The sequence below is a fragment of the Lissotriton vulgaris genome, chromosome 12 (assembly GCF_964263255.1).
Source record: "Lissotriton vulgaris chromosome 12, aLisVul1.2, whole genome shotgun sequence".
NCBI lineage: Eukaryota > Metazoa > Chordata > Amphibia > Caudata > Salamandridae > Lissotriton > Lissotriton vulgaris.
In genome coordinates, this window is record NC_141700.1 from 782916923 (window position 1) to 782977930 (window position 61008).

The 61008-nt window shown below is 44.6% G+C and overlaps 1 protein-coding gene across 1 annotated transcript; it reads right to left on the reverse strand.

The window, feature by feature from the left end:
- Window positions 1-22249: 22249 nt before the first annotated feature.
- On the reverse strand, window positions 22250-57539 carry LOC147678705 (uncharacterized). The gene is made up of 3 exons (XM_086945716.1): window positions 57378-57539; window positions 31731-31779; window positions 22250-23409 (listed from the first exon to the last, which is right to left on the reverse strand). Exons 1-3 carry the CDS (start codon window positions 57537-57539, stop codon window positions 22250-22252), a joined length of 1371 nt encoding a protein of 456 aa, XP_086801842.1.
- Between the last annotated feature and the right edge of the window lie 3469 nt (window positions 57540-61008).

Below are 61008 nucleotides of genomic sequence, written 5' to 3' on the forward strand. Positions count from 1 at the left end.
AAGATGGCGATTTGTCCACCATGAAAATGAATAATGGCAGAGATGCTAACGGCTAGATGCCGCCTACGGACTAACTGACAAACTGACTAACACCTTCGCTAATATCAAAGCCCGTTCCTTCATGGAAATTCACGGCCAGTAACCTGCCGCCCACCAAATTCTTGTACCTCCCCGTACCAAGGACACTTTCCCAGCCGGCCGGCCTGAAGTTGTGTCTTCGGAGTGGAGAAAAATACATTCCTTTGATAAGGGTCAGCCTGAACCGGTTCTCTCCAAGCGAACAACAGCTTGAAACTAAAACACTACCCTTCACCTAGAAAGCCTTCTCGAGCTACCGGGCAGAAAGCAAAATGGAGTCTGTCTCGTTTAAGGCCTACGGAGCCCACAATATGCATAGCTCCATGGAAAATAGCCCAGCATGTTAGCAAATGAGCGAATCATGACTAATACTTATATATCTGTCCCCTAACTTAAATTCATAAGCCTTACTCTAAGGAAAATAGTACGAAAATGCCCTAATATATGTAAGATAGGGTCCCTGTCTATCGGCCTAATCCCTATACTATGGGGGTGATAGGCTGGAGTCACTCTCCATCATTCTCCTTCTCCAAAGAGCTAGCAAAAAGACAGCCATAACATTACACCCCTTGACTCCAGTCTATTAACCACAAACTAAATGGAGCTAACGTCAGTAGACGAATAATATGAAACAAAATTAACTGATCTACGACCCTTACTAAGTCTAAAAAATTATAGCAGGGAAGGGATACACTGAATAAAGCAACAAATAGCTATAAGGATACAAATAGTAAGAATAACCCCCCCTAAAATTTGTCGTATGAAATGCATGTCCGGGAGCCAATTAAAAAGCCAGTCAAAGAAACCCTGATCTATATGTTCTCTAATTTCTGCAGTCAAGTCGTGGAGTTTGTTAATGTGGGATTGGATAGCTTTAGAATGGTCAGACAAATTAAAACAGCATAGACCTTCAAAATCAGAACATTCATGTCCATGTTTCAACAATAAGTAATCGATAGCGGCACGATTTTGCAAAATAGCCCTACGTTCACCTTGGGAATCTAATAATAAATCAGATAAAACAGTAGATGTTTGGTTAATGGATTTGACCATCCAGCAGGCCATTTTGCCTATTGTTTTGGCATTATAAACGGCCAATGCTGGCACTCCAATAATAGAAAAAGCTAAACCAAGATATTCAGATCTAGAATAGAGGTGAACAGAGGAATCACAATCTTCATGTAATGACATTGAATCACGTACAATACTTGAATGTGAAGTAGGATGAGAGGAAAACATTAGCAAGCTTAATCTAGTGATGGCACACGGGCCACCAGAAATATTCGCAGGAATATAGGGCCAAGATGAATTCCCACAAGAAAAGAGCCATCCAGCTGGCAATAGCATTGAACGATAATGGCTAGTGGCTACTAATAAACGTTTACAGGTCATGTTATTTGTGACTGAAAGACATGAATTAGGAAGTCTCTTCGAACATAACAAACGTTGATGAAATGAAAAAGTAGTAGCGGCTTGGAGCTTCAGCCGCAGGCACTCGGTAATAGCTTTAGGGTTGCAGGTCATTATGAAGCAAAGATCTCCAGGGGTAATATTAAAAGTAGTAATTCTGGAATTAATAGGGACATCAAGGTCTGGAATAAGAGTACATGAGGGACAATATTCGTGTGCTGCAAAGTCACCCAGAATAACATTAGGTCGGGCATTAGATACATTAAAAATATGGTGAAGCGTTTCAGTGGATGCAGGGACAGCTACCAAACAGGTCGCTAAAATGTCAGTAACGCTCTTCATTGGGGTAAGGCAAAAATGCGGAGAGTTCGTCACCCGCTTCGCGAGGGTAATCCAAAAGTTAGACGATGCAACCCACGCAGACCGCGGGGCTCTTATTATCTCATCAACCGGCGTCAGTGGATCCTCTCCTCTCCCGGCGTAGCAGGCCAAAAGGAGTCCAACGCCGACACATCCTGCAGCAGCAATCCAAAGAATGATCTGAAAGAATACAAACACAAGCCTTAATCATTCTCGTAAGTAACATTTATCAGCTGGAACAGCTTCCCAGCCATCTTTCCCTGGCTTCATCACCAAAACGGTGTTGTCATGACCGGTCGCAATAATATCAGCCTGTTCAGGAGGATTTTTAGGCGATTGCACCCATATTTTAGCTCCAGGAAGATCAGACGATCCGAAGCCTTTTTGTCCTCGCACAGTTAGCAACGTTGGAGCAGAGCCTTTTTTGATCTCACCACTGAAGACAGGCATAATCAGTAACTGAGCAACACGGTCAGACTTTTTGATGAACAAATCCGTCTCACTGCTATTAAGCAGGAGAACCTTAATCTCTCCCTGATAATCACTGTCAATCACTCCTCCGAGTACTTGTACGCCTTTCAGGGCCAGGCCAGATCTAGGGGCAATTAATCCAAAACTACCGGCAGGTATAGAGACACCAATGCCAGTTTCAACAATGATTCGATCTTTTCCTGGAAATTGTGCATCATTTAATGCATGCAGGTCGAGGCCTGCAGAACCTGGGGTTGCTCTGCATGGAGCCAAAGCACCGGGGGTAATTTCCCAATACATGACAGTGTTCGCTATAGAATTTGGTTTTGCATCAACATGTGGAGGAAACAAACGCATCAAAGGAGATTCAGCATGTAACAAAGGACGATTATTTAAAATCAGTAAAGCTTGAAGTAGGACATCTCTCCACTGGCTGTAACGGTCATCAGTCAACTTGCGCAACTGTTCTTTCAACAAGCCATTCATTCTCTCAATCAGTCCTGAAGCTTGTGGATAATATGGAATATGAAACACCCAATCAATATTATTTTCCGTACAGAATTCCTGCACCAATCTTCCACGAAAGTGGGATGCATTGTCTGATTGAATCTGGAAAGGGACACCATAGTACAGAGTGATTAGCTCCAGGGTTTTAATTGTATTCACTTGGGTAGCGTTCTTGCAAGGGAAAGCGACCAAAAGGCCACTATAAGTATCAACCACTGTGCAAATATATTGACAATTTCTGCTCATAGGGAGCGGACCAATGTAATCAATCTGCCAAATTTGGGCGGGCATTTTACCTCGATGTAAGTGGCCTCGAACAATCTGAGGCACCTCTTTTTTCCTAGCATGCTGGCAAATGGGACAATGTAGAATGACATCTTTAATTAAAGAAAAGGGAATATGAATTCCTCTATCGGCAGCCCACCTGCTAGTGGCTTTCTCTCCAAAATGTCCTGCTTTCTGATGGGCCCACTTCGCCAATCCCACCAAATCAGAATCCTGCATGTCAACCACTGCCTCAGAAATTTTAGATTGTTCATCTGCAATATTATGAAAAAATTTGTCAAGGGAGTCAATTGGAGTATGAGCATCCACGTGAAAGATTGTTACAGTACTCTGCGGGAGCAATTCCCAAATTTCTTGCCACAACTCTTTACCCCATAGCTCCTTGGAGTGCAATTCCCAATTATGAGAATGCCATGTTGGTAACCACACCGCTAGTCCATTTGCAGTGGACCAAGAATCAGTGAAAATATGACATGTACCAGGCAACTCCTGTTTCAAAACTTGGTAAACCGCATAGAGTTCAGCATATTGACTACTCTTACCGTCTCCAGTTGTGCTTAGCAATTTCTTTGTAATCGGGTTAAAAGAGACAGCTTTCCAATGTCTTTTGTCACCAATGAACTTCGCAGAACCATCCGTAAACCACACATGTTTTCTATCCTCCGCGGACAGATCATCAAATGATTTACCCCACTTCACGGGAGACTCCTGCACTACGGGAACCGAACACTCACTTTCAGCCTCATTGGAGGGCGCCTGCGCCACTCGCTCATGTAAAACCGCCACACCTTTCGGACCCACACGTGCCCTGTCCTGAATGTACCATTTCCATTTAATCACACTGGCCTCCTGAGCATGTCCAATTCGATGGGACTTCGGTGAACTCAAAACCCACTGCATAATGGGAATTTCAGGCCTCAAAATCACAGCATGGCCTAAGGTCAATTGCTCGGTATCCACCAGAGCCCAATAACAAGCAAGCAACTGTTTTTCAAAAGGTGAGTAACGTTCACCAGCCTCTGGTAACTTTTTGGTCCAAAAACCTAATGGCACTTTTTGTCTGCCTTGCTTTTGCCACAAACTCCAATTGGCATACAGGCCTTCCACGGACACATTCAAATCCACATCACCATCACTCACGGGCCACAAATCCAAAGCATACTGAATAGCTTCTTTAGCCAAATTAAAAGCAGTCTGTTGAGGTTCACCCCATTCAAACGCATTCTTTTTACGAGTGACTCGATATAATGGAGCCAAAATCTGACTCAAATGGGGAATATGCTGACGCCAAAATCCAAACAATCCAATAAAGCATTGCGCTTCCTTCCTGTTCCTGGGAACAGCAAAATCAAGTATTTTTCGTTTAACCTGTGGAATCACCTCTCTGTGACCCTCATGCCAATTAATTCCTAGAAATTTTACAGCTTGGGATGGAGTTTGTAATTTGTCAGGATTAATTTCCCAGCCTTTCGCTCGCAAACAGTCAATGATCTGATCTAAATGGGACTGTACTTGGTCTTGCGTTTCACCTTGAATCAAAATGTCGTCAATATAATGACAAATCTGAACTTGTGGATTCGTGGGTACTTCAGACAAATGTTCCGCCACCAGCCGGTGACAGATTGTAGGACTATGTACATAGCCTTGAGGAAGACTCCGGAACGTCATTTGACGTCCATTCCATGTAAAACTGAACTGTTCCTGACATTCGGGGGCAATCGGTATTGAAAAGAACGCATTAGCAATATCAATGGAAGCATACCATGTACCTGGATGCTTTTGAATTCTCTGAATCAGTGTGACAATGTCAGGCACTGCAACAGTCAATTTAGGTGTATTTTTGTTCAATTCTCGATAATCAACAGTCATGCGCCAAGAATTGTCACTTTTGCGCACGGGCCAAACGGGATTATTCCAAGCAGATGTGACCGGAGTAATGACTCCCGCGTCAACCAAATCCTGAATCGTAGCGGTAATTTCTTCATGACCACCTGGAATGCGATATTGTTTTTGAGAAATCACTTTCGTTGCTAAAGGTATTTTAATAGGTGGCATGCGTAAACGGCCAACCCGTACGGGTCTGGTCGAAATGTACTGTCGTGTACCAAATTGATAGTACCCATCATCCAAATGCAAAGTCATACCTTTCAAAATGTCAATTCCAATAATGTATTCCAAAAGTGGCACAACTAACACAGAGTATTCTCTACGAGGAATTCTACCAATTTTAATTTCGAGTGCAGTTTGAACTGCGGGTGTCTCTTTACCACCCAGACCAGTAATCGTAAAAGATTGTCCATGAAATTTTCTCGACTTACCATGAATTAAAGTGGCCTCCGCCCCAGTATCAACCAACGCTCGGGCCCTTTGGATATTACGATGTTTCCAAAAAATCTCAATATCTACATAAGGTCTATAATCTCTGTGGGCCCACTTGCGTACCGGAGCTTGACCTATTTCCTAGTCATTTTTCCTGCGTTCTGTCAACCAAGACAAATCAGGGTAAATGTTCTCAGTTTTCTTTGGTATTAGAATGTCTTGTTCATATCCGTCTCCAGTACGAAACGGATTAGTGTCAGGTTCAAAAAGTTGCGAGTTACGGTCAGAGAGTCTGTTACGATCCTCCCTCTTTCTTACGTCAGGGGAATAACTCCTTGCATCTCGTCGTCTGCTAGAAACATGATCATCCCTTCCCCTCTCGCGATCATCCTCTCTCCCCCTCCCATCATTACGACGAGGGGATCCATCACGCTCATAGCGCCGATCATCACGGCGATCAGAATTCACACGTCGTCTCTCATCACCACTGTCATCCGAACCGCGATCATACTCATTCTTTCGCACACGACGGGCACCCTCCTTTCGATCCAAACCACGCTTACGAAACATGTCCCATAAGCGATTATTAGGCTCGCCATCAATGTCTTCCCTTTTGACACCATCAGCAATGAGAGCAAGAAACATGTCACGTCTAGAGAACTTATAGTCCCCACCAGTACGACCCTCAGGTCGAGATTGTCTTTCAGGTTTAAACCATTCACCCAGCTCACCAAGCTGACGAACAGACTCAAGCACAACAGACAAAGGGTTGCCAGTTTGGTTAATTAATAATGTCATCATGACCTGCTTGTAAGCAACAGGAGAAGCACGGATAATGCGATTACGCACAGAAGATGTTAAAAGACCATCCAATAACTTGTCAGCAGTACTAAGGAAGATACACGTTTTCATGACTTCCTCTTTTAAACGTTGCGACGCATCGCGCAGAGTGTACCACGGTTTCTCATCAGTAGGCCAATCAGATTCAGTTGGATATTTATGATTACAGCCATCAGACGCAAGCTGGAGCAAAGAAATTTGACCAGCACCATTATAATTCCGAAAATGATCCTGAATCGTAGAATCAGAACTCAAAGAGCAAAAACGTAGGCAATCAACAGCATCGAGCATAATACCGGCAGCGCCAAGCTCATAAAGACGCACCATCCAGGTAAGCAAGGCCTCACCAGGCCGTTGTCGAAATCGTTGCAGAATGTCACTGACCTCCTGCTGAGTAAAATCTTCAATACAATCAAGAGCTATACCACCCGGATTACCAGGGGCCTGTTGTAATTTTCGTCGAAAAATCGGGTGAGCAGAAACTGCGGGAAGAGCTTCCGAGGAAGCCCGCATCTTAGATTTAACAGCACAATCAGGGCAAGCTACGTCATCCACACGGGAAGAACGAGCACGGTCACAATCGGGAGTTGAATCAATACATGAAGCAGATTTACAATCACGTCCAGAGCGAGAAGACTCGCGCTTGTCACCCTCCTCTGCCGAGGAGTCAGAAGTATGAGAATCCCAGATATTACCGTCCCACTCATCAGGGTTCCAATCCATTCCAGCTTTAGCTACAACCATACGCACTTTGCGTGAAGACACACGTCCACGACGATGTTTATACTTATATCGTGCAATACGGACCGCAGCCCTTTCGGCAATGGTCTGATATGTTTCAAGTTTGTCAGCAAGCAGTTTATTTTGACAACGCAATAAAGTATGCGCATTTTGCAACTCAACACACTGTCCTTCCATGTCTTTAAACTGTTTCTGTAGTTGAACAAACCTCTCATGCATTATTCTATATGCATTAAGAACAATCCACCCTCTGCGTCCTAAAATAGGAAGTTCATCACCTTTCACTACTGGCGCTTTCTGCAAGCACGACACAACATCGGCAGGCTCCGCCTGCTCCAAGCATGAAGAACAATTTTCACTCAAACCAGTAGAATCGGCCCACTCACGGGCCAAAGCCTCGTAAGGAGTACATTCCCAGCCGGGAATCTGAATCGGTAATTTGAAAACCGACGATGATTTTTTCGCAAACATAATGACACACAAAAAATTATATACACAACTATAAACAAAATTTTATACGTACAAGCCGAGCGCAAACCAACAAGATTAAAACAACACAATGCACACAGGCTTCGTAAACAGTTCGTGACGCCAGATGTAATGGCTGGATTTCCTGTTTAGATGGGATCAGCCCCCAGGGGCCCCTGTGACCCAGCCAAAACGTACTCACCTTCCCTCCTCAGATTGTATTCACAATGAATAGATATACAGATATATATACAGGTCGCACCTAAGGATGGGGAATGACAATATACATGTACGGATTTTCTACAATATCTTATTCACATCAGTTGGTCTCGCGGCCACCCCGACCCAGACCGTTCTACCCTAGGGCAGATCTGACACACAATCCGGTGCGTCTACACATGGGCCTGCAGAACCCAATGCTCTCTTTTCCAAACTGTTCGCAATCCTGCGAAACTACACGCCAGTATCCTCCCTGGCGTTCTCACTTATTCAAGCCACAATCCAGTGGGTATTAACACTGGTCTCCCACCCAGTGCTGTCACTAACGCCGCATATCAACGACGACCACATTCCTATGAACCATTATTTGGGGTATTATCTCAGTGGTCTACTTGGAATAGAACTACAACAATAACTTTGAATAGGGTTCCAGATTGTATAGTGTACTCCCTGCTCTTGACATCGAAAGTCCACCCACTCCCTCCTTATTCAATCACCATTTACCTGATCGGGATTTCTCATCCGTTCACCTAAACAGTTCCTGACTAGAAGTGCGGTTTACCAAGATTGAACATAAGCACCAGGTACACGATAATTCTATATGAATTAGGGTATTTATTAACAATAAACACAAATCACATTACTATGCAGCATAACTTTTGCAAGAAACAGGTAAAGATTAGAGTGCACATCCTACATAGGTTGGACAGGTATCACCTGGTTAATGGGAAGTCTGGACTCGGCAGTCATCTAGGTTCCCTTCTCGTCTCTGTATCCTGGCTCGCCTTGCAGTCACCCTCAGCCGTCACAAGTACACGTCTGCACCGCTAGGCTCAACCTCGTCTGCTTCCCCTCAGGACACCGGAACCTTGCTGATTATTAGCTACCGTCTCTCTCTCTCTCTCTGTATCAGTGCGCTCCGCGCTACTTCTCGTTCAGTCTTTCTCAGAGAGTTTCGGTCTTAAATCTTTCTCCGACTTCAAAGATGGCGATTTGTCCACCATGAAAATGAATAATGGCAGAGATGCTAACGGCTAGATGCCGCCTACGGACTAACTGACAAACTGACTAACACCTTCGCTAATATCAAAGCCCGTTCCTTCATGGAAATTCACGGCCAGTAACCTGCCGCCCACCAAATTCTTGTACCTCCCCGTACCAAGGACACTTTCCCAGCCGGCCGGCCTGAAGTTGTGTCTTCGGAGTGGAGAAAAATACATTCCTTCGATAAGGGTCAGCCTGAACCGGTTCTCTCCAAGCGAACAACAGCTTGAAACTAAAACACTACCCTTCACCTAGAAAGCCTTCTCGAGCTACCGGGCAGAAAGCAAAATGGAGTCTGTCTCGTTTAAGGCCTACGGAGCCCACAATATGCATAGCTCCATGGAAAATAGCCCAGCATGTTAGCAAATGAGCGAATCATGACTAATACTTATATATCTGTCCCCTAACTTAAATTCATAAGCCTTACTCTAAGGAAAATAGTACGAAAATGCCCTAATATATGTAAGATAGGGTCCCTGTCTATCGGCCTAATCCCTATACTATAGGGGTGATAGGCTGGAGTCACTCTCCATCATTCTCCTTCTCCAAAGAGCTAGCAAAAAGACAGCCATAACAACTGGTCACACCGATTTGCTTCTGGGGCTCTGCATGTGGGGGCACAGACTGTCTCGAAAGCAACTGATGGGGCGCGAGACTGGCACATACAAAGGCTCTGCACATCCTTTGTGGAGCGGCACAGCGCCAGTGTGGAGCTGCTCAGCTACTGCTGATAGGCTTCTGGATCCAGTCTGAGCCTGGGAAATATTCAAAAGGTGAAAAATCTGCAGTGTTGCGGAAGGTAAATAACTTGTACTTTCTTCCCAGGAGTGGCTTTCTTTAAATCAACAAAGGGCGTTGTCGCCAAGGAATTAAAAGCTTAATATGCTGTTTGTGAAATTCCAGGTAAAAATGGAACAACGTATTGGGTGCAGAGCTCCCAAGGCCAAGCTTCTTTTTGAGACACCGTTTTGTAGTAAGTATAGTCCCCTTCAAATTACATCTGATGTGCAGCTGCCAGTACATTTGGATGCACTCTTGCCGTTGCTACTATGCCAGCTAATCACACAACTGCGCCCGTCCGCGGCCGACCGGGGCCCGGAGCCGGTCACCATACCCAATTTCTCAATTACTCATTTACACAACTTCTAGCACTCCAGGGTAATTGGCCGCTTAGCGCCCCCACCCTCACACGTATAAGAACCATCGGCATTGTACAATCTAACCCCTCCATATCTCTCCCTCAGAAACCCGGATCACCGGGCCCTCCATCACCACTTGTCACCCCCGAGACCCTCTCCCTGCCCCTCCCTTCCCTATGTTCTCCCCTGTAGTATCAGCCTTCCTTCTTAACACCCGCTCAGCTGTTAAACACCAACTGGAGCTTTTCAATCCTCTAGACACGGTCAAACCTGATATCCTATTCTTTACCCAAACCTGGTTCTCATCTGACTCCCTGCCTGATGTCCTAGTGGCCCTCCCTGACTCGTACTATATCCTGCATGCTGACCGTCCCGAAGGGAAGGTTGGAGGCGGAGTGGCCTTAATTGCCCGCTCCGAGTTCCAGTTCCAGCTTCTATCATTCCCCTCCATTAGTCGCCCGGTCCACTTCCTTTGCGGTCCCACTCACATGTGCACTTTTTTACCGCCCTGCCCAACCTATGCCCCACTTCATTCCCGCAATACAGGAACTGCTGGCCACTCTGGTGGTCAACAATTCCTCCGTCCTGGCATTAGGCGATTTACATTTTTGGCCCACCGACCCTCATGAAGATCACATGTCTAAAGACTTTACAGAATCTCTCTGTAACCTAAACTTCACCTCACATATACACCTCCCAACCCACACTCACGGCCACATCCTGGATCAGGTATGGTCAAGTAATTTATCCATTTCCTCTCCTCTAGTTACTCCTTGCCCATGGTCCGACCACTCTACCATCTCTTTTTCCTTTGATATAGGAACGGCCACTAAGCTTCCTCTCCCACGTAACACCTGGGCACGCAATTGGAACACGCAGACCTTGTTACACTCTGTTCCTCCCTTTCTGCTTCACCCCCCAACTTAGCCGACACCTCTCCCAACTCCCAGGTTGCTGTTATTAATAGTTGGCTCTCAGCAAACTGTGATCAAGTGGGCCCCCTTAAACGGGTTAGAACTCGCCGCCCCCACGAGGCCAACAGATGTTTTCACACTGAGCTCAAAGATAAAAACCTCATACTTAAGCAGGCGGAGCGCCATTGGAGGCGAGGCTACTGCCCTGCATCAAAATTAAAATACATTACCCCACTCCAGGACTATAAGAAAGCCATCCTTCTTGCAAAATCAGAACATTTCTCCTCTAAGATGCTTCATGCAGCAAACAAATCTAAAGACATTTTTACCATCGTTCATGACTTAGCCACCTCCGATAGAGCTACCCCCAAGCCAATCCCCTCACAACTCCTTTGCAACTCCCTTAATCAATTTTTCATCGAGAAAATTGCAACCATCAAACTCAACATTCCCCCGCCTTCCCTCTCTTTTTTATGTCCCCAACCACCGCTGAATCCCTCTTTTCTAGATCAATTTACCACAATCTCTAAGGAAGTTTTTTCCACTTTGCTCAAGAAAGTTAAATCAGGGTCCCCTTCTGACAGCTGCCTGGCCCACATCCTGAGAGAGATCTTCTCCGCTTGTCCTGAGCCCCCATTAACTCTCCTAAACAATTCTCTTACCCAGGGAATTGTTCCTGACCAGTTTAAATCAGCCAAAGTTATCCCCATACTAAAAAAGCCAGGCGCAGATCTCACCTTTCTTTCCAACTTCCGCTCCATCTCCTTGCTCCTGTTTGTGGGAAAGATTCTGGAGAGCCATGTCACCACCTGCCTCAATGCCTTCATTGAGGAGAGTAATTTCCTAGCCCCTCACCAGGGAGGCTTCCGCCCCTCACATTCCACTGAATCTGTTGTCCTTGCTGTCTTGGATGAGCTCAGAGGAGGTGCTGACACCAACTCTCCTCAGGCGCTCATCCTCCTTGATCTATCCGCCACCTTTGACACGGTCGACCACTCCATCCTTCTCGACCGTGTCAAAGGCGCCGGCATCCGGGGACCCGCTTTGGCCTGGCTCACCTCCTTCCTTGGGAACCGAACACAGGCTGTCCAACTGGCGGGCTTTTCCTCCCCCTCTCGCCCTGTCCTCTGCGGGGTCCCCCAGAGATCCTCTCTCTCCCCTCTCCCCTTTAACCTCTATATTCTTCCTCTTATATCTGCTCTACAAAAAAATGGAGGTCACGGTATTCAATTATGCCGATGACCTCCAGCTCATCTTTAATCTTTCTTCACTCCCAGTCTCAATTCTCAATTTCCAAACTATCATGATCTTCATCAGTGACTGGATGAATAGTAACCATCTAAAATTAAACCCTGACAAGACCGAGCTGGTACTTGCGGGTGGTTCCCCCAGTCCCTGGAACTCTACTTTCTGGCCTCTCTCCCTTGGCCCTTCCCCTCTACCCTCTGCTTCCATAAAAGCCCTGGGAATAAAAGTCATCAAGGACCTCACCATGTGCTCTCAGATCAGCACTGTGGTCTCATCATGCTTCCTGACCTTACGAACCATACGAAAGATCTCTCGCTTTTTCACCTTTCCTGCTCTGAAGCTCATTCTTCTCGCCATGATCATCTCACGCCTTGACTATGGCAACAACTTGTACGTAGGTGTCCCAGCATACGAACTCCGACGCCTACAACTTATCCAAAACCAGGCTGCCCGACTGATCTATAAACTCCTCAAATTCCACCACGTTACTCCTCTGATAGGAACTCTGCACTGGCTGCCCATTCTTGAGCGATCTCTATTCAAGATGGGCTGCACGATTTTTCTGGCTCTGGCTGGCACTGCTCCAGCCTTTGTCAGCTCCAAATTAATTGCCTACGTTCCTACCACAGACATGCGTTCCTCCACCCATTCCCAACCTATGTTTTTATCGCTTTATGAGGAAAACATTTGGAGGCATGAGGTTCTCTACTCTGGCCCCCCCTTTCTGGAATGCCCTTCCCTTTTCCATCAGGTCTACTCCCACATACCTCGACTTTCGGAAAGCCCTCAAGACTCTCCTTTTCTCCCGCTCCTTCTCATTCTAAGCTATCTCCCCCTCCCTCCTCCTAGCCTTTCCGTCCTCAGCGCCAAGAAACCGCACGGTGATCGAGCGCTATACAAAACCCTTAACTTCAACTTCTCTTGAGCGACTCAGGTACAGCTGCCGGTATACTCTGATGTATTCTTGATGTTGCTTCTATGCCCCTGATTACGTGCTGGCCATTATATTACCCCTGTATAAACCCCTGTTTACACACAGGTTGGAATTATGAGTTGGTCGGTATTTAATGCATCCGATAGTTATCGGATGTGTTAAATACCTCAACCTTTGTTACATTTTGGCAGGTCAAACCTGCTGAAACTTAACAGGGAAAAAGCATACAGAATTTACTGTATCATGCAGATTTTGGTGCGTTATAACCCAAAATCCACACATAATTCCCCACCAACTTGTAATAGTTATCTATTTTACCCGATAAATAACAAACCCTGTGGTATCGTTATTCATCAGTGTGATACATAGAACCTAAACATGTAATCTGTACCTAGGTCAGCTAACCGCACAGTTGGGTTGTCCCGGGTGACTGAATCCTGAGTCAGTTTGTCTGTTTGAGGCTTCATCACCCGTATCCTCCTCTCTCTCTTGCTTCACATTTTTAACATACTGTTCTAAGGTGTGTTAGAGATGTTTCTGTCCGATAACCATTGAATGTTTGCCTCCTCAATGGTGTTCTATAAGGCTCACTTTTAACACCACTTGTGAAAGGAAAGAAACCTTTTTATGACTTTTTTAATATTTTCTGAAGTTTATTCGATATTTAGTTTTTTTCTGCTTTATTTAAAAGAAATAAGCAAAAACAGGAAGGTCAGTATTTCGAAGTTTCCGTTATCAAGTGTTCGCTCATTTATTTTCCTTCTGTCTGGTGTCCTCAGAGGCTGGGTAGATGTTCCCTCGGCGTCTGAAGTAAACTTACCCCTCGCTGGTGAGACCTGTCTTTGGGCCACATTGAGCCTAGCTGGTGTCCTCCTGCCCCACAGAGGAAGCAGAGAACCGACCACCAGTCTTCTACACCATCCTGGCCAGTGCTTAATTTGTAAAATATTTAGTGCCAGGGCTCTAACCAGGAGGCCACTGCAGCTTGCACCACCTATCACCCCTGTCAATGCTGCCAAAACAACTACTAACCATCTCTCTCGCATTTAAATGAGACAGTTCAGATTATTCCAGGTCCCCAGAGCTAAAGGATGGGGAGGCAGGTATTAGCAATTTTAATGTATATTGTAGTCGTAAACTAACGTTGTTCTGCTCATCTCTAAATTAGATGAGCAGCGCCACCATGTGGTGAACTGTTCTAAGTATGGCGTTGACAATTAGGTGTCGGTGCCGAACACCAGAAAACCAATTAAGTGCCGGTGCTGAGCACCGGAAAGCACCAGCCCAAATTAAGGACTTATCCTGGCTCTGTTCGTCCATCTTCTCACCCCTTGGTGTGCCTTTGGCCGCAACACCTCGGCAGCCTCCATTACTCTTTTCAGCTTGTCCTAGTGAATGCTCCTCTTTTTGGTGCGGCTCCTGGTTTCGGAGTCCTGTGTCGTCTGGTGTTCGCCTTCACCGGTGAGGGGAGCTGTGAGGACAGCATTTCACTGTAAAGGTAAGGGACTTAATGGCAGACTCATTAAACTGTTTAGGCATTTTATAGGTGGCTTCAGATCTGCCAGCTCACATTGGGCCACCGTAGGTCACACAATTTCGGCTCCCTTCACATTGTCACCTGGTGAGAAGCAGATATCGCACTGTGGCAGGGAAGGCGTGCTGGAAACTACTGCAGAGAGTGGATTTCCATGTGGGGTTTGGAGGCTTTTAAAAGCTGATGCCCTTTAAGTAGTGTGAAAACCCCCAGGACATCGGCACCAGCCTCCACAATCTTTCTTAGTTTATTTTTCTTTTTGTTTAGAGGCGGGGATATTGTGGGGGTGGCTATGAGGGTCAAAAGTGCCTCTGAGGTACTTCTCGGCACGAGGCCCCACCCCCTGCTTCCTACAAAATATATATATTTTTTTTTTTTTTAGTCGGCTGGTCTGTGCCATGTATATTTTTTTTTCATGTGAATTTTGTCAGCATTGGGAATGTGATTTTTATGCTTGTTTAATTACACTGCATGTAGCCTGTACAGGGAATGTATAGCTTGCTTTTTAGCTTCTGTATGCATTCCACATGAGGCCTGCAAGCTTATGTATTACAAAAATCACTGGGGATAGATTCTGTTTAGGTAATCAGAGGCAGGAATCTAGATCAATATTGTTAAATATGCAACGCCTCTGACACCATGGATTACACAAGTTATTTTTGGTTCATGTCCTGTTTATTGACTATGAACGCTATATATCTTAGCACATTGTTTTAGAATTCAAAACAGGTACACACGGGGTGTGAACAGCTCAGCTTAGAATATCTCCTTAAGACATAAAACGAATTCATGATTTACACAAACATGAGACAAAACATTTGCAAAATTACAGTGAAAAAGTAAATTCAACAGTGGACAAGAAAACAATTTACGTTAATGTGACAACAAAATACTATTTACAGGTGAAATTTCAAGGTCCTAACATAAATCTAAAGGGAATTGTGTTGGTGTCCCAAGGGAGTATAATTTGTCCCTCAGGGGGAACGTTAGTTATCCTGTGTCGTGCCAGGGGTAATCGTATCTTCAAAATTATTAAATGCCGGGTAGTGAGATGCGTCTCTCACTATATGTCCCAAATGTTTAATTGGATCATATGGCTAATGTTTCTCCTGGCAATCAGATAGAGCCTACGCGTTTCGACCTGATGGGGGATTCTTGACAGGATGTGCGTTTTAAAGCAGGTCTTCATCAGGGTTCGGGGTCAATCAATTTCCCGGCGTCTCCTCGTTGGCGTGTAGCTTCTCTCAACGCCTCTGCTGAGAAGTGTTTACCCCGAACCCGTCTTGCGACGGCAATGCTGAGGCGCACTTAAAATACCTTCTTATCCGACACCAGCAACTAAAGACTGCGGACACCTAGCCACCCTGGCTAGGGAGAAACCCTGCCTCCTGCTACCTACCAGCACCCAAAGCATGCTGAACTGATACTTCCACACCTGGGTGTGACACGACGATCCCCTACATCTTTTGTGAGCCCTGATGAAGACCTGCTTTAAAACGCACATCCTGTCAAGAATCCCCCATCAGGTCGAAACGCGTAGGCTCTATCTGATTGCCAGGAGAAACATTAGCCATATGATCCAATTAAACATTTGGGACATATAGTGAGAGACGCATCTCACTACCCGGCATTTAATAATTTTGAAGATACGATTACCCCTGGCACGACACAGGATAACTAACGTTCCCCCTGAGGGACAAATTATACTCCCTTGGGACACCAACACAATTCCCTTTAGATTTATGTTAGGACCTTGAAATTTCACCTGTAAATAGTATTTTGTTGTCACATTAACGTAAATTGTTTTCTTGTCCACTGTTGAATTTACTTTTTCACTGTAATTTTGCAAATGTTTTGTCTCATGTTTGTGTAAATCATGAATTCGTTTTATGTCTTAAGGAGATATTCTAAGCTGAGCTGTTCACACCCCGTGTGTACCTGTTTTGAATTCTAAAACAATGTGCTAAGATATATAGCGTTCATAGTCAATAAACAGGACATGAACCAAAAATAACTTGTGTAATCCATGGTGTCAGAGGCGTTGCATATTTAACAATACTGCAAGCTTATGTAGACATCAGTGAACTTACATAGGAATTCTGCATGTGGCTTGAGAGCCTATATGTGAGTTTTCTTTTTTCGTTTAATTTATTTTATTGCCATTAAATAACACAATCAGATAAAGAAACATTCCAGTTGGAGCACAGAAAACATCATCAGAAAATGCCACACATCAGAGAATTCATACAGATTCACAGATAACACTACACAGATTAAACGATCGTCACCCCTGGAGGATACAAGCTTGAAAGGTATTACAATCAAATTTCATTCAGCATTTATATGATCTAGCATTGCCCCTCTAAAACCTTGATCCTAATTTCTGTCTCTAAAGTCCTTTAAGAGAATATAAGCTGTACTCAAGATTAAAAATGGCATAAAATCTTGGCCTCCACATCTCAAAGGACGGAGATTCTTTTTGCAGCCAGGAAGAGGCTATACACAGTCGGACCACCACAGTTGGCATAAAAATCAAATACCTGGCTTGTTGCGCACCCTGGCCTGCCACAGACCCCATTGACAAACCCAGTAGTATCGCCATTGGGCGTGATCGTGATTTCTACACCATTCATATTGGTTTAAAAAGCCTCCATTCCCCAGATAAATAGATTCAGTTTAGAGCATGTTAAAACATATGGAGGGTATCAGACAGATCAGCCCTACAGCGGAAGCATTTGCCATAGTTTGCTCCGCCCCACTTGAGCAATTTAGCTGGAGTGTAATAAAGATTAAGCATGGTTTTAAAGTGCTGTGACTTGAGGCTGGAAGAAATCACACATTTCTCCGCCATCCCGATAGATTCCTGCAGAATTCCACCACCTTAACACAAAATAGTATTCCATTTAGGATTTTTGGCCTCCAATTCATCCTCCCGCATTTCCAATAAACACGTATACAGGTTGTCGATCTTATTGCTACGGCTAATTGCTTCAATCAGGGTATTTTGGCTACTATCTTCCGGTGTAGACTTTTCAGAAAATAGTCCTGAATCTGCCAAAACTTTTTTAAAAAATCAGTTTTGGGGAGACAATATTTCCCAGCTAGTACAGAGAATGCATAGATATAATCGGTCTCGTCCCTCTGAAAATAACAACTGGCTCAAATTCTAAACCCATCACTCATTCAGGCTGTTGGCTCCTACCGCATTAATAAAGCCCAGCCAAAGCCCAACCGTCGGAGCACCATCCATGAAAACTCCCAGGAGACACAGTCAAATGCCTTTTCAGCATGAAATAATGCCAGCTCCAACTCAGCCTGGTGCACATTGGCCAGGTCAAATAAGGTCACCACCCTGCTGATATGATTGACAGTGCCTCTTCCCGGAATAAAACTTGCTGACGGATCAAGGCCAAAGGGATAGTTACCCTAGCTAGAAGCATAGCCACATCTTTGCATAGATTTTATCATCATAATTCAGCAAAGAGATAGGTCTATATGACCCCAGCAATGTAGGTGCATTGTCTCTTTTAAAAAAAAATAACAATATTAGCAGAATCCCAGGACGATGGTGCCCACCCCTTCTGAGCCTCCTGAGAAGTTAACAACATATATATTTTCAATTCTTGAAAGAAAACGTTATAAAATTCTAAGGGTAATTTATTGGGGCCTGATGCATTGACTGTCGCTAATGAATTAATAGCTTCTTCCAACTCGTCCAGTGTAATAAGAATATCTAATTGCTCGGAGTCCTCACGACTAAGAGTCTCACTGAGCAAGTCTTGCGAGAGTACTTCGGACACAAAACTCCCAGCTCTACCACCCTCTACATATAGTGCCTGATAAAAGTCCTAAGTAGTGTAAGACTCTCGGATGGTGTCTGAACCAATGTCCCTGTCGCATCTTCCAAAGTGGCTACCCCTCGCTCAACCTCCTTACACCTGACCTGGTTTCGCCAAGCACCTTCCTGTAGCCTCACCAAATTCATAGCATTCCCTGCTTTATGTTTGATATTTGCAGGCAAACTCTATAGACCATTCTGAATTGATCCTAGCCCTACAGCGGGCCACCTCAGTTTGCGTGGCATTAGTTGACACATTGTCATGCAAACATTGTACAAGATTGCATTCAGTCCTTCTGAGATTGCCATGTATCAGAAGATTATGCTGTCTCTGTTCATGAAAACCAAAGGAGAAGGATCTTCGGGGTCGAGAGAAGCCCTGAACTGGAATATCAATCCGTAAAGGACTATGATTGGACTAAAGTCTGGGATAAATCTGGATTTTAACCTCCACTGACGATGTCCTAGATATTAAAAATAATCTAGGCTGCCCCACCTATTATGTGGGTAGGAGAAATATGTAAAACCAGTGTCAGGGTATCTCATTTTATACCAAACCTCAATGAAACCGTGATCAGATAAAAGCTGCTTCAGTGCCCTAAACACCGTAGGTTTCCTCCCCTTGCACCGACTATTACCTGATTGTAACTCAGGACCCTCTAAGTGTATATTGAGGTCACCACAAAAAAAACAAAGGTGTAGGCCAGGATGCAAGTTCTATATTGAGGAAATCCAAGATCTGTGCCTCATCCATGTTTGATCCGTAAACTGAGCACCTGACAAATTTAGTAGAGCCAGCGGCACACTCCGCAATCACCCAGCGCCCATGTTTATCTGCCAGGGTCCTACCGCCTATATTTGACTTTGTCTGAATGGCCACCCCTTGGGATGTGGTGCCCTGTAGCCTACTGGCTAATACTGTATAACCCAGTACATCACCCTGCGTGTTTTACACGGACTATGAGTCTCGTGTAAACACACCACGTCGGATTGTATTACTCCCAACTCCATCACAACTCTGTCTTTTAGCTTTATCATTCAGGCCGGACACATTGAAAGAGCAAATACGCAACCTCTGAACCATCAGCCCATCCCCCATCGAATCAAGGAATTTATCTGCACCCAGCTTTCTGAGCCTTCTGAGTGGAGAGCTTCAAAATGCGCATGTCACTTTGTCCGGTGCAAAACAGCGGCCAAACTGACTTGAGCACTTAGGAGCATACAGCCAGCCACAGCTCCTGATTGACAGCAGAGGACACGCCCCTTAGGTCTCTGGGCCTGGGGCCAAGCTGGCTGCGGCAGTGCCTGCATTGTAATAATAAAATGGGAATGAAATCTTTTCATTGCCATTTTATTTTTCCTGCGAGGCTCGCAGCGTGTGGGGCGACGCTCCACGCCCTCAAAAAGAAACCATCTCTGGATCATTCCTTTCCGTCCCCTCACACCACTTCTGCAGTGTCTCACTCTATTAGACAGTTATGCCCTTTTCTCCCCCCATCGTTTTGAAATCCTCCATCTGCATTATTAAACCTCATCTCTTTTTCTCTTCGCCCTCTTTTCACTGCTACCTGGCGAATAAACTGAAACTCTCTGGAGGCTCTAGACCTTCACGCAATGCGGAGAATCTACTGCTTGAACGGCCCACTTTCCAGAAGGAAAGAACGATGGCCCAATCCTTCTCAGGCAACGCAGTGAGAATCTATAACTCCTTTCCGCCTCAGCTTTGGACCACCGCCTCCTCCCAGGCCTTCAAAAGGGACCTCAAAGTTCTCCTCCTCCAGAGACACCTCCAAAAGTAATTCACGTCCTCTTTGTTATTTGAAGGAAGACCTCCCACTACTGAAAATTCTACTCTCCATGACCATGGAAGTGCTTTCCCAGTGTGTTCTTGTGGTTGGAGTGTCTGCCTTTTTTATGCAGTATTTTCCATGTACTTGTGTTTGGTGCCCTTTTGTAACATGCACTCACCACTTGGCCCTTGTAACACACGGTTTGCTACCTCTCACATGTTTTTGCCTTTGATACTTGCACAAGTGCCACCTTTGCCTACGTAACTCTTGTTCTTGTGCCTGAGTGTCTAGCACATATTGCAGTATTATACCTCAAATTATACCTTGATTTCTCTTATATTCTGCACACTTGTCACTTTTTCCTCTTGTGCACTTTTTACTACCTCATGTATTTTTGGCTGCTCACAATTTTTACTACCTCATGTGTTTTGTTTGCTCACAATTGTCACTTTTACCTTATGTAACGTAACGTCTGCTTTTGTAATCGGTTCCTGTGTAATGTTCTCATCATGTATCATTTGTGTTCCTATTATGAAGCGCTCTGACACCTTCGGGTAAAGTCCGCGCTATATAAAAATGCATAAATAAATAAATAAACTACCTCCTGCACCTACTTTGTTGCATCTCTGCTACTACACCGTCTCCCCACACAGTGGACCCACTCGCCCATCCTTCACACACTTTTACTTGGAAACACAAGTACAGTTGGTGCATGTGACCATTGCTCTTTGAGCTTTGCAACGAGGCCAAGGACTGGATGAACGTGTATTCTGAACATCTTTATGAGCCAATGACAGGCACTGTGAGAAATCTGCATTGCTTTTACCCTGAGCTCCAGAGCTCTCAACTGTGGCCCGTTATAAGCACCTCCCACAACTTGGACTCACCCAGATACCAGACGGCAACTCAGTTCTCAGTATCCACTATACAAGAGTGATTATGTTCATTGGCTGTGTAGACGAATCGCCCGAGTAAATGATTAGTACTGTTGCAGATAGTATGAAGTGCTTATAAATGTATGATATATGTAAGATTTGGTTCTGCAATAAAAACGATGTTAAAAAAAAAGAGTGATTATATTGCATGAAAAAGAGCTATAGAAAAGACAAATACTCAAGAGCTACCTCATAGGAATAGGACACTTTACCCCGCACACATTTACAACGTGTGCTATTTCCCCACCTTTTTACTTCGAAAAAAACTATTACAACGCAGGGCTTTACAATGAAATGTATTACATCGCATTGTCCATTACAACTCAATTTACTTTTCTAACTTCAGCCAGGGCTTTGTAATGGGGAATCTGTTGCAATGGGGCGCGTTGTAAAGCCCAGCATTGTAATTGGTTTTGTAGAGTGAAAAATGCAGGGTAATGACATGCGTTGTAACGCACGCGGAGTAAAGGATGTTTCCCACCTCATAGACACGGGTTACATTAATAGTTTTCACAGTTGTTGAGAAATTTTGTCAGTGGTTTGTCTGTAAAGCTAAATACATCAAGAGGGGATCCCATAGGGACTTGCCCCGCTTAAAGACCTGGAGAAAAATCCACTACCAAGGGAAGAAGGGTGGCCTGGAGAGACTGAAGGTGAAGTGCCGGGGTAGCAGGATACAAAACGGACACACGCACACACATGATAAGGCACGGAAGGCTGTGATTTGCAAATGCCGAAAGGTATGTATAGAGAGGAAGTTAGCCACTCAGTTTGTAAAGGCCAATCTATTTATAGATGTCAGCTGTTATTTTGTGTTTTTTTGTCTTTGGGGAAGTAGTGCGCATTAAATCTGGAAGCCCAGCAGTTAATGGCGGCCACAATTTGAATATTATGTCTTTAAAGAAACCCCTGCCTTACATTCATTGGATGTGCAGTGAGCTTAAAATGGAGGAGTCTAGGGCACTCTTGAGCAAGACAAGGCTGGGGTGAAAGGCATCCTTGCAGGGAATACAACAGGAGAGTTTGTGAGAACATCCACTCTGAAGACCTTTCTTTGATAGTTTATTGTAAAGATTGATTGAAGTGTGACTGGTGCAGCTGCTTTTGTCATGTAATTGAGGGGAAACCAGGAACAAAGTTGACCCCTATCCTTTGACCATTGGGCACGGGATCTCTTAAAGTGGTTTCCCATTGGCCTTTTGCTGCCCATTGAGCATGGAGCTTCCTGGGCGGGAAGAGCGAGCAATGATTGGTGGCGGCTGCCTGGGAGGTGGGGTTGGTGGGTGGGATTCAGAGGTAGCCTGTTTAACAGTACTGTCAGTGGCCTTCACTTGGCTCATTTTCTCTTTCGGTTCAACCCCCGCATTCATGGGTTCCTCCTGCTGTACAGATTGTTGGGCCTTCCAAGCTCGCGCATCGTACAACACGCGGCCGCTACCCAGGTCCCTTTTGCTCGCCGATACAGGTAAATGGGGACTAATGAAGACGTCCGTGATGTTAGGCTCAGTGGGAAAGGCAGACTCGGAATCCCCAAGATTGGCACTTCTTTTTGACGCTTGCTCTGGAATATTGTTCCTGTAGGGAGCAGGCATCAGCAGGGGGTTGATCGGCCTGGTAGTAGGTGGACCCCTTGAAAATTCAGGTGATGAGCAGGGCTCCGGATAGCACACCCGTGCCGGGGTTGGCGGGCGTGGCAGCATTGTCCTGTTGGCCAAAATGGCGTCCTCGCCTGCACCCCTAGTGTTGGTGGAGCTCGGCTGCAGAACACATATCTTAGGCATCATGGGGGTCTCGATCCAGGGATATACACCACTGTTCTGTAGGCCATAGTTTTGACAGTTCATGCGGGGTGTGTCACCTGGCTGACCACGACACACACGCTCTGTCTGTGCTTCTGCATTGCTGGTGTTTCCCATTGTTTTCTCTGCACTTGCCTGAGGCTTCCTTTTGGGCTGCCTGCTGTTCGACTGATCTGCTGGTGCAGCATTTTGCCTGGGAAGCCTCCCCGTGCTTACATCCTCCTCACAGGGAAAGCGACTGGTGTGCTGAGAACAGCCTCTCTCTTCCCGTCCGCACGAGTGGTGGCGTCTACTGACCTTCTCGTCATCAGTGTCCCAGAAGTCCATTCTCGGGGTGGCCCGGTGGCAGCAGCACAATTCAGTGCACTGACTCCTCATTGGTCTCTTGCTGTAGCCTTCTACTGTGAGTCGCACCGGCTCCAGCCTGTACTTGAAGTGGTGGTTGCATGCCTTGGCCGCACACTCGAGGCAGTTGCCACTTTTTCTGCTCCTTGAATTATCATGTTCTAAGCAGGAGTCCGGCTCACTGGTAACGTCTGTGTAGAAGAAAGAGAAGGATATTTTTCATTTATATTTTGAAAAATTTTTGTATTATCTTTTTCCAACACATGTATCATTATCTAAAGGAAGTACAAGAAAAGAGCCAATTGCGAAAGCCACATTTATGTCACTGTGATCATACAAAAACTGCAATCAGATTCAAGGGTTAATAACGTATCATCACTGCATCGTATATCAGTGGCAATGCAAGTGTAATCTCAGCTTGGTTGTATACTCTCAACACCACCCATCAACCAACCGCAACTCACCCCCCGTGAATGCAAGTACGCTGAATATTGTGGGGCAATTTCTCTCTCAATTCCCTGATATGAAGGTTAAAGTGTTTTTAATCATATACAATTTGTTACAAACAGTCCCAGTTCCGCCAACTTAGGCAGATAGTCTACCACAAATAGTAGTGAAGTGAAATAGCATATCAAGGGATCCATACTGTCGCTAATTTGTTGGAAGTCTTCTACACATCATGTGTGAGCTTTTCTAGCTCTGTGGTTGGCCAGTTCTGCTATCCATAGCAAAACATGGGTTTTAGCTTAATTCCAAAATGTTGTAATCAGTCGCTTGCCCGCCCCTAGCATGTGGGTGATTTGATCATAATTAACCAGGTGCAGTGTCAATTAGCAGAAGCATCCGGGTGACTTCTCGATTGGCTACCCCACTATTTTGTTTATGTGAATCAACACTTCGTTCCAGAATATATGGATATTTGCAAGCCCCCTTGAAGGAGCAAGAGTGTTCCTGCCACCGTCCTGTCCCCATTGCGGGGTAAACTTTGAAGGTGTTTTGGGATAGTTTGACAACTCCTTCCCTATTGATCCTCATTGAGACACCCCCCACCTCCCCCAAATTTCAGCTCCCATTGAGATGGGTATCTCCACTTTGAAAATTTCCCCCATTAGTGAGAATTAATATATGTTTGAGATCAAGTTTTGATAATATTTTTAGCATTTAAGAAACCTTGCGCTTGTTACGCACCAGTTTATAATACTCCTTTATCTGGTTTGAGAGGAACCACCTTGTGGGTTGTTCCGTTACATTGCATGAATAACTGCACTGAGTGGATCAAGGCTCAGACATTCTATTGAAGATGCTGTTACAGTGTAAGGGCTTTCGGAATCTGAGCGCCTTAAGCTCAATACTGTCCAGCACTGAACCACCCAACTCCCTCTCAGCTGCTACTGCAAGCACTGCCCTATCGCCGACTTTCACCAAAATCCCCATATTTGGGTGAATTCTAACTCACTTATCTCATTCATTGTTCTCTTTTTTCCATATATCTAAAGTGTGAATAAAGAAGCTGATCTCTGTCTAAATCCATCAGTTCTCCTCCTTGGTAAGCAGCCTCTTCAGCAGTATTACTGGGTATCCATTTTTCTGCAGTTCCTGCATTCATTGCTCACAATATGTTCCTGCTCAAGAAACCATCCGCTGACCCAGCCACTCTCTCCCACTATAGAACCATCTCCCTTCTACCATTCCAGGCAAAGGTCATAGAGAAACTAATCAACATCTTACCGACAACCTCAGCAAACAGCAGCTCCTTGATGTCATGTTGTCCAGATTAAGGCCCAACCACATCGCCGCTGCAGACAACATCTGCATGATTCTTGATAGAAACGACACAGAGGCCCTCCTACTCCTGTACCTCTCTGCAGCATTTGACACAGTCTTACACCCTATACTCATCAGGAGCCTTTGTGAGATTAGCATCCAAGGACCCACGCTCCTCTGGATCTACTCCTTAATGGATAGAACACAAGCACCTTACTCCTCAGAATCCCGCAAACTCATGTGCAGAGTCATCAAGGCTCAACACTTAACCTCACCCTCTTCAAAGCAAACATGATCTCTCTGTCCAATGTCATTCGTGTACACACCAGCAACATCCTCTTCTGCGCTGACGGAACACACCTCATATTCTCCCTGTCAGACCAGACCCCAACACAAGAAAAAAGTTCAATGCCTGCATTACGAAAGTCACCAAACTGGATGAAAGCCAACTGATTCAAGCTCAACACCGACCAGACAGAAGTAGTGATCTCAGTCAAGAACACCTCACTTTGGGACTTCAACTGGTGGCTGATCAAACTTGAACCCACAACCAGACCACCACGCCAGGAACATCGAAAACATCATTAACAGCAAACTGGACATGACCACAAAAGTCAATTCTGTCACTGCATCCTGTTTACGCACCATGAGGATGCTGAGGAAGACCTTGGCTTGCAATCAACACAAGAATAAACGTCACTTATACTCTATTCACCATCAGGTTGGACTAAGGGGACACCTTCTACGCTGGGATCACCAAGCAACTCACCGGAAGACTTCAAACCACCCAGAGCTTAGCAGCCAGACTCATCTTCAATATCCAACACAGAGCCCACATTAAATCACATGTCAGATAACTATACTGACTTTTAATACACAAACGCTCTTGAATCAAACTCCTCCCACATGCATTCAAGGCACTACACACTCAGGTTCCACCTACCTCAACAGTCACATCTCCTTCCAGAAACCACCCAGATACCTCTGCTTCACAGGAGTCCTACTTGCACACGTCCCACGCATACACAGAACTAGATCAGGAGATGAGCGTTCTCTCACATCGCTTCTAAAGCATTGGACACCCTCCCACTCCACATCGGAACCTCCTCCTCTCTTCTTCGAGAAGCTGAAGACCTGGATTTCCAGTTAACCAACCTACCCTCGGCAGGGCTCTGCACACACGCCTGCTCAGAGCTGCGATAACCTTGTGGGTGGTAGTGCGCTTTACAAATACATGTAACATAACATTTGTGTGTTTGTTTTCAGTCAAATCCTGGCCAACGCAAGTCCAGCGATTACCAGGCAATTAAACTGCACAATGAAAGATTACCGATGTTATTTACTCAGCAATATTTACATCCAGAATTCTCAATTTAACCTCTTCGCTGCGGCGGCTATTCTGCCGCAGCGCTAAGGGGGTGGGGCGGCCGCGCGGTGGTCACGTGCTTGTGACGGAACCGCTCCGTCGCGGCTCGCGGGTGAGCTGTGCTTGTGACGGAACGGTTCCGTCACGAACGCACCCGCTCAATGGAACGCGCTGCGCAGGCGCGAAATCAGCGCTGCGCAGGCGCGCCGAGCAGGCCGTGACGGAACCGTTCCGTCACAAGCACAGCTCACCCGTGGCTTGTGACGGAGCGGCTCCGTCACAAGCATACAAGGGGTTAATACATGAAAATTGAGTAAACGGTGGATTTTCTTATATTTTATTGAAAATGTCTGTCTAATATTCTCTTATTGTGAAACATAAACCTGTGATGTAGCTAAATGGACTGATTGCTCCTTGCATTTAATACAGGTTAAAACGAACACATTTTCCAATGCTTTGTATGAGATGAGTATATCTCGAAAACTGTCTTCAAATGCTACATTTTTAACGTCCCTGGCATTGATGTCCAGCAAGGAAGGTATCATTGCTCATTTCAATGTGAGGGTCTGAGCCCACGCAGCAGGGAATGAATACACTGGATCAGTAATGGAGCACAGTTTAAGGCCCCGTTTGAGGGGCCACATGGCAAGCAGGGGCAACTGGTCCTCAACCATGGGGGTTGCGGTCATTTGCCTCCATACTAGGCCAAGTACAAGACTTTCCACCTTGACTTTAGGGTGCGAGGGCAAGTAGCCTCAGGCTTCTCAGAGGCAGTGTGGGGGGTGCTTGAGCTCAGCACTCACCAAACACATCTGTATGATGGGTTGTCCAACCCAGTGCTTGACTTCCAAGAAAAAAATCACTTTGAATACACATTAGAGCTTAATACTGCATGCAGTAATATGCACACAGTGCAACTTAGTGTCCTGGCACTTACAGCAGTCTTGTGACTCACCCTGCTATTGACCCCAGATCTTCACCCTTATGTCCCAGGGGGTTCACACCCTGAATCCGGCACTTAGTGTGAGTAGGCGTAGTTGCAGATTGCCCACATGTGCACAGTCTCAACAGTTTTCCACCCACAAGTCTATCACAGTCCATAAGAGCTGGTGCTATTGCCCGGCTCCTCCCCGGGTGTTCACACACTCACACACTTCTGGGCTCAGTAGGGGCTCCTCAGTGGTTACATCGGTTGACGCTGCAGCGATCAGGGATTGCTACGCAGGGGCGAGCTAGATCCTCTTCATGGTTGGTGGCGGTGCAGTGAGTGGCTGAAGGTCTGGCGCAGCGGCCAGAGCGGCTGACTCTAGAGCACGGGGCTCACTTTTGATCCCCGGCGACAGCTCAGCATCATGTGACTCTACGCAATAGCTCACTTAATCTCCCTGACGGCCCCCAGGACCTGGATACCCTTAGGGGTGATAAGTTGTTGGTGCTTTTTAAATTTGGAATTATTATTATTATGAGTGCTCGATGCTGCCCCGCGCAGGCTGTTCGGGTCCAGATTGATGTGGCCTAGTACATCGAGACTTGATTCGAGGTGGAGGCCTCGCACTTGCTCTCAGGACTGCTGTTAGGCCACATCTTCAGGCACATCACAGACACTTTGGGTATGAAGAGACAAAAGCTGGGGTCATGCTGCGGATTTGGCAGCCGCAGCTCAAGACACACTGCACTTTTCACAGCTCAAGCACCGCAGCACAGATCACACCACAATCTTCGACAGGTCAGAGCAGTGGTGGCCGCCACTAACATAGGGTGGAGGGGCGGGGGGGGGGAGTAGTTGGGTGGCTGGAGAGCGAGCTCAGGGGGGAGAAACGGGACAGGTAAATAATAATTTTAAAAGCGTACCTGATGCCTCCTGCGTCTCATCGCTCCTGTGGGGCACATCCTGGGTCCCAGCAGCGCCTGGAATACTGTTCTTTTTTAAACTAAAAAAAGTAATGCTCCCCTCTCCATGGGAGTCATCTCCCATGGCGGGATTAGCATTATTTGGTTTTTACTGACCCTCACCGCTAGGGTTTGTCTGGTGGCGACTGGCTACGTCTGCCCAACCTGATTGGGTGGGTGGGAATACAGCCAATTCTCTAACTGCCCTTACTCGTTGGGCCATCAGAGATGTTTGGCTATGGTGGTGACGAAGTAGTCACAGCCGTAGCCAAACCGAGGGTCCGGCCGCATTTAAATCGGGTGGGCGGACCTTCATGTTGGCGGTATGTATACTCTGTTTCCATTGCAATGGAGCATACATATTACCAACATGTAAATTGGGCCCTTTGTTCTAGTAAAAATCCTGACACTGGAGCTTGGGAACAACATGAAGGAACCCAACACAAGCAGCTGTTGTTCATGTCACATGCAATTTTGGGCTAATTTTTAGTATGCACTGTGTCCTCACTCCCCCCAAAATAGGTACAAGGATGCATTTTATGGTGTAAAACAACTCAAAATGCCAGACCAGTATTTCACGTAATAACGCATACTTTTTCATACTTTTTGAGCATTTTTAGTGCGACTTCTGCTAAGGAAGCTGTGCAAAATTCATCCACGCTTGCAAATAAGGATGACAGCAATCGGTACAACTGACACGTAGTCTTATCAGCAGAACAGGAGTATCTCCAGCCTCTTCTGCACCATGAACAAGGCTGAAACAATGCGTTGACCTCCTAACATTTGCCAACAAGGCATGGACCACCTTACTTGGGAGACAAATTTACCAACAAGGCATGTACCACCTTACTTGGGAGACAAATTTACAAACGAGGCATGGGCCACCTTACTTGGGAGACAAATTTACCAACAAGGCATGGACCACCTTACTTGGGAGACAAATTTACGAACAAGACATGGATCACCTTACTTGGGAGGCAAATTTGCCAACAAGGCATGGACCACCTTACTTGGGAGACAAATTTACAAACGAGGCATGGACCACCTTACTTGGGAGGCAAGTTTACCAACAAGGCATGTACCACCTTACTTGGGAGACAAATTTACAAACGAGGCATGGGCCACCTTACTTGGGAGACAAATTTACCAACAAGGCATGGACCACCTTACTTGGGAGACACATTTACGAACAAGACATGGATCACCTTACTTGGGAGGCAAATTTGTCAACAAGGCATGGACCACCTTACTTGGGAGACAAATTTACAAACGAGGCATGGACCACCTTACTTGGGAGGCAAGTTTACCAACAAGGCATGTACCACCTTACTTGGGAGACAAATTTACTAACAAGGCATGGACCACCATACTGGGGAGGCAAATTTACCAACAAGGCATGGACCACCTTACTTGGGAGACAAATTTACAAACGAGGCATGGACCACCTTACTTGGGAGACAAATTTACCAACAAGGCATGGACCACCTTACTTGGGAGACAAATTTACCAACAAGGCATGGACCACCTTACTTGGGAGACAAATTTACCAACAAGGCATGGACCACCTTACTTGGGAGACAAATTTACGAACAAGACATGGATCACCTTACTTGGGAGGCAAATTTGCCAACAAGGCATGGACCACCTTACTTGGGAGACAAATTTACAAACGAGGCATGGACCACCTTACTTGGGAGGCAAGTTTACCAACAAGGCATGTACCACCTTACTTGGGAGACAAATTTACTAACAAGGCATGGACCACCATACTGGGGAGGCAAATTTACCAACAAGGCATGGACCACCTTACTTGGGAGACAAATTTACAAACGAGGCATGGACCACCTTACTTGGGAGACAAATGTACCAACAAGGCATGGACCACCTTACTTGGGAGACAAATTTGCCAAAAGTGCATGGACATCCTTACATAGGAGACAAATTTGCCATATGGCAAAGAAAGGAAACGAACAAAGTGAGGCTTGATGCTATACGTACCAAACAGAGAAAACAGTAATTGGCAAATCAATAGGTCTGGGTTTACTGTGTGCACGGATGCAGCAAAATACACAGGAGGGAAACAGCAAGAACAAAGAGCGGTTGGGGGTGGGGGGAGGTCTATCGTTGAAAAGTAGTCCCTCATAAAGTTCAATTCAATAGCATTGGGTGAGAGATGAATACTCCCCAGGGCTGAATCAAGAAATGATTGACCTTGTCTCAAGCCAATTGCTGTAGGAAGCTGGTCGAACAAAGCCAATCACTGAAAGTGATAGGTCCAAAGTCCACTCTATGTATAGTGTTAACAATAGATATTAGATCTCTGTGACAGCTGCGCTGTCAAAAGCAAGACCTAAAAACAGTAGCCCGACCTTCTCAAAACAATAATTCGGACTAGATGCATTCCCAGCACACCTCAGGTTTCCCATCTTTTGTTTGCTTCAGAAAAGAATTGAAACCCCGGCGCTTTAAACAGCATCTCTTTGGTCGTCAGTGGAAAGTGCACCTCCTGCCCCAAAATGAAAGCATTCCCCCTCCTACGACGATACTCCTCCCTGTTGTAGTCCATCTAAATGGCACAAATTCCCGATTGTTTCTTGTTCAGGTGGATCGTGGTAGGTTTCTCCACAAATAGGTTTGAATTGTAAGGATATGTCTGTGCACACATGTTCCCGTCAGTGCTCAGGTAAAATGCTGCTACCACCTCCAAACAGCCAGATGCCGGCCTCTAGCAACCAATGTACCAAGGACAATGAGCAGAAGCTTTGGGTACAACTGGACACTGTCTCTACCACCATATCTGCTATGTACTGAGAGATTTCTAAAGTGCTAGCTGAGTTCTTTCAAGTGTATGATTATTTACAAGTTGGGTCAGATATTTATAAGCTTAATGCCTTAAATTGTGAGGACTTTGACGATTCATGGTAAGAGTTCTTTAGGTCATTTCCTGTATCAGCAGGAATTGTGTTCAGTCATAGACCAAATTAGAATGTGCAGTAATCCGCCGCGGCTGCTGCAACATGCAGCTGCCGTCACTGTTTTCAAGTCAAGGTGGGATGAGTTCTCAAAGAGGCTACGTCGATGGACGGTGAGGTTTTTAGGACAGGTGAATAAAAGATTGTTGGGATCATGACGCACAGGCACAAACAGTGTTGGCTATTTTTTGTTGCAATTACTTTTTTTAATCTTCATACTGATTCCCACAACAAGATGCTGCTATTTGAAAGAAATCTCATCTTGGTGGACCTTATATCTCATTATCCACAGCTACCTTCATGAAATGGGAAGGATCCATGGCAGCTGTTTGCGTGCTGTGCAGACATCAATGCAGAGTCCCCGACCCTTTCTTTGTCACCGGAGAATCTTTGTAACCCCCTTGGTTTACCCACAGCATTCACATCAGCGCTTTCCTTTGCATCTCCCTCCCTTATTCAAGGCAAACCACATGCAGCTCTCCTGACAGTTACATTACACCCCTGTAAGCAAACGACTTACCTTCATATCTGAAGAGCTTTCTCAGGAGATTCATAGCTCCATGGAAGACCTAGAGAATGACAGAGAAAATAGTAAATCAGAGTGTTTGGAACCACCAGAAAAAGGTAAATAAAGAGCAAGGATGGGAGGGATGAGTAACAAAAATGGAAGAGATGTGGATTTATTGAAGGCAGCTAAAAGACTATGAACATTATGGTGAGAAGGAGGTAAGGTGGAAAGATGAGTGTTGCAGAATGTGGAAAAACAGATATGGGGAATGTCATGTGTATAATTAGGGAGCAGTCATGCTAAACTCTTCTAAATACGAAACCTTTCTGTCAGTTGTGTCACCATCTGAGGATTACTACTGGGAGGAGCATCATCTTTTCAAAAGTAAACCTTGTGAACAGCCCTCTAAGGTACTAGTCTTGACCCTCATATGGTTATGGGCAAGCATCAGCCCTAGAAAGGTCAGGGACAGAGTTCTGGGGTGAGATAGTCTGAAGGATTTGCATTTGTGCGGCCTGAATTAAGGGCTTGATTTAGATCTTAGAGGATGTGTTACTCCATCACAACCGTGATGGATATCCTGGCGCCGAAATATAAATCCCATTATATCCTATGGGATTTCTATTTCGGCAGATGGGTTTTCCTTCCCAGTTGTGATGGAGATACCCATCCACCGAGACCTAAATCCGGCCCTAAGTCTTTGCTGATCAGGTACTGTCTGCCGCACAGTAAGGTAAAGTCTGCTGTCTTAGGAATGCCAGGGTAAGGTCACTGGCTCAGCGAGATCACAACATAGGGGTCGATTACGGTGTGGTTCGGAAAGGCTCCGAACAGCATTCGATTAGTCCGAATCTGATTCTGAACCCGCCTTTCAGACTAGGAAATTTTTCCCATCGAGCTATTACAATGGTTGGAAAGCATTCTGACTTTCCGACTCGGTTCCGAAAGGCATTGGGAGTAACCAAGTCGGTCGGAGCCGAATCGCATAGGTCTACAGACCACGATTCCAGCCGAGCAATTAGGAAGTCAGATTTGGACAGTCTTTCCGAATCAGCTGTTCCGACATGGATCGTCTGTCGGAATATGAATTGAGGGCCCGTAGCAGGCACCCCTTCACCCGGGCCCTCCATATCGGGCCCGTGGGGATACCTATGGGTCCTCTCTTCCCATGCATGCACAGTGTGGCAGGCACCATGGGGTGCCCGCCACAGGGTGCAAAGTTTACCCCAACCACCCCTTTTGTCAATGAGTCTGAACGAACGATGTCCGGAACCATCGTAATCATTCAGTCGGACTCGCAGATCTCGATTCAGTCAGAAACGATTCGGATTCCGATTCGGTCAGAAGAGTTTGTGAACAACATCGTAATCGGCCCCATAGCCGCAGGTTTCCTCTGATAGAGGAGAGACCTAAAATCTCAAGAGTCCAGGAAGAGGCTTCAGGCTTCCTTGCAGCAGACTTAAGTTAGTCACCTAACACAGTAAGGAAAGGCAGCAGGCGTAGCAAAGCAAGGGACAGCCTAAAGTTTTAGAGTCTAGAGACAATGTGGAAGCCTACCAGCAGGCCACGTACGTTCAATAACAAAGTCTGAGTAACTAATATAACATTTTAAAATTCACAGCTTTGATTAAAGTCAACTTTTCTGTATTACAAACGTGTGAACAGGGCCCGTTGAGTACAGTGAGAGATGTCTATATTTTTACTTGTGGTTCAGAAAACTGGAACATTCAGCTCTCCACTGAACAGAATATTGATTTAAAAATATCGAGACACAGAAATATTGGAATTTAAATATTGTGACACACAAAGATTGTGATGCACAAAAATCGTTATAACAACAAGGGGGACAGATAGAGGACAATGTTTACCGGGGTCCAATGTACGTGTCCTGTAACAAGAAGTCAAAAAGGGTGTACAGAGTTCCCCACAAAGGGTTGAGTGAATTGAGGGAATGACTCTCTCTCTAGAATGTGTTGTGTAATAGGGAATAAGCTAATCCCTTGACGGAATTAAGGATGCCTCACACAATTCAAAGGTTGGACGACTGTTGCCATCCCACCCGATGATTGTATCGTGTCATCATTGGCCTCCTGCTCCAACGGCAGGCTGGCGGTGCAATGCCTGTCGGGTAGCACTGAGTGCTACTCTTTAGTGGAGTTCTTTTATTCCTCAGCCAATAGATGCATGTGTGTGAGGAGCCAAAAAAGGAGTGCAATAGTGAGCGTGAGTGAAAAGTTAAAAAAGGTCAGTAGAGTCCATTAAGAAACCTTTAATGATATGGCTCACTGCCTCGTTTAAAAGTGGTGAAGGGAGGGGTACCGAAGCACAAAGAGTAAGGTGATTTGGCCTCGTTCAACCCTCGCCTATGGTGCGGTCAACATGTTTCATGCCACTAGGGCAATTCTTCAGGACCTAAATGCTCATCAACTTGCAGGGATTTTCAACCTTTAGCAAAAATTAGATATACAACCTGCAGGGTATCGCAGGATGGAATCCTACGTGATTTCCCGCCCTAGGTGTGGGGAAAGAAGGAGAGAAGGGCACAATCAATCTTGTGCCTAGCAACTGGAAATTTATACACGTAGAGTCATCATGCAAAATAAGGTATGGTACATTGACCCCTACCAAAACGAAGTGAAGGTGCAAGAGAGAGAGAAAACTTTACAAAATAAAGTAAGCGGGGAGGGGGTTTACATTCTAAGTGCCAAATGTCATCAATGAATAGGGTGCATAAATTCGATATACATCAGGCTATACACTCCATGCTTAGTCACTCATATGTGTTTTACAGCCAAGGGGTAGTGTATTCGTTAAAAATGAGACTTGAAAATTAAAATCAGAACCATGGCACTTCAATAGGTGAAGAACAAATGGGAACACCAGGGTCGAATATTCTCAAGAGGGCCTCACCCTTAGTCCCTGGTAGACGGACCCCACTGACTGTCCTTGTGGGGCCTGAGCTGGAAGGTAGTTACCTGAATAGAGTAAATATTCCGGTTATGATTGTGGTTGACGGAGCAAGACGGTTTCAAGTGGGTCCCTGGCGGTTAAGCCAAGGTGATCGCCAATCGATGGCACGCAGAACCATCGTGTCCGTAAACCACATCTTACCTTGTATGTTCGAGGCACTAGGCTTGTAAGCACCTACCCCTACCACAGCGGCGAGATCGCAGGACAGCCGGTGAGTCGGTGTGTGGCTGAGCTGCTTAAGAAGCAGAATGCCGCGGGCGCCGTGAGTGGGCGTGTGTGCAAAGCGTTGCTAGGTAACGCGGACAAGCGTGGTGTGGAAAGAGAGGGCAGCCACAGTCCGAATAAGCGTTCACAGCAAGGCGCCATCTTGGAACGGAGTAACCCCAATTGGGAGAATGCTAGGGGTGCCTTCAATGGGTATAGAAGGATGGTACTTAGTCTTGGGTAGGAACAATCCAAGAATGGATTATCTGGCTAGCATATTCCAAGGCACAGAATCATTGAGACCATGTTCATCTGTCTGGAGACGATGCACCCATCGCTGTTCCATTCTGTATAATGCCTGTTGGTTAATGGAAGGGTGGCATTCAAGGATAGTCCATTGTATGTTTTCCGCCAGGTGGTTGTGTTGTCTACAGTGTTCATACAGCCTGGTGTGTGTCTTTTTACAGCGGATGTTGCTGTTATGTTCCATGATGCGTAGTTTCACGGTGCGCATCGTCATGCCGATGTAGATCATCTTGCATGGGCATGTCAGCATGTAGATGCATCTTGCGCTGTTGCAGTTTGTGTGCTTGTTGAGGTGCCAGGTGAAACCCTTTGGAAGTTCTATGGTTTTACCTTGGATGGTCTGAGGGCAAACGACACAGGAACCACAACGATAATGTCCCGTAACCGGTGGCAGGTCCCAGAGTGTATTAGCTGGGCGGGTGCTCGTTTTCTTGGGGCGAGTATGGATCAGGGTATCCTTGAGGTTGGATGTCCTCTTAAATGCAAAGCGTGGCCGAGGTATTTCCAGGCCCGCCGTATTGAGGATTCCCCAATGCGAGTTCACAGTCTTTTTTATGAAGTTGGAGTTTCTTGTGTAAGATGTTACGCATGTGATTGTGTCGTCTTGCTCCTTAGTATTGACTTCCAGCAGTGAGTCTCTGTTATTATTGAGAGCCCTTTTTGATGATGACTTGAGAAGTCGAGTCGGGTACCCCCTGTCCTGAAGCTTGTGTTGGAGATTATTAGCTTCTTGTTTGTAGTCTGTTATTGATGTACAGTTTCTGCGAAGCCGTAGGAATTGCCCAAAAGGCAGGTTATCCTTTAGGGCTCTGGTATGGTGGCTGTTGTACAAAAGCAGACTGTTCCTGTCTGTCTCTTTCTTAAACAGCGTTGTTGTGATTGCTGTGGGTTCTAGCTTGATTGTCAGATCTAGAAAGGGTACAGACGCCTCAGAGATCGTGCCTGTGAATTTCAAAAAGGGGTCTTGCAGGTTAATCCACGTGCAAAAGGCTTCGCAGCTGGTCCGATCACCTTTCCAGAAGACTAGAATATCGTCGATATATCGACGCCAGAGTGTGAGATGTTCTCGGAACGGGTTCTGTTCCGGTGGGTAGATGTGGTTATTTTCGAAGGTTGCCATATAGATGCAGGCCAGGCTCGGTGCAAACGTCGAACCCATCGAGGTCCCGCGGATCTGGTGGTAGAGTTGCGACTCATACCTGAAAAAGTTTTCAGTGAGGGCTATATGGGCTAGTTCCATGATGAAGGCTATCGGGGTGGGGGAGGAGGACCATTCTTCCTGCCGCAGAACGGAGTCCACAGCCTCCAGGGTGGCTTGTTGCGGGATGTTGGTGTACAACGCTTCTACGTCTAAAGTTAGAAGGAGATCAACATCTTCTCTGCCATCCACTTCATTAATCAGACGGAGGACGTCTCTGGTGTCCTGTAGGTATGAAGGAATCTGCTTCACCACTGGCTGAAGAAAGGCATCGCAGAATTGGGATAGTGGCTCCAAAAGTGACCCAATTCCGGAGACAATGGGTCTCCCTGGGACTGGGGTAGTCCCTTTATGAATCTTGGGGAGGGTATAGAAGTAAGGCGTAACAGGTTCCGTGGTGGTCAGGAAATCAGCCTCTTTCTTACTAATCCATTCGTTGGTCTCCGCTTCAATTATGAGGCTCATGATGGTCGTCGTAAGCCGTTTAGTAGGGTCCTCGGTGAGGGGTCTGTAGTGGGTAGTATTGGACAGTTGTCGTCTGCATTCGCGGTCGTAGTCCTCATAGTCTTGTATGACTGTTGCTCCCCCCTTGTCTGCCTGTTTGATGACGATAGATTCATCCTTGCCCAGGTTGATAGATGCTTGTCTTTCTGCAGAGGTCAAGTTGTGGAACTGTTTGACGTATGGTTTATTCTGCAGGCTTGTCAGAACTGCTCGTTCGAAAGTCAGGACTTCCGGGGGGACCATCCCATCAGTGGGGGTAAAGGTGGACGGTTTCCTCAATCCACTGTCTTGGCTGGTGGGCTCAGGTTTGTTATCAAAGAAAGCACGGAGCCGCACTTTCCTGAATAGTTGTTTTACCTCAATCATTTCTTGGAAGCTGTCTGGGGTCGGTGTTGGAACAAAACCGAGGCCTTTTTCCAAAACGCTCTTCTCCGTCGGTGAGAGGACTTTTTTTTTTTTTTTTTTTTTTTAGAGAGATTAACAATCAGACTTTTCTCCCCCTGGAGGTTGTGCTCCTGGTTTCCATTGCTGTTGGCGGTGTCGGCTGGTCTTGCCACTGAACTCCTTTCTGCCCGCCTCGCTTTCGCCCTCTTCCTCTGCCCCAACCTCTGCCTTGAAAAGGTGGCGGATTAAGAGGGTAGAACTGTGGGGGGCCTTGTGGGAAGAATGGGTATTGCCAAGGTGGTGCCATATGGGGCGGGCCATGGAAGGCTGGACCTTGTTGGTAACCGTGTTGCCAGTTGGTACGTGGTGGGGCTCGAGGGTTTCTTGCAGGATAGCCACCATTGGAATCGCTGCTTGTTGAGCCACGTCTGTTGTTGTTGTCTGAGTTATCGTCAGAAGAATAACTAATCCTTTTCCCTTTGAAACCATCCTTAAGGTAGGGGTAGACTTTCTCTTTCTCGAATTTGGTGATATCTTTTTGAAGTTTGGTTGTTTTTTGTTTTAAGAGAAACTCGTGATGGTCAGCCATTTCTTGGTTAATCTCGGCTAGCTTAGTAGTGAAGGCCGCTTTGTTATTTTTGTGAATGGCGCTCTTCATTGTGGCTTCTAGGGCTGAGATTTTTTCTAGTAAGGCATCAGAAAGGCGCTTCGCTGTTTGCGAAATTAGGAATAGTAGGTCTTTAGTACATTTCCAGGATACCTGGCACCAGTCGACTTTAAACTGCTTGTCCTCCAGGAATAATCGTGGAACTATATTAACGATTAGGCCCTGTGGGGCTATGTTACTCCTCAGGTATTCGGTCATCATAATACCGTGGATCGTGATTCTTATAAGTTCTTTTTTCATCTCCGTTAGGGTTGCCCATTCGTCAGAGGACGTGCCAGATGTAGAGGCAGGGGGGTTGGTCAGTAATGGTGGCGCTGTTCTTAACGCCTCGGCTATGGTATCTTCGTCGAAACTCAGGCCTGGAACATCCTCCATGTTGATGGGAGATGATCAGGGTGCGAAAGAATATGCCAGCCAGAGTAGTGCGGGTTCTGATTATGGGGTAATCAGTATTTACTGATTGTGGATGGGCCAACCTGGTGGGAATTTGTCACCGTTGGTAACCCAAAAATCCCGTGGGGGGAACCCACGCTGAGAATTATAACAACAAGGGGGACAGATAGAGGACAATGTTTACCGGGGTCCAATGTACGTGTCCTGTAACAAGAAGTCAAAAAGGGTGTATAGAGTTCCCCACAAAGGGTTGAGTAAATTGAGGGAATGACTCTCTCTCTAGAATGTGTTGTGTAATAGGGAATAAGCTAATCCCTTGACGGAATTAAGGATGCCTCACACAATTCAAAGGTTGGACGACTGTTGCCATCCCACCCGATGATTGTATCGTGTCATCATTGGCCTCCTGCTCCAACGGCAGGCTGGCGGTGCAATGCCTGTCGGGTAGCACTGAGTGCTACTCTTTAGTGGAGTTCTTTTATTCCTCAGCCAATAGATGCATGTGTGTGAGGAGCCAAAAAAGGAGTGCAATAGTGAGCGTGAGTGAAAATTAAAAAAAGGTCAGTAGAGTCCATTAAGAAACCTTTAATGATATGGCTCACTGCCTCGTTTAAAAGTGGTGAAGGGAGGGGTACCGAGGCACAAAGAGTAAGGTGATTTGGCCTCGTTCAACCCTCGCCTATGGTGCGGTCAACATGTTTCATGCCACTAGGGCAATTCTTCAGGACCTAAATGCTCATCAACTTGCAGGGATTTTCAACCTTTAGCAAAAATTAGATATACAACCTGCAGGGTATCGCAGGATGGAATCCTACGTGATTTCCCGCCCTAGGTGTGGGGAAAGAAGGAGAGAAGGGCACAATCAATCTTGTGCCTAGCAACTGGAAATTTATACACGTAGAGTCATCATGCAAAATAAGGTATGGTACATTGACCCCTACCAAAACGAAGTGAAGGTGCAAGAGAGAGAGAAAACCGTTGACAAGAATATCTTTTTTTGAGGTAATATCATAATTAATATCCACGTTTTTAATACCATTTCACTAATATTGGTTAAAAATATTGTTTTTATATTATGTGTTTGAGTTGATAGATTAATGATATGTGTTACTATTGTTTATATAAATGTTATTCACTGTTATTAAAACATAGCTCCAAATTTTAAGTGATTACAATTTAAATAGTAATTTATAGTGTCGTAACGGGTTGTTGGGGATTGGATGAGAAGTTAATTAGGTAAAAATTAATTAAGAATTAGTTAGTACATTTAATTTGATTATATGAATTATACTTATTATGTAATTCATGTAGTACTGATTTATTTTTGTTATATGTTATTTGGGGACTGTTAGATATGTAGGGGTATACGGTGGGTAAGTAATAATTAATTAACAATGTATTATTAATTATTATTTAATCATTAACTTGATTTTAAATTATGTAAAATATGGGAAACTGATTTATTATTATTAAACAACAGAAGAGTGAAGGACCAACCAAAACCCCAAATAAAGGTGTAAGGTTTAAGTGGAAGGGAAAGAAAGGTAAGAAAACCAACACATATACAACAAGTTGTTTAAGAACCCTCACTCAGCAACCTAGTGGTGACATGCTTCATCACTGGGTTCCCACTGGAAAGACCTAATGTCTTTCCAGTGTGCTACGACGCCTGTTTACAGCGGAGCTGGTTCTTGTGTGTGTTGAGGGTGTGGAAAAGAAGCCAAATTGTGCTAGGTGAGTGCAAAAAAGTGTTAAATCTAAAAAGTGCGTAGTCGTGACTGTCAACTATTTTATTAATAGTCCAACCAGCACTGATTAAAAACAGTTATAAGTGGAAACATAGGATTGGTCTCGTCTACCAGAGACACCTAGTCCACAGTGAAAAATGAATTCAGGTCGACATGTTTCTGCTTTTAGGAGCCCGAGTCGCTCAGCTTTCTTCAGGACCAGATAGTGTGATCCTCCGGTGGGGTACACGCACTAAGGTGCACTCTGCCGTGAGGATTTTAGTGTTAAAAAGACAAAAAAAAGGGTGGAATTTCCGTGGGACTCACGGCTAGAAGCCGTTTGGACCCACTCAGCAATTTGCTAGGGTCAGGTACATGAGGAAGACGATTCTCACTCCACATGGGCAGACGCGATTTAGATTTATCAATCTAATTGGCAGACGCGCCAATTAGATTGATAAAGTCTGCTGCGCAGGCAAAACGCGTCTCTCTTTCATTGCGAGGTCGTGGGAGACCTGAAAAAACAATAAAGAAGCCTGATCCATACATACCTCGAGTACGTGCCTCTTCTTCTCTGACTACAAGGGATTTTGTTTCACAACTAGTTTGAATGAATTTATAGAAATTTAAATCAAAGGCTCATTAGATAATTGAGCCAAATGTATCCACAGGATTACTTGAAGATGAATTGTATTATTTCTTAGGACAGAGTATACATAATCTCTTAGGTAATTAAAAACAGAAAAAGAGAAGCGAAAAAGCACACAGAAAAAGGAAGTTATGTTAAAAATCAATTGTATTTGAATCAATCACAAAGAATAAATCATGGGGACAAATAATAGAACAAAACTTAAATAAAAGTCATGAATAGCAGTGTTTTTAAAGATTCACTCAACAATTCATAACAATTCATCAGCTCCAAAAACAATTTTAAACGAAGAAAGCCAAACACAACATATGTATAAAGGTGTTCTTCAGTACATAAAAACTGGGGAGTTGATGACTTTGGTCGACGTTTTCTGTCTTTTCTCGTTAGTTATGTAAGACCATCTTCAGGACTTAGTATTTCATCAAGAAAAGAAACCCCATTGAGGAAATTGGTGCCTGTAGCTGATCTTCTAAAATTGTGTTAATTTAATAAAGAAGAATCTGCCAAGGTTCTTTCGACAAAAAATAGATGTCTTTCTCCTGGTCTGTTTATTTCCAGGTAAGCAATTGTAAATATTTGGTTTTGACAAAGTCGAGTCTCAAATCGATCGTCACGCACTTCCTCGTATTCTCCAGTTGAGAAGGCATATATCGTTTTTTGTAGGTTTTTGCCATATATATATATGGATCCCTAGCAGTCCCATCAAAGACTGGGAAGCAACAGGGAGATACACAGACCTGGATAATTGAAACTTGGATAATCCAGGACAGACAGTGATGACCTCACCGACTATCGTGCAGAGAGCCAACAAACAACACAGTAAGCGAAGGAATGCAGGAATCAGCATGCCGAGTTAACCACGTGAGGAGGAAAATGGTAATGCCGGGATTAAAACAATGTCACTGCAATCCATAGAGCACTCTGCTGCAGTGAGGAAGAAAACACCTCCCTCTTTGAAAAACTAGTAATGTGAGAGTTACGAAGCGAATAACACATGTGGGACTTCAGGTACCAGGATGCCGAGCAAACGGTCACGATGGGTGTGTCCACCAGGGGGCCGGCATAAATGTACAAAACCATACCTGTAACCCACGGAGAACTCCCATGAACTGAGGCTACACCTCTGAAGAAGTTTTAAGAAAAACGAAACGCGTCAGGTGCCTCATACTGCCAAATAAAGATGCTGTCATCTGTGTACCGTGTGCGTCTCCCTACCTCTGAAAACTGAAAGAGAACTTTTGGATATAGAGCGACTGGTTCTGTCGCAGAGAAAACGCACCACCAGCAAGAGCGCCAAAAGTTTTCCCGATCTGAACCGCTAGAGCAAGTCTCGGCAAAACCGCAAACCAGGGGAAATAGGCTGCCGCCTGACACCGGAGTCGGGTATGGATCCCTAGCAGTCCCATCAAAGACTGGGAAGCAACAGGGAGATACACAGACCTGGATAATTGAAACTTGGATAATCCAGGACAGACAGTGATGACCTCACCGACTATCGTGCAGAGAGCCAACAAACAACACAGTAAGCGAAGGAATGCAGGAATCAGCATGCCGAGTTAACCACGTGAGGAGGAAAATGGTAATGCCGGGATTAAAACAATGTCACTGCAATCCATAGAGCACTCTGCTGCAGTGAGGAAGAAAACACCTCCCTCTTTGAAAAACTAGTAATGTGAGAGTTACGAAGCGAATAACACATGTGGGACTTCAGGTACCAGGATGCCGAGCAAACGGTCACAATGGGTGTGTCCACCAGGGGGCCGGCATAAATGTACAAAACCATACCTGTAACCCACGGAGAACTCCCATGAACTGAGGCTACACCTCTGAAGAAGTTTTAAGAAAAACGAAATGCGTCAGGTGCCTCATACTGCCAAATAAAGATGCTGTAATCTATGTACCGTGTGCGTCTCCCTACCTCTGAAAACTGGAAGAGAACTTTTGGATATATATATATCAACGCTCCTGCCACTGCACCAAGCGACGCCATGTGAACAGGAACAGGTGCCGATTTGTTGCAAGTAAGAATGCGAGAGGGGATTTGTTCTTCGGCATCACCACCCACTGGGGGATTAATTTGAGTGAATTGACAGTGTGCATACAGCGACTCACAGAAGGTGTAAATAAGCGGCACTACAAGTACCAGGAGGCCTATCCAAGGTCACGCCCACAAGGGCGGGTACTTTTGAAACTAATGGGTGCTTTAAAAACGGCTGTATGTGACACTCTACTTCCGCCGCCTTTGAAGAAGTTTAAAAACGAAACGCGTCGGCGTTCTGCGGATTGAACTCTTGTGATGAGAATGAACTTTCCTTGCTGGGCATTGCAATAAATAATTGGAGGCTACTGAAAAACCTGGTTGGGCTCTTCCATTACAGGCGCTCCTTTTTCATTTAATATATATATATATATATATATATATATATATATATATATATATATATATATATATATATATATATATATATATATATATTCACTGAAAAAAACATAGGTTTTACAGACGTTATAGTTAGGAATTAACATTTAAAAAACCTTAGAAATTCACAAAAAAAAAACATAGGTTTCAGGGACGTTATAGTCAGTTGAACAATTGACTCATATAAAACCAGAGAAATTCTATGTTTTTTTCAGTGAATTTGGAAGATCTTTTAAATGTTAATTTCATATTTTAATATTTATAAAACCTATATTTTTAAAAATATTTTGGAACTCTATTATACTCCCATACCGGTAGCTTACCAAGCTCCATCACCACGCAAATCTGATCCACCATATTGCTAAATTCGTAAATTATGTGCATTTCGTATCCAACAAGTTCGTGGCACCGCGTCCCGCGTAACACCATATATACGCATGAAGTTGCCCAAGCTGCTACTTTGGTTTCCGACTGGTACACAGTACCAAGCCAAGCCATGTACGTATGGGGTCTTGCCTGCTGCGCATTGCGTATGCGACGAGTGCACGCCGCCAGGCCCTGAGTTACGTCACAGACGTATGGTGTCACCCCGGGTACTCCATTTCCTCTTATTTTTTTGTCTCAAAAGTATATCTAAATAACTTTAAACAGTATATGAGAGCAAACGATAATCTAAAATATTTTAAACATTTATATATTTCTAATGGTAATAATCTTATATTATGATAAATATATTTTCTCAAAATCGCGTTGGGTGCAGCTTCCTTGCACGCTCGGTGCGCGATTGCCATGTGTCCTTAAAAAAAGCATTTGATTGCTTCATAACATTTCCCGTTGTAACAGTTGGACGACCCCACCCATTTTAGTCATTCTCTCTACAGCGTTTGATGAGAGACACCTCTTCTGCTTAGAGAGATTTTTTGAAAAGGTTTTTGCTGTATACACATATCTTATACTACATACAACATGCAACGATCATCTTGATCTATATTCATGGCTTGTACAATAGCCTTCCACGTGTGATGGCCATGCATCTCAAACGTTACATCAAAAAGCAAATGTGTGTTACACGATGCCCCTGGTGTGTGTGTGTGCTTTCGGCCTGGGTATTGGTGGCTCTAAGAAGTATCATCACCCACGGGCAGAGTACACATCCTAGATCTCATGTGACAAACAGTAATGTGTAGATTTGTATTGCTGTACGCTCTGTTGTCAGGCTTTACCAATATAGGAGTGTGTTATATATGAGACTTTCAGATTCACGTTTGACAAGCATTGCTTGACTGTAATGAGCGTTATCACTGTGTATGGCGTAGCCTCACTGCTGATCCTCCCTCCATCCAAGCACATTCACATGTGTACGCTTCGCGATAGCAACACTTTCAATAATTCCGTACACCATTGACATGCGTGTCTGCGCATATCCACAACCTTGACAACGACATGTGATGTTCGCAATTCAATCTTTTCAAACAGCATCTCATTAGCGATAGTTGCTGCCCTCCCGATACATGCTACATTAATGTAAATTGCGCATTCTGTGACGTCACAACTAAAAGAAACTCACATAAGTACACTCCCTTGCCAGGCAGGAACTGAACAATGCCCAGATCCCCGGAACAATTATTCACACCCCTACGCTGGCCTGGCATACACAAGCCCAGCCCACTTTGCATACATATAAATAGGATAACGACAACGCCACATATCCCAGTTCTTCCACACTGCCTCAGGTGATATGGCCGCATCCACCTCGCATATCACAATGCGCAATAAAAAAAAGGGATCCATGAGGTGTACACCGTCATGGCAATCAACACTGGCTCTAACTTGTGAACCCTACTGCCCGTCGTGTTTCGAAAGGCATCCATGAGGTGTACACCATCCTGCAATCAACACTGCAACTGAATTGTGAACACTGCGGCCCGTAGTGTTTGCACACACAGCAATGACAGCAGGTGAGCAGTGGGACCTGGGTGCACAGCGGCTCCAATTGAGCGCAGTGCTGCGGGAGTGGTGGGCTGCATCAGTCTGAGTGAGCAGGTGCAAACAAGCGAAGTTGCCCTGCGTAATGATGTGATCTCTGACTTCATTCAGTCACATCTCTGTCTCATTTTAAAGACCTGCTGGACGGTACTGTAGGCCTCAGCCAGTGGGCAGCGCTGCCCTGCAGATACGTGTTGAGCACAGTGCTGCGGGAGGGGTGGGGTGCATCAGCCTGAGTGTGCGGGTGCAAACAAGCAATGTTGCCGTGCCTAATGATGTGATCTCTGACCTCATTCAGTCACATGTCTGTCTCATTTTTAGGACCTGCTGGACCATACTGTAGGCCTCAACCAGCGGGCAGCACTGCCCTACAGACATGTGGCGTTGGCTTTTAGGGCACTGTAGTGAGCTCATTACTAAGTGTACATGCACACGGGCTTCCGCCACTGCATTACACGCGCACATTATGCTTCTAGCATTCGCTCTGTACCTTTGTATGTGAACGTTGGTATAACACATTATTATTTAACCTTGTGTATTCTTGTGCACTCCAACTCCTCTTTGAACCACTATTACCACTAACAGTTGGTAGATCGTACTTCAAAAACAAAGGATGCACTCAACTGGTGTTTTCTATTAAGGTTGAAATAAACCTTCATTTACCTCCAGACGTTTCCACCATTAAATTATTTTTCCCTTTTCAGACACTGAATTGATTGAGCCAAAATGGGCAGAGCGGGTGCTCACCCCATGATGATGCCCTCGGCATTCTGATGCCTTCCATCGTGGTATCAAGACACCGTCCCCGACTGGAGACCTGCTCTCCCACCCTACAAAGGTACCCCGGACTCAGAGCTTGCACCAACACGTCGTTGGACACACCAATGGTGGCAGGTGAGCAGTGAAGCCTCGGTGCGCAGGACCTACAATTGAGCACAGTGCGGGGGAAGGTGCTGGGGTGCAGCACCCTGGGTGCACAGGCTCAGGCAAGCGATGTTCCTATAGCTAATATTGTAATCTCTGGCCTTATTCATATGTTTCATTTTAAGGACTTGCTGGACCACACTCTTTCTCGCGGACCCCAGCATCCTAGACAAATGGGTGATGGAAGGTAAACACTGAGGGCTGGGTGCAGTAGGTCGATGCTCTGTCTCCTCCTCCCTATGTTCTTTTGACTCTTCCTCCCCTTCTCCCTTCCACCCACTCCCTCTCCTTCCCATTCTCACTATCTTCCTTTCATTCGGACTGCCTTTCTTTTCCTCTTCCACATGGCACACATACTGATGTTTCATTTTTGTCTTGCAGATTTTGTACGCTGCTTCCGGAGGAGCCCCACCCACGTATTTCATGTTATACTGTTGTTTGTTCCAATAAACTTGCGTTTCCATTTATTTGTGTTGTTTTAATAAGGTTCTTTTTTTTCTCCAATAAATGAGTGTATAGGTCTTCTTTTTCTGACAACACTTGTCTGTAGTTTATTGTGAAAATTGTCTGTTTATAGGAGGTTATGAGGGAAAACATTTGTAATTGTGCGGTGCACCTACCAAATATAAACCAACAGACTATTACAAAAATGAAGCGTAGGTAATTCTACAAACAACTGTAAGGGTTCTAGAAGTGTATCACTTTATAACACCATAAGTAAGATCTTAGGCAGAGTCCTCTTGGCCAGGTTAAGGGATAGTCTGGAGAGCTGTGGAGGTTTGGACGGTATCCAATACGGTTTCAGAGAGAAGAGAGGAACAATAGAGCAGTGCTCCAACTTACACCTGCTGATCTCAAAGTATACGGTGGCCAAGGAGGGGTCTCTGTACCTAGCGTTCATGGACCTCTCCTCGGCCTTCGACTTGGTGAACAGGTCTAAGTTGTGGGACATCCTTCTGAAGATTGGGATTGATGAGGCACTGGTTAGGTTCATGGCTTCTCTCCACCAAGAGCTTTTTGCAGTTGTGCGGGTTACAAAAGAAGGTAGATGCACATCCCGTTTTAACTCCATGCGAGGGGTCAGGCAGGGCTGCATACTGTCCCCCCTGCTTTTCACAATCTATATCAACGGCCTAGGTAGCCATCTGGATGGAGTGGCCAGAGACGTTCCGCGTGTAGGAGAAGTTAAGATCCCTGCTCTCCTATACACGGACGACGCGGTGCTGATAGCCCGCACCGGCGTCTGTCTCCAGCAGCTCCTAGACGCCTTTGGCACATTCATGGACCAACTAGACTTGAAGGTTAATTCGAACAAGTCACATACCATGATTGTTGACCACCAGAGGAAAAGGGCCCTGGTTAAAACCTTCATATGTAAGGGCGAAGTTGTTTCTAGTGTTTCTGTTTTTCCCTACCTGGGGGTGCTTTTTGACAACAAGGGTATCTGGGGCCCGTAGGTAAGGGCCAAAAGCCTGGCGGTGACCAGGACATCAACGGCTCTTTCGGGTTTCGCTAAAAGGCTGGGTTCTAGACCGATGGAAGCCCTCTTAAAGGTCTACAACAGCAAATGTTTTTCAGTGGCACTGTATGGCGCACCATTATGGGGTTACGTATGTCTGGAATCTATCCAAAAGGCGGAAAATAGATTTTTACGCTCCCTCTTGTCCGTTCCCCAGTCGACACCAACCTTTTATTTATTTATTTCAATTTGTATAGCGCGTTATCACCCGGGGGTCTCTAAGCGCTTGTACCAGACAAAACAGACAACTCCATAGAACCGGCAACTCCGCTACAACTCTCCCCAAGCCTCTCGGAACAGTATTGTTTTTAGTATCCGTCGAAATGGCAGCAACTTTGATTCCTTCCGTAGATCTGATGGAAGTTTATTCCATGCTGCCGGAAGTAGAGTGGAGAATGCTCGACCGCCCTGGGTCGATAAGCGATACCGAGGGGTTGTCAGGAGTGTGGCCTCAGACGACCTCAATGCCCTACCTGAAATGTAACTCGATAGTCTGCTTTTAATGTAGTTCGGTGCATTGCCGTAAATGGCCTTATGGGAAATACAAAGGCCTTTGAACAATGCCCTCTGCCTAACAGGAAGCCAATGCAGCTGGCGCAGAAGAGGAGATGCATGCGCCCTCCTAGGTTTCCTATAAATCAGTCTTGCTGCATCGTTCATCACTGTTTGAAGCCGTGAAAGTTGTTGCTGGGGTAAGCCCAGATACAACGCGTTGCCATAATCCAGTCGCCCCAGAATCATGGCTGTCACTGCGCTCCTTAAAGTAGAAAAGGACAGTAGATTGGAGATTTTACGCAGTTGCCTGAGTAAACCTATGCATGTACCCACCACAGTAGACACCTGCTTTCTCATGGACAAATTTCCATCAATGAGGATGCCCAGGCTTTTTACCACGGTTGCTGAAACTGGCGTCCTGCCCAGCTCCCCGGGCCAAAATCCATCGTGCCAGGTGCTGCCAGCGGTGGTAATTGGCAGCACCTCTGTTTTATCAGGATTGATCTTCAGGGAGTTGGCAGTCATCCAGTTTACTGTGTATCTCAGGTTGTTATGCAGGCGTGCTTGAGCTCCAGGAGTATCCTCTATTTGAATAATGATCTGTGTGTCGTCAGCGTAGTTATATATCTGACACTCCATCTTGTTAAGTTGCTGAAATCAGAGGCTGGTGGTAGATATTAAAAAGGAGCGGAGAGAGCGCCGACCCTTGCGGCACTCCACCTGTTCTTCCTAAGCTCAGAGAGCACTTTGAAGATTTCTTTCTGGGGATTTTGGGCAGTAGCGATCCTAGTCTCAAAGAAGTCTGCCTTACGTGCCTGGATCGCTCTCTTGTATATAGCAAGCTCCTGCACATACAATAGATGTGCCTCCGCGTTATAGTCCCTTCGCCAGGCTCTCTCCGCCTTCCGAAGAGCTTGTTTCCTAGCCCTCAGTCCATACATGCAGAAGTGGGTCTGGATTACGTTAATGACAGGTTACATTTGGCACCTTTAATTTACTGGCTTAAGACATGGCTCAATAAAGAACTATCCCTCAACCATTTGATAATGAAGGAAGTCATGTCTTTGGATCATAGCAGCAGAATACCGTGGATGGCCTACCTGAAGAAGTCCTTTATGGAACTGGGCCGCCCGGAACTCTTTACAGACCCCTCTGGCATTATGACACAAGACGTAGATATCGTTAAAAAACAATTTATGTTAAGGGTAAGAGTGTGTCGAGAGGAAAGGGAACTGCAAAAGCCTGCAGTGAGATGACACTATTTGCTAGTGAATTCCATCGCACTAGAACCATATCTATGTTTTGTCACTAAGCCATTTCACAGGTTCCTTTTAACTAAATTTAGATTTAATCTTATACATTTTTACTTGGGAAGTTTTAACACATGGGCGAAACCAGTCAGCACCGCCCTGTACTTGTGATAATTTCTCTGTACAAGACACCATGCACTTTATTATGTTTTGTGATTTCTTTTCTGATCAGAGAAAAAAATATTTGTTACCTATTCTAAGGGAAGCTGGTTTCTCCCAGGTTAGACCAGCCATGTTTTATCTCCAATCATTGTGTAACATCCGTATCACATTTTGTATGGTGGACTTTTTAGTGGCGGCGGCTAGATCAAGATCACGTAAGACATTATAAGATTTCCCCGTATGAACTGTTTTGTATACTCCTTTTTATAATCCTGTTTTTAGCTTATATACTTCACCACATGAATTCGATTGATATGAAATTGTTTAATTGTGTTTTACTTGTACATAAATGTTTTTATTCTCTTTGTATGATTTTTAACTAAATCGAATAAAGATTCTTTGACTGACTGACTGACTGAACACCATGAGTACTGCCAGTGTGATTACAGAACCAATAAGGCACTGCCTAGGACCACCGAGGCTTCAGGAACTGCCAAGGCCCACCCAGTATATTTAAATAAAGGCCCAGAGGGTGGCGATCCCTGGACTTCAGTTTGCCTCGAACCCCCCGAACAATTAGCAAACAATACCCGGGATGGTGGCGATCCCCTAGGCTGCGAAACATCTCTGTGCCCTCCCGCGCCTAATTTACATGTGTCATTAAGATCTCCAGTCCTACAGAGACCCTGCAATATAATAATAGGATTGGCCACAGAACATTACCTACCAGGGGCCTCATTTAAATGAACAGGTGATACCCCGCTTCTTCTTTTTGTTTTCTCCATTTTTACCATCCAGATTCGCTCTATTAAAGGGATACAAGGTTTTCCTCCTCTTGCTTCAACTAGTCAAACAAGGATTTGCTATCACGGGTTAGAAGCCATGCACCGCCCTCTAACAGCAAACATAAATGTCCAGTGGATGCACACCCCGGGACATTGTATGAGCTGCGCCTGGGAGGTCGCACTCCCTAGGACCAAGATGCATTTGTTAGTAAAAATGCATACTGACACTACTTACACACGTGTGGTACAGCGACCAGAGTGTAGTGAAGAAGCAGAGGAAGCGCAAAATCTCAAAATATAAATCCTACCAGAGGTCGGATAACATAGTTCAATGAGCCAACAACCCTGGGATGAGTAGAAACAGCTACACAAAGAAAACGAGTCTTCAGCACAATGCAAGCAACTTTGAAATATTGGTGAGTGCTGCCTTCTTTTTACCTTATCCCGCTCGTCGCCAAATTTATGTAGTGAAGAGGCAGACAGCAGTGGATCCGATAAGTAGATTTATTGCAGAAAAACAAGACACCTTAAACACCCACCAACAGGAGCAGACAGCCAGGCAACCGTCTTCTCCACCACCATGTACATACTCCCCAAGGTTCCCCTCATGACAGTCCTACATTCTAACATTACATACTTACATTCTAGTAGAATTACATACTAATATTCAACTATTATACTACACAGAGCACATGACTTTACAGCAATGAGCTCATGGTTTCATCGAGGAGTCTTGAGACCGGTAGGGGTGAGTAGTTCGCTTCCCACTCTCTGTATTATATAAACGCAAACTAACACCACTTCCACAGGTATACTACAGCCCCCAGAGCACCTCACTTTACAGCAATGAGCTCACGATTTAGACTCACAGTCAATCCCTGAGCCTTCAGACCAGTAGGAGAAAGTAGTTTGCTACCCACTCCCTATATACTATAAACGCAAACTAACACTACTTACACAGTTATACTACGGCGGCTAGTATCCTACAGTGCCCAGAGCCCATCACTTTACAGCACTAAGCTCGGTTTCATCCCCGAGTCTTCACACCGGAAGGCGTGAGTAATTCGCTTCCCACTTCCGGTATAGTATAAACACACGGTAGCGGTCAGTAGTTCGCTTCCCACTCTTGTATGGTATAAACGACTACTAACACTACTTGCACACGTATACTACAGCGCCCAGAGCCCATCCCTTTACAGCAATGGGGACACGGTTTAGGCTCTAGGTTTCATACCAGAGAGTAGCAGCATATCACTTCGGCACGATGTCACTCTGAGCAACACCGCACTTTCAGACCGGTAGGAGTGAATACTTTGCTTCACACTCCCCCACAGAGGTTACAGTGCTCCTACCCTCCTTTCCTACTTTTTTCACCCTTTTTTCCCCTTACTCGCTTCAACGAAATCACAAAATGGCGGCCAACACTTTCTAGCTGCAAACGCTCACAGCGCTCACAAACAATAAGCAGCAAGCTCATAACACCTCAGCCAATCAGATGGCAGAATTCCCAAATATCGATATCTGTAAATTTCGAATTTTCTCCTAAACTACTTAACGGATTCACACCAAATGAACAAAAGTGTGCTTTCTATACCAAGACCCTTCACCCTGCCAAATTTGGGGTAATTCTGTTCACCCGTTCGACCTGTAGCCTTGTCTAAAGTTTCCTATGGAAATTAACAAGGAGAAAACATGTTTTGGAACCCCCCCTTTATCTCGCCCCCCTAAACCAATCACCCCCAAACTTTCAACATAGGAGCTTATACAAACAAAGAATTAGTTTTGAAAATTTCATGAAGATTCATCGAAGGATGCCAAAGTTATAAGCAGAACAATAAATGCTCTTCCTATGGAAACTTGGTCCTAACTATAACTACCTACTGGCGACCGCCAGTAGGTAATATAAATATACATATGAAGCAACCACACTCCTGGCTGACGTGTTTCAACCTCGTTTCCGCGATCTTGATCACATGACATGCTGGACCAATAATAACATACCTATAGTGTGCACATCCAAAGATCACCTCCCCTTGAGCTATCACAATGGTAGAGAGACTTGGTGGTACACCGCAAAATGCCCACATTGAATAAGCATGAATCATAATAATTATCCACTCAATGCCTACAAACATAAAATCATGGATACATATGGATAAACATAAATGAATACAAGACTGATAAAATATGGTAGAAAAAAGTATTAAAAACTGTACAAACAGGATAAAAACATGGATAAAATACTGATTGCATTTATAATGAAAACCATAGAGGGCAACATGCCATATCCTGAATAAAATACAGTTCCATCAGTCATAATGCATAATTTGAGCTGTCTAAACATAACCAAGTAAAAAACGTTACCATTATTGTACGATCCCCATAAAGTGCATGAACATAGAGTGCATGTGCAAATCAGTGCAAATTCGCTAAAAAATTTGCAAAAAATACCATATATTGTTGGCCGAAATATCAACATCCATCTAAGTCTCTGAATGATAAAGTGCAAGTGTACAGTAAACCTGTTGACTGAGTGCAAAGAGGCAACATTTTGGCAAATTGATACATGGCTAACAACAATGATGAAAATAAATATCAGAGTAAAAAAACATAGGTTACGATACAATAAATACAGGGACAGAATGATACAAATCCTACAGAGCTGGAGAAACTGTGAATGCAGGGGGCACCAGTTTGACCGGTCGTGGACCTTTCATAGAAAGTTATGAAGGTCCTCACTTGTGTTAAGACCATTGGGCATACTAGTGTCTAGTAATACAATTAAATGTGATTCAAGCGGACTCAATAGTTTCTCCGTATTGCCACCACAAACTGACTTTGGTACATATCCAATTACATAGTACCTCAGATCATTGAGATTGTTATTGTGAACATGTTTTAAGTGCCTAGCCACTGAGTAGTTTGGATCCGAGTTTACCACAGCCCGAAGATGTAGGGGAATACAGTTGAAGACCTGGGGTTTAGTACTCCCAACGTACTTGAGTTGGCAAGTGCACTCCAATATATACACTGCGAACTCTCTTTGACATGTGAAATGACCCTGGAATTTAATAGGGTCGTCGTCGAATGCTGTGGTGTTCTCTGGGATGTTTTTTCCAAACTTACACGCTCTGCACAAGCTGCACTAAAAAAGCCTGTCCTGGGTGACAACCAAGTGTCAGATACAATCACCTCAGGGCTGCTTTTGACACGCGCGTCTCTCATCGAGGGGGCGCGTCTAAATGTGAGAGTTGGAAGTTCAGGCACAACTTGCGATAGTGTCAGATCTGATAACACTATTGGCCAATGTTTGTAAATTAACCTCCTGGTTTGTCTCTCCTGGCAGCTCTAAGAAGTTATTAGTCTGACAGGATCTGGGGTACTGGTCGACTGGACAGTAGTTACAGAGGTGATATTGGTGGTAGCTATTTGTCCCTGTAGAAATTCCTCCCTGTTGTGTTTGTTGGCCCTGTTCAATGCCTGTTTCAACTCCATATGTTTATAACCCATAGCTAGAAATCTCTGAAAAGCTTCCGCTTGCCATTGGTCAAGATTCACTTCTGAGCTACAAATTCTAATATGCAGAAATTCTCCGTAGGGGATACTGGGGATTAGGTGGGGTGGGTGAGCACTGCTGGCATGTAGCACTGAATTGCCCGCAGTGCTTTTCCTGTGAAGTTTGGTCTGAATTATGCTGTCCTCTATTTACAACTCCACATCTAAGAATTGTACACAACTTTTGTTAACACCATCGCTGCTAGGGAGATTTTCCTCCGGTGCTGAACTCCCTTGAAATCCCATTGTTCATGACGAGCTCAGCTCGTCATAAGCACACGACCAGTGTACTGCATGACGAGCTGAGCTCGTCATGAGCAGCGAAGGGGTTAATATGAGCAGTAAAAATCTAATTCAGATTATTAACATTGATGTTGCGGACAAGTTGGTGTGCAGATTCCTCAGACCCCTTCCATATGACGCACACGTCGTCAATGAACCTCCACCAGTGGAGGACGTGCGAGTCATAAGTAACCTTGTGGTCAACCCTGAGGCTATGTACCTCCCACCAGCCAACGTGAAGACACACGTAGCTGGGGGAGAAACATGTGCCCATGGCTACACCCCGTAGCTGTTGGAACAACACCTGTTAAAAAGGAAAAAGTTGTTACTGAGACATGTCTCTATCATTTTTAAAATCATCAAGTTGTGCTCATATAAATGGATACTTCTACTGCCCAAATAGTGTTTGACCGCATTGAATACCATCAGAGTGGAGTGTACTTGTACAGAGTGAACTAATGTCCATCACAATGAAGAGGCAATCCTCTTCCCACTTCACAGACTGCAATTTGGACAGGAAATTACCAGTGTCCTTTATGAACGATGGGAGACTTTCTACGAATTTGTGCAGATAGTAGTCCATGTACTTCGACATAGTCTCTAAACGAGTTCTTTGAGCCGAAATAATAGGTCTCCCAGGCACCGGTGTTACATTTTTGTGTACTTTCAGAATAAAGAACAAAACAGGTGTTATTGGGTGATTGTTCTTCAGGAAACTGAGGGCGATATTATCAAGAAAGGGCGATACATTATCGCCGCTTTTATCGGCAGGAAACTGCCGCTAAAACGGCGATAATGGGCTTGATAATATGTCCTTGTGAATTCCCATAGAAGCCCAGGTTCTGGTGTTAACCTGGGCTTCTATGGGAATTAACAAGGGCCTATTATCAAGCCCATTATCGCCGCTTTAGCTACAGTTTCCTGCTGATAAAAGCGGCGATAATGTATCGCCCTTTCTTGATAATATGGCCCTGAATTCGTGTTTTCTGAGTAAACCCTTGCGTTTCCATTGAGCCAGTCCTTTGAAGACAGTGTCTGTTATTCGTATCAGGTCATTGGGGGAGGCTCTCCTGTAACAATCGATATCGCTCAAATGGCAGTCAGCCTCCTGTAAATACAGATCTCTCGCCCACAAGACAATATTGCCCCCCTTGTCCGCCTGATTTACGATCAAGTTCTTGTTTGTCCTGAGTTTATGCATAAGTTTAGAGTATTGTATGTCTTGATGCTTCCTGTGAATTTTCTTACGCATGATCTTTCTATTCAACTGATTCAAATCCTCAGCGACACAGTCGTTGAAGACGTCAATAGCGTCTCTGGGCATCATGAGCACAAAACTGGATGTTGTATGGAAGGGGCTATCTGAGGCAGAACTAAAACTCATACCAATATCTAACATGTCCATTTGTTAGGACCCGGATGTTACCTCGTCTTCGTTTGATAAGGACTGCAAAGTTTTTAATGTATTGATATCAGAAACCTATAATGTGAAGAATGTAGAGGAGGGCTGTTTGAAACCAGGGACGCTGTACGTTGTGCTCTTGAGTTTGTAGAATTTGAGTTTTCTAATAAATTTGAACATGTCCACCCTCGATTGGACATACTTAAAACTGTTGAGTGGGCAATACGATAAACCTAGGGATAGCATTAGAATTTCAGCAACAGACAGGAAAGTATCTGAGGGATTAATTACTATGTTGTCCGCGCCATTCAACGTTGGGACCACTTCTTTCTGTTGTTCCCTAACCTGCCGCGATTGCTGTTTCCGGAGTTTGCGCCTTTGTTTTCTGCGCCAGTTCCTCCGTCGCCTTGTTTCCTGGGTGGATTGCGTGGTCGTAACGTTTGGCGCAGGTCCGATTGTAAAAAAGTAAGCTCCTCGCCAGGTGTGAAATTTGTGGGCACCTGTTCTTGACCACTGGCACCTCTGCTGAGGTCAGAATCACTACTGCTAAGATCAGAGCTCAAATCCGAGGTAGAAGGCCCTTGGCCTGTTGCGGCAGCAGTAGGTGCTACACCTGGTGTTTTAATTGCCAGTGCTTGCATTTTCACAGTGTCAAATTTCTTCGAAAATGTAAATACCCTCTGAGGTTCATAATCTCACTTGTCTCCTGTGAATTTGTAAATTTTTCGTGCTTTGATGGTGTCCTCCAATTTCTTAAGACAGACATCTATTTCCTCGCTTCCTTTCTTGATCTGATCTTTATTCTCAAGTACATCAAGTAGGCCATTAGTTTCATCAATCTCTTTGAGGATTTAAATCCTGTCTATTTCAGCGTATTCAATTAGGGTGGACACCATGTTCATTGAAGCCTCTCGGTTATTTGTTGCCCACTCTTTCATCATAAGCGGGTTAGGGTTTTCGAATGTTGGCACAATCATTACTCTTAAGCAGCGTGGGATTCTATTTACTTCACAATAGTTTTCTAAAGATTTTTTCTCCCACCATTTATTTTGCTCTGTGCGTAATAGCTTTTCCAAATTTTTCAGAAGTGATTTTATGTCGTTGGTGGTGCTTTTACTTTCATTTCTGCCGCTTTTTAGTGTAACATATTAACATAATTAATACAAAAATATATTTAACGTTATATTAATTTGATTCATGTTTTATATTAATTACTACAAATATATATACATATATATTTTAAAATAAATAAAAATACATATTTTTAAAAAAGTTGTACAATATAAAAAAGATATATTTTATTTATATTATGTATATTTTCACATTTATTTGATAAAAAATAATATAATTTATAATAAATATTTTATTGATGTTAAACTATATATATGAATATATATATGCACACACACACATGCACAAACACATATATTTGTGCTTGTGTGTTTATATATGTATATATTTATATATAGTATTAAATATTAGTGGAATATACTTATGTGCATCATATTACATGTATATATTGAAATATTTACCATTTACTACTTTAAACTCTATATTTAAAAAGATAGATATTTTTGTATATTTTTGAACGATATTAGTGTCAACAATATTTTTTTCTGATAGTTATTTACTTACTTTTATAAGTATAGGAGAACAATTTTGTGGTACACAATATTTTTCACACAATATTTTTGTCAACAATATTGTTTACCACGATAATGTTTCAGAGATCCCCACTAAACTATGACACTGTACAGACAGGTAGAGACCAGAATTCAATTGCATTATTACCGCCAAGGGGCCATCTTTAGGCTACCAAAGTGCTCACTCCCCCAACCCGAGCCATCCACATCTGTTTGGCAGCATTTCCTTTCTTACCAGGCGTGCAAGATTGACCGCAATGTGCACCCCAATGACCACAACGAGCAGCAGTCCAAAAGAGTCTGCAGTATCGTCCCTGCCCAGGATGCATTTCTCATTGTTCTCCTCCTGGGAAAGAAACCAACAACATCTGGGTAGGAGGTCACACCACCTCCACATACACATCCCCCACCCCACTTCTTTCTCTCTCTCTTCATCTTCTGCCTTCCCCTTTTGATGTCACAGATGGGAGTGGCAAGCCATTGTGATGTCACTGGTGGTGTCATGCCCCACCCTGATGGATCCCTCACAACTGGAAACATTGTGAAATAAGTATTGGCAATGCCAGTAGGTCCGGCTTTAAAGGAAGGCCTGGTGACAGTTGCCAGACCTAAATATCCATGTAGGGTAATGACTCCCCTCCTCCCATCTGTTCTGCTTCCAAAGAAAACCCGAATAAATGTTCTAGTTATCCAAGAAGCATTACAGTGTTGTGTGCAACCCTAAATAAACGGTCAAGCTTAGGCAGCTGGATAAATAAACAAAATTATCACAGCTGTGTGGAGGGCAAGCACTTTTTTTTGTGGAAGCACACAACCTCTGCACAATCAAAACATGTACACCTGGCTCCCAACCTGTGGGAGGAGCAAAGCCCCTCGCTAGTGATGCTCACATAATTGTCTGGAAATAGTTACTCTATCATAATGACTTTGCCTGTACAATTCAAATGCAACATGTATAGACATATATAATAAAAATAGAACTTTACTAGTTGGAAAGTTATAATTCCGCTATTGTTTACACGTATTCCACAAGGGATTCCTGCATCTGAAGGCATAATGTTTAGCTGACAAGACCTCTCGACAGGTTCCAAATGGCTACACTTTCAGTATACACGCTCAGTGCCTTGATTGGGATGAAAAGGATTGAGGGGAGCTCTAAATGGGGTGTGGTCCAAGAAGATTATTTAAGAAGCCTCCACAAGAGGCATGGCCCTTATTCCTGCACCAGTTACTTGAAGATGTTTTTCTCCTATTATTGTTAGTCTAAAGTGGAATCTAATTCTGACTGATATATATCCACTGTTCTAACTTTAAAGTTACAAGAAAACTGGTTTATTTGTGAGCTGGCTGTAAGGGGATTTAACATGTTTACTAGAGCTATTTACCATGGTGTCAATAGTGGCCCCAAGATTGGATGTTAGAAGCTCTGAGTGACGCCCAGCTAACAAGAAATTAAGAACACTAAAGATTTTACTGGCAAGTAGGTTACCAACAGGACAATCAAACTGGTGCTCCATAATCTGTAATTTTCACCTGCTTTGGGTGCATCGCCAAATGTTTAAACACAAATGGTGGATTTTGTAGCAGAATTTATGCTTTAATTCTTTGGTAATTGCACATATGTAAATCTGGAACTAAACACAAAATGAAGAAACTGAGGTTTATGTTTTGGAGCTAAAGAAGAAGAATGTTATTGTGGAAGAGGTGTGGCACAGCGGCCAGGGTGCCTGACTCCGGTCCACGGGGTTCACGGTTCGATCTCCGGCTCTGGCAGCAGGTTAGCCCAGCACCATGTGACTCTGGCCAATAGCTCACTTAATCTTTCCAATGGCCCCCAGTGCCTTGACGCCCTTGGGTAATTGTGTGCTTTACAAATACTGGATTTCATGCGATGTGGCAGATTATTTTTCCTTACTTTGATCAGCCTAGAGCACAGGAGAATGAGGAGAAAAAAGAAATGGGAAATCCGGAATGGGTCAAAAAAGTCACAGAGGATTGTTCCGATAGATATTTTACTTACTTAGGACAATCAGCCTCTTTCTTAGTCAACTCTCTATTGGTTGAAATAAAATGCTTGCATATGTGCTAGTGATACAAATTCTAGGATACATTGGAGAGATATAATATATGACAAGGCTGTATCCTAAATTTGAAAGCAGATCACTACAAAAAAAGATGTAAAATCCGATATTTCCAAGTTTTGAGCTGCCAAGATTTAAGAGAAAGAATTTAAATGCTAAGAGAATAAGCTAGTTTTACTCACGGTTGTGTTGACTCACTCTCTGGATAAAGAAATGTGGAATGAAGTGGCATGGAATGATGTGGTTCATATATCTTAGTTCCACAAGTCAGACAAATTTGAATCCCTTTTTGCTATATACAGATGATTCCATACTAGCGGCGTAATAATCAACTGCTCTTCTGGCACATCGAGCAGCCAGGACATCCACTACACAATGAATGAATTCCCAATCAGTGTTTTGATTGCACACTGTGTCTTGTCCAGATATCTAATAGTTAATACCCTAAACCTGCTTTCTGAACTTTATGGGCCTGGAACTGGAGCAGGTTGTAGCAAAATATAACAAGCCAAAGGGATATATCCTTGACCTCCAATGTTAGCAATTACACATGTATTTAGATTTTGCTCACTAACACAACTTTATAGCAAGACACATTTGTTGTCAAGGGATAACAATCCCTGCCTTTCTGAAGAATTCTGTTACTCACCTCCCCCCCCTTGCAGTTGCTAATACTTTGACTGACACTTTGAAAAATGGCTCACAAATTAGCAAACCTTATTTTTTTTATATGATTCCAAAATGATCAAGAAAATCAATTTTTACAAAATCATGTTAAGATTGGTATTCATCATGTGTGCCAGTGAGCCAGCCTTCCATGATGGCAGCGTTAGTGAGAGCGCTGGTACCCAGACCAGAATCGGTCTACATAACACCCTTTGGACCACCTGCTTACCAAAGGAAGGAGATGGCTCACAGGGAGGTTGTGTCCGCCGGAGGAAAGCGGACATCTTGTGGAGGTCGATGGTGACTGCAAGGAATCCATGATCTCCCACTTCATACTGAGACTCCCACGCATGGTGGCAACAACAGAGGTGACTGGCAAGCCCTTGGGTGTGGGCCAAGCCTGTCCATGGTGAACCTGTGTTGGAGAAGTAGTGGCTGACCATGAAGGCGTAAGAGCCACCTCCTCCCCTCGTTGAATATTCAGTTGCACAGGCTACAAAGATGTGCATGCGCTACTGCCATCGATCTGTACTGGCATATGGTGATGGTGCCTTGGCGTAATAGGGGTGTGGCAAGAGAATAGCTTGAATGTGCCTGGTCTGCTAGGGTGAGACACATTCCTGCTTGTTTAATGAAGGCCTTGATAGTTTGTGCCAGAGTCATTCCCCACCTCTCAGCTGTGGTGGAGGGTTAGCCCGGGAGAAAGTGGGGTCACGGTCTGATCTTGGCTAGGTCTCCCTGATATTACTGGTCTGGTCACAGACAGAAAGGGCTGAATTAAACTACTGATCTGAAGGTCTGAATACATAAAATCAAGTCCAGTATTGGCCATTGTATTGTTCTTTTGTTAACCCATCTTGAAAAGCATGGCTCCAGCATTACAAGAGACGTGCTTGTCTCCCGGGAGAGTCATGACATGGATAAGCGCCTTGATGTCAAATCCTTAGTCCTATGTCAGTGTCGATGGCAGGCCTCTCAGAGTACAAGGGAGGTTCCTATGGACTGATTTTGCAGTAGTGAATAAATATGGCTTAAGAAGAGACTTCCTGTTATTGTTTTGACATGGTCCTCTGTCATGGTCCTCTATCATGGTCCTCTATCATGGTCCTCTATCATGGT

What these genes read in the sequence shown, in the direction of transcription:
- LOC147678705 (XM_086945716.1), bottom strand. Translation starts at nt 57,539, where the DNA reads ATGTGGAGGTGGTGTGACCTCCTACCCAGATGTTGTTGGTTTCTTTCC. An exon ending in CGGTCAATCTTGCACGCCTG is followed by an intron (nt 31,780 to 57,377) that starts GTAAGAAAGGAA and finishes GTCATTCTCTAG; the next exon opens with GTCTTCCATGGAGCTATGAA. An exon ending in AAAGCTCTTCAGATATGAAG is followed by an intron (nt 23,410 to 31,730) that starts GTAAGTCGTTTG and finishes TCTTCTACACAG; the next exon opens with ACGTTACCAGTGAGCCGGAC.